The sequence below is a fragment of the Camarhynchus parvulus genome, chromosome 8 (genome assembly GCF_901933205.1).
Source record: "Camarhynchus parvulus chromosome 8, STF_HiC, whole genome shotgun sequence".
Classification (NCBI taxonomy): Eukaryota; Metazoa; Chordata; class Aves; order Passeriformes; family Thraupidae; genus Camarhynchus; species Camarhynchus parvulus.
In genome coordinates this window covers 4,861,113-4,918,402 of record NC_044578.1, presented here as the reverse complement: position 1 = coordinate 4,918,402, position 57,290 = coordinate 4,861,113, and the positions used below count along the sequence as shown (strand labels likewise).

The window sequence follows — 57,290 nt, the reverse complement described above, 5'->3', positions numbered from 1 at the left end:
TTACCAATCCTAATTTTACCAAACCCATTACCTGGGCCCTGAGCATGAGGGTTCCTATATATTTTTTAACCTTTTTTTTAAACAAATTTTTTTAGTTCAATCCTTACTGCATTGGGATGACATTTTATAGGCACAGAGAAAACAAGTTGTGCACCTTGGCCAGGCCTGGAGAGAGACAGGTGAGTAAAAGCAGTTTTACCATTCCCCCATGTAGAGTTTTGCCATCTCATTCCAGGCAGAGTGTGAGTCACAATACTGTAAAGCTATTTATAAAAAGATCTCTCAGATTTCCAGCTGTATCCCAGTGACAAATTAGAAGCAACATTCACCATTGATTTGAGTTACAGTGACAGGCAGAGCTGCAGATCACAGGACTGAGAAGAAATGAGGGAACAGGGGTTTATTTTTAAATATCTATGACCTGAGGTGGCAATGGGAAGATCACCTCATAGGATTTTTTTGGGCCTAGAAAAGTAAGAGTACTCACTGTGGAGTTTTCCTCGATGTATTAGACACAGATGATATTTTCAAAGAAGCAGAGAAAACCTCATCTTTCTTAAATCTCAGTGTCATGTCCACACCTATATCCTGAGGACTGCTTGGAAGGCTTGGCTGCCTGGCTGTGCCCTGCTGGCAGAGGAACAAAACAAGCAGCAAACAGATCCAGTGTCATCCCACACCACCCAGGGAGCAGCACTCCATTTTCTGCTGCTCTCTGCTCCAAGGCTGAGACTTCCTTTTCCTCCTTTCTTTGCCAACTTCAGTGAGACCCATCCCAGCTCCATGGCTGTTCTCAGCCTGCTGCTACAAAACTGCACAGCCCTGAGTGAAGAGCACATTATTTATTTATGCTGGTTCCCTGCCCTGGCTGTCAGGAACAGCTACTCTGTCACAGGGACATGATTTATCTCCCCAAACCCTGAAACTTCTCCAGTTTTCCATGCCATTACAGTCCCTTTGTTGACCTTCATGGTTTGAGAAGAGGTTTGATGCAGGAGGTGGCCTGAGCAGCAGCTCCCCACGGTGTCACTCCCAGCACAGCATTCCCAAGTGTCCCAGGAGCATCAGCACAGAGCCCTCAAAGTCACTGCTGAAAGCACCTGCAGATGTGTTCTGAACACAGACAGAAGCAGCCAGTGAAGATCAGGCCTAAGGAGGTGTGCTCACCTCACCTCACTCAGCTCCTGCTGCTCGGGGCAGCTCTCAGTGTGGCCGCCTGCAGAGGCCCTGGGATGTCCAGAGAGGAGGAAGCCCTGGCCCAGGGCAGTGCCAGCTGTGGCTGGTGAAGCCTCTCCAGCCCAGCATCAAAGCAGTGCTGCCCATGAAGGAAATGTCACCTTGACATGGCACAGACTCCCGGCAGCTGTCCCACAGCCAGCGTCCTGCTGAGGGCTGCCACAGGCCCTGCTTGCTGTCACTGCACTGTGAGGGGGATTTGTCGGTGTCACTGTGCTGTGAGGGGGATCTGTCGGTGTCACTGCGCTGTGAGGGGGATCTGTCGGTGTCACTGCGCTGTGAGGGGGATCTGTCGGTGTCACTGCGCTGTGAGGGGGATCTGTCGGTGTCACTGTGCTGTGAGGGGGATCTGTCGGTGTCACTGCGCTGTGAGGGGGATTTGTTGCTGTCACTGCGCTGTGAGGGGGATTTGTCGGTGTCACTGCGCTGTGAGGGGGATTTGCTCGGCCTGGAGCTTCCCAAGCAGGCCCAGGACAGGACCCCGAGGCTCCAGGGTGAGGTGTGGGAAGCACCCTGCTGTCCCCAGCAGGGATGGGCACCAGGATTCAGGCTGGGCAGAGGAACTCGTCAGACCAGCCCAGGCAGTGCTGGATTCCGTCCCGGCACAGCCTCCGGGGGATGCAGGAGCAGAACTCGAAATGCACGGGGCTGCAGCTCCACCACTCCTGCCCACATGGGGGACAGGCGGCCACTGGAAGGACAGAAAACAGGGAACTGAGATGCTTCTGCTGCACTGACCTCCTCCCTCCTCCCTTCCATTGTTAAATCCTTTCATCCCCCAGCAGAAAAGATGCTGGTGACAACCCTGTGACTGTGGGCCCACCAAAGCAGACACTGGCTTGGTGCTGTCACAACCAGAGTGTGACATTGCAATGACCTTCATGGCAGAGAGGCTATCCTGGGGGGCACAACTAACTGTAATTTTCCCCCACTTTTTATTTGTCCAAAACCATGGAGGTGACTTAGGAACAAATCTGCTGCTCATTTTAGCAAGACTCAGCTCCTGCACAGCTTGGAGATTCACCCATCTGCTACCAAAGGCCAGTTTGAATGGTTACTACTAACAGCGACACATCCTGATGAAACTGCTCCACATCAGCAAGCCATAGAGGAATAGCAATTTTTGGGACTGGGAGCAAAGCACAGATCCTTTCCTCTCTCAGGAAAAGGAGGCTTTGACACAGAAGCCTCTGCAGCCAGGGGGACTGAGCCCGCAGGGCTCACACTCACACCCCATCCCAGCTATTTTGTGTTTCAGTGGTGGGTGCCAGCCTTCAGGCATTTCCAGCAGCATCCACAAGCACCACACCTGTGAAAGCTTCTGCAATCCATCAGCAGAAAGACAGGAGCCAGCAGACAGACAGACTTACAGCTCCACGACTCGTCAGAGCAGTCCCCGCAGTCGTTCATCCCATTGCACCTCTGGTCAGCATAGACCCAGGATCTGGGGTTGCTGCAGTAGAAAACCAGGTACCCTGGGAGGCTGTGGGGTAAGTCACCTGCAGGGGCACACACACAGGACATGCTAAACTGCCCCAGGCACAGACACACTGGCTAAAATGGGGATGGCAGGCACCAAAGGCTGCTGCCAGGACACTTCCCCTGCAGTATCAAACGAACATGAACAAATGGGGAAGCTCTGTGGTGGCACACAGGAAGTCTGACACAGGTTTCTGCTTTATTTAGTTTTGCCCCCAGGGTGACTGAAGAATAAATTACCCATGTAGGCATACAGCTTCACTGATGGAGGAAAACTACAACATGGTTAAAAAAAAATCCTAGGAAGATCAGACGAGCTTGGAGTGTCTAATTCCTGGCACTCCTGCCAGGTTTTGGGCAGTGCCATCTCTCAGTATCTGCCCTACAAAGGCTCTACCAGGCCTATCTGCTCCTGTAGGCAGCCAGAAGCACAGAGCAGGGTTAGAGGAACCCCAGCTGCTGTCTCACAACTGGAAGATCAGTGCAGGGGGGATGCTCACGACAAAAGCACTCACCACAGAGCTGCTCCTGCTCATCCTCTCCGTTCCTGCAGTTGCTGACTCTGTCACAGACCCAGCTGGCAGGGACACAAGTCACTCTGTCGTCACACAAGAAGCCTGTCCTGTTATTAGGGGCTGTGCAGAGGCGGTTCACTGAGGGGAAAGCAAGAAAACCTTCATTTTCCAGCATTTTTGTGATATGAGGAATAGATCAAGAGGAGAAAAGGGGGGTTTCTGAAATTAATTTTTGTTCTGGAAATAACCAGGGGTCAGGATTAATTTCTGGTAGGTTCATGGCAGAGTCTGAAAACCACACCAGTAGTCTTAAGCATGACAGTGCTACCCAGAGTTATCCCAGCCCTGTGGAGCAGGGAGTGCCTGGTGGCCATTTGGATTGAGCAAAGCTGGTACAGCTGTGCTCATGCAGCACCATTTCTGCCTCCCTTACCCACAGAACAACCCCTCTGGGGATACAACCTGGTGCCCGTGGCAGGAGTGCCAGGGCTGCCACCACCGAGGCCACGGCGGCCGCGAGGACGAGCAGTGCCAGGGCAGAGATGCAGAGGTGCCTCTGTGTGCAGCCAGGGCGGGCACCACAGGGATGGCAGCGGGCACCACAGGGATGGCAGCAGCCTGGGGGAGGCAAGAGAGACAGTGAGGGACTGCGGAAGGGTCTGGGGTGTTTCAGAGGGGAACAGCTCAGGGACATGAGGCTGGCGTTTTGGGGTCTCAGCATGGGCACTGCTGGGGGTTGAGTTTAAAGAGCCAAACTCCAAACTCCACCATTAAACACCTCCTCGAGGGGAATTTTGCTGCTTGCAGTGTGGAAGAACTTGTGCTGCTGCTACAGAGCATTGGGGTGGAATGGCACAAGCCCCACATCTCCATGGAGCTCATCCTGTGGGCTCAGACGCAGAAGGATGAAGGCCAAACCCCTGTGGGACAGCAATGACACTGAAACACAGGGCAGGCTGGTGTGAGGCTGGGGAAGGTGCCCTCTCAGAGCCCATAACAAAACTCCCCAAGAGGTAAGATTTCATTTTACAGCACTTCAGGCTTTCTGCCCCAGCCAGGACTCACACTCCCATGGAATGAAGGCTGGATTATCAGCACAGAATAGTGAGAAGGAACTGAAGAGCTGCCCCTTCTTTCCCTAACAACATCTCCAGGGCACAGCAACCTTCCAGGGACTCCAGCTTTCAGAAAGTCAGGGACATAAATCAAACCAACTGCAGAAGCTAAAGGCCAAACCCACAATCACAGCAACACAATGGCAGCACGGGGAGAGCCATGCCAGCACCCACCCTCACCTCAGCAACCTGCACATGCAGCTCTGCCTCTAAACCAACAGGGTATTTCCCTCCATTCCTTCATATTCCCAGACCAATAGCAAAAAATATCAGTGTGGTCATCTCAGAAATATGTAACCAGTCACTTAAGGCAATCCTGCCTGTATAATTGATTTTCGTATAGCTGAACTTAAAAATCTTTAATTAGAATTTTAAAAAGCTTTCAGGAACTGAAAGAGCTTTTAAGTTAGAATTTGTATTAACTGTGCTTTGTGTTTACCTAGTTGTTTTAGTGTTCAAACTCAAGGGGAGGGACAGCCTTTGCTCAACAGCAAAAGGATCCTGATTCCAGCAAGCTCTGTCACACTCAAGCAGGAGCCAAACACAGAAGATTTCAGCTCAGAAGAGAAATGGTGAATTGCAGCATGTCTGTGTCTACAAAACACCTCTGACTACAAAGCACAAATTACAAACAGACTTGAGTATAAAAATAACGGTGCTGATGAAATGTTGCAAGCTGAACTACAGGCTTGCTACTTGGTTCTCTTTGATCCCACCTCATCCTTCAGAGTATGGGCAAAATTTGCTGAAGTTTGGCTATTAAGACATAGGGAAAGGCCACAGCAAGCTCATTGTGAGCCTTTCTGTGACAGACAAGGATCACCTATCATACAACTATACATATGTCTGCCAGCTCCAGGGCAACAGAGAACAGCTGAAGTTTATTAATTTTATAGTCTGGACATTTCCCTACACAGAAAAGAGGGAAAATCAGTCCAAACACACCATAAATAGGTTGTCTTTTAGATTACATTGATAGTTTCCATTGATTTATACTTTAATAATAGAATTCTGCATTTTGTTCATTACCTCTTTTTCCAGAGGACTCTGTTGAACCAAAAGTAGCTACATCACCGTTTCTCTGGAAGGAAAGGGATAAAAGGGATTTACAGAATCCCACAGCCACACAAACTCCACCTTTCTGGTTCTCACATCTTACCCAGGAATACCTCACGTACTCCGTTATTATTACATACAAGCAAAAATTGCCTCAGTGAAAACATGGCCTACCTTTAATTCCCAAAACAATCAATCATATCCCTTTTTAAACCTTAATTACCCATTTGTAAAACAAACACCAACCAAGCCCAGTGGTTTATATCAACTCTTCTCTTTTGTATCAAGGTAAGTAGAAACAACTCAAAATCTCAGAGAAAGCAGTGATAAAGAGGTCAGGCACAGAGCAGAGGCAAGAACACATGTACTTCAGGGAACAGCTGTATGTAGGATTTTTCTGAAGAACTGTACCTGGGGATGAGTTTTGTTCATGCTTCCCAGAGCTCCAGGGACCACAGGGAGTTCTCTGCACCTGAGCACAAGTGAAGTTACCGGGATACAAACCCAACAGAGGCAGGAGAGCAAGGAGAGCACCTCACAGGCAGGAGGGACTGGCAGGGCAGTGCTGAGCCTCTGCCCCAGCCCCCAGTGAAAGCCAACAACAAACTCTCTCATTCTTCTTGTCTCGAACATGGTTTCGCAACAGGGCAGTCGACAGCTCAGAGTAAACAGAGGTTTAGGGAGCTGAGGCCCTGCTGCCAGGTTGGAAGACAAACACTCACCTCTAGCTCATGCTGACTGCATTTATCCCTGTGCTGGTCATGGAAAACCCCTCCACAGTTAAAGCTTGAGGGAAATTAAAGTCTCATCTTCATGAAAGTCTCCTTTCTCCACACCTCCTTCCCAAGACAGAGCTGTCCCACTGCCCTTGTGGCAGCACCAGTCCAGGCTCCTGCCAGATGGTGAGATCTCAGGAGAGCTGTGCAGGGTACAACCATCTGGAACAGCTTCCTTGCTTGGGCAATGAGCACAGGCACAGTAAATCCTCCAGGGTCCTTTTTGACTTGAGTGCTTGAATTTCCAGGCCTGCAGGAAGGCTTAGCAGCTCAGCCTGCAGCAAACATGAACTTACAAATACATTGGAGCTTTCTAAACTGGCTGCAGGTCTCGGCACATCTCCCACAGAGAGGAGTTTTACAGCTTCAAGGATGAAATCTCATGAGCAGGCAGCTTTTCCATGGGGGTAGTGAGCTGGCATTGCCTTGAGCTGAGTCAAAGCACCACATAATGCTTGACAAGGAGGAGCAACTACAGCTCCAACTTCCCTCTCCATCCCCACACATAACCCACCCCCAATTATACTGAGTTAATACACTCCTCATGGCCAGGGCATCTCCAGCCCTGTCCTCACAGACCAGCCAGAATTAAACACAGCCTTGTAGGAGCTCCTCCTTCAGTACAGCAGCACCAATTTGTCCAAAACAGAAGCTTCTCACAGGAATACATCACTACTAAGGGTTGTGCTAGAAAACTCCGGTTTCAAGAAGGATCTTGAGTGAAAACATCCAATGCCAAATAGCAAACAGTCTGCAAGTCTGGGCAGCTGCTGCAATGTGGAAAAATGTCAGACTAAGCAGATCTTGAATTCTGGATCCCTTGCTCTTTAAAGAGGAAGTCTCAGTTTCTAATCAGACTTGATACAGGACTATTTTGAGCCTTCCTAAAGCTTATTAGGTGATTGGGAGTTTGCTAAGAGCCCTGTGTAAGAGCCAGGTAAAGCAGGCCAGCTGTGCATACCCTGCAAAACAATCTACAGTGAAGAGTTTAAAATGTGGAGTCAACCTACCCCTGGGGACAAATGTCTGTAAGAGATGTCCAGAGAAGGACAACAGAGCTGGGGAAGGCTCTGGAGCATAAGAGTGATGAGGAACAGCTGAGGGAGCTGGGGGGCTCAGCCTGGAGAAAAGGAGGCTCAGGAGGGAACTTCTCACCCTCTATAACTCCCTGAAAAGAGGTTGGAGTCAGGTGGGGTCAGGCTCTTCTCTTCCCAATTAACAAGCAACAGGACAAGAGGAAACAGCCTCAAATTGCACCAGAGGAGGATTAGATTGGATAGCAGAAAAAAAAAATTATTCACTGGAAGAATTGTCAGGCATTGGATCAGGCTGCCCAGGGCAGTGGTGGAGTAACTACCCCTAAAACCATGTGGATGTGGCACTTGGGGACATGGGTTACTGGTGGCATTGGCAATACTGGGGAAATGGTTGGACTCGTTCTTGGAGATCTTTTCCAAGCTAAAAAATTTGATGATTCTACAACCTGACATCTACCACCATCTGTTTCCTGCTCCAGGATTATCAAGCTCAGCTGTAGCCAACCAGGCAGTTGGATTTCAGAGCAGTTACCCCACATCAAAGGCTGCTTAGAATTCAGAAAAAATGAGTTCACGACAGCGATGCAAGAAAGAAAAGCAACCTCTTCTGAAGTATAAAAAATAATGAATAAAAAATTTCAAAGATCAGAAAAGCTGAAGAGGCAACATGTATCAGTGTATCCACTATGACAGAAGGTTATTGTTAATTCTAGCACCTAAAAACCCCCCAGTTTCCCCCAAATGTACCTGGGCTATTTCTGCCAGCAGTGTATTGCACACACTTAAGAGGGTTCACCTCATTTGTGTCCAGATGATTCCATTCTAAACCCGATACAGGTTCAGTTGAACACGTGCCTAAAGAGAATATAAATTGCTTTCCTCCTGCAATTTCAATAATTTAAGGCCCTTCATTTAAACAGTGGTTTTGAGCAGAGATCAAATGCAAATTGCAGCCTCTGAAAAGGGAGATGTCAGTAAGTCAAATATTTAACAAAAAATGAATAGGAAATGACATTTTGCAAAGCAAAATGCCAAGACAGCTTAAAGAGTCCATTTAGATTAGAAATCTTGAGAAACAGTTCAATTACTTGCTATTATCTGACTTTACTGAGGGAAGATCTTTTGAGAAGTTTACAAGTACAACACTCACCAAATTCCTCAGGCTCTGGCTGGCTCTGGATACAGCAGTGCCAAGTGCCAGAGTGCCACAGGCACAGAGCTCTCTGTGACCCAAGAGCACATTGCTGAATCACTGGCTGCACTGCACAGATCACTCAGCTGAAATGCCATTAAACAGCAAACAAAAGACAAAACACCCAATGAAAGCACAAGTTGTTTGCTTAACTTGAGCCCAGGGCTGTAAGCAATGGAGTTTTGAAGAGAAAGTTTTGTGAAATCAAGTCATCAGCCTAACAGAGGTTGTACTGTCCACACTGGAACAGGCAAAGAGCCACGTGTGCACAGAGCTGCTCCCTCTGCAACCACGTGTAATGGTAAAGGAAAACATTTAAACAGACTTGCAAACATTTCCATAAGCTATTCAGTAAGGAAAATGGGGATTGCTGCAGTCTCTTCTGGGAATCCCAACCAGCACAGTGCTAAAATGGGCACTAATCCCTGAAGTAAAGGCAGCAGCGGCAGTGATTGCTGAGCAGGGTTGCACAGATCACACTGAACTCTGGATCCCCAGCAGAGCAGGGCCGTGCCGGGCTCTGCCTGCACCAGCAGAAACAGAGCATCACTGACACAGGCAGCTCCTGTCCCTGCAGTGTCCCCAAACACCACCCTGTCCCTTCCCACAGCAAGGCCTCTGCAATGACACCTACACAGAGGGCAAGGCTGCTGGCACCCAAAGCTCTGAGCTGTTCCACCGAAGAGCTCAGCACGAAGAGGTACCTAGAATTGAAGAGCTGAGATTGCAGCTCCTGCAGGCTGATAGAAACCTGCTTAAAACAAACATCCTCAACGACCTGAAAGCTCCTGACAGCCACAGTGCCGGGCTGGGCTCTGCACATTCCTGTCTGATGGCCCCCGAAAGGCTCCATCAGCTGCATTCACACAAGCACCTGCTCACAGACAAGTTGGGAACGACCCCTGAGCCAGGTTTCAGTGGGGGAATACATCACTGTATCCCCCAGAATCTCCACAGTTCTTCATAACATTTTTTTAAACCTTTGAGGGAATTCTGTCTAATCAACAAAAAAAGACAGTGAATTGAAGACTGTGCATTCTAGACAGCATTCACTCAGACACCCTAAAATAAATCACCAACACCCCCAACCTGCCAACACTGTGGGAACCAGCATATAATAAGATCCACAAAAAATAGGTTAGACATGAGGGACATTGTTCATTGTTGCTGTGTTAGTGAATCACAGCAAAATCAGGTCACGTTGCCCATGAGAGGAAGGCTACAGACAGGCTCACACTGAGCCTGCTGTGGTCAATAATTAACCATAGCAAAAAGCTATATAGTCAACATTTTCTATACAGTCAATTTTATTTGTCTGCTCTCATTTCTCAGGAATCAACTTGTTTCTGTAAATGAAGTTACAAGACCAGAATAGTTAATCAAGAACAGAAAGTAGAAGTTTTCAGAAAACACAGGTGCTAACTTTACAAGCAATTTAAGACTTAAAGGCTAAAGTTTGACAAAATAACTGACCATGTAATGTTCTGCATGTGAAGGGATATGTCTGTAAATTTTAACACATTTCCATCTTTCACAAGCTGAGCTCTAGCTTACAGTACCTCACAAATGTTTTCCACCTTGAATATTGCCACACTGTAGAAAAAATATATTTCTATTTTTGAAGACAGGGTTGTTTGTGCATGGACATTAACAAGTACAAAAAAATTCAGCAGATAATTTTATAATATTTTCTCTTAACTACAACAGAAAGTGCAACACTAGAAAGGCATGTCCTGCCTACTTAAAATGTCTTATACCTTTACAAAGCTAACTCTGACTGTACACATTACATCCTAGAACACACAAGTAAGTTTGAAAGTGTCCTGGCAGAAGTATGGAAAGCACGCTTACAACTTCTGTAAGCAAAAAGACACAATAGCAAACACCAGTGAAAAGTGATTATACCTGGAAACAAACAAATTCATGTCTCAATGTCTGAATCTTCTCTACTAGCTGAAAACAAAATCCCATGACATTTGTTGATTTTGCAACTTTATTTGCATTTAAAGACTGGCTGCTAAGCTTCTCATCTGAAGAACCACCACAATCAATCAGGAGTTTCTAGCTCTGTTAGAATTAGTCTATGGGATCCAACGGATTTAAATTGCAGATTGATCCAGATTGACTTTTGTAGGAAGAGGTCCTGCTTCTTCATGTTCCTCAGTCTTGCATCTAACCACCACAAGTGCAGAGGGTGGGTATCTGTTGAGTTTTTGCTCATTCATGTATTCCAAATCTCCATAGATGCTCAGCTTCTGAAACATTTAAACAAGGTACTTTAAGACAAAGACTCTCCATATTGTGAATAAAATGAATTTCATTATGCAGCTGCATTCCAGGTTCTGATGGCTGCAGCTTTGCAACACAAGGCTTTCTGTAACATCTGAAATTCAGGGCTGGAACTAGACTTGCATCCAGAAGAAATGTATGAAATCTGCCAGAACAAGGGCAGATACAGTGTTTGTGTAACAGCTCCTTTGGTGGGCAGTCACTGAGTCAGGACTCTGGGCACTGGCAGAGTGCCTGTTCCCCTCCATGAGACTCTGCACTCACACACATCACCAATAACTGTGCTGTCACTGTTCTCACTACTGATCCTCCTGCATTAAACCCATACTGGGTCCCCCTTACACCACCCAGCCCTCAGAATAGCTTCATTCCCAGAGAAATGAGAATCAGCCTCCATTTGTTCAGAGCACCCTGAAGGTTGTTGAGAGCACAGCACTGCAAACCAAAAGACATCGTGTCTGAATAAGGCTCAGAGCTCCTGTGAGCTACAGGAATGAGCAAGGATGCTCAGCTATAAAACCACCATTTAAATTAACAAAACTGGTTTGCCATCCACAACCACAATATAAGGAAACCCTCCTTAACTGAACCTCCCCAAATATTTCTTAAGTCTCTGGACAGCTGTAACATAAAAGCAATGTAACAAATAAATTCCAAATACTGTACTTCTGAAATGCAGTACCTCGGATGGAACATACTGCTCTACAGCTGTAGCTACAGTTGCACAACAAATCCAGAGCAGCACCAGCACTGACAGGACGAGTGTAGTGGTTAAAATCCAACTGGAATTTCTGAAATTACAAGAATGTTGATAGATTTCATAGACTGAATACAAGACAATGGACCTCTAAAAAGTTTGGCTCATTTCTGACTGCCTTTCCTGCCAATTCATTAGTCTCTGGCCCTTCCAGCAACACAGCCCACTGCAGACTCCTGGGTACTTTAATGCCAGTTTGATATCACAAAAGACTTGCAGGATTCTGTTATGGGGCGCTAAGATTTAAAACCAGATTTTTCTGTTATGCATCTGTAGGAAAACTCATTGATCCTTCATGTGCAAACTTTTAAGGAGAAAGTAAAAAAGCTTTAATAAATACATACTGAGTATTTTCAGCCTGGAAACAGGACATACCAGTGTGCTACATAACAATCCCAAAACAAAGTGCTTTGCCCTAAAAGACATTCAGAGCTAATGAACAGGCAAAACACAGTATTGATTAAACAGTTCCCAGAACACACTCAAAAAACAGTGCAGGAAATTATCAATATGTTCTTCACTTGAAATGGAAAGGAAAAATCAAAGTTGGCAGGACAGCACACAGAAAACACGGGGCCAGCACAGCAAAGCAGCACTGATGGTCAGATACAAAACTGTGACGCTGTGCATCCTGATCCTACAGACTTGAGAGACCTGGAGACCTCCCAGCAGGGCTGCACACCCAGAGGAAAGGCCTTTATCCTCCCCAGGGGGCAGAGCCAGCTCAGGACATACGTACATGGACAGACACTTGAAGAAGCTGTCGCTGGCTCGCTCCTCGAAGAGCCCCCGAAAGGTCTGCGAGCTGCCTGGGCGTCCGTCTGCTGAGGCACAACAGCACAAACAGAGGGCACGAGAGCAAGGGAAGGGACAACTCACCCCCCACACACTCTGAATGTACAGACAGCATAAAGGGAAGCTTTAAAGCAGCCCCAGCTTGCAGGCTTCCATTTGTGCAGAGCTCAGTTTCTACCACGCTTTGCCAAGTGTACACAGTGCGCTCTGCACAGTAAATAATTATATTGCAGCTTTCAGAAAATTTGCTTTCATATGCCACCTGCAACGTTATTTCTTAAATTTGCATGACAGGGAACATTTGCATTTACTCTTCCAAAGCACTGAAAACAACTTACAGGCTGTTTTACTCAACGACAAGGCTCCTTTTGTATCTCCTCCAGTGTCCTGATCAAGCTGTGGAACATACTGCACTTCTGGCTTTGACTAAAACAAAATAAGGAGTTAGGAGATCCTGCTGGAAAGCTTTCACTGGTTTTGATAATTTTGGTAATTTACATTTTCAGAACTAATACAGAAATTAACCTTAAGACATGAGCCACTCTTTTAAGTCTGAAGTTTAAAATGGCCCTAAAGGCAGTGAAATACTAGGAAAAACTAAACACTTTTGATGGTGTTCTAGAGTTTTTTCACTGGCTGGAAGAAGCAGAGTTCAAGTCAGCAACCAGGACATCTTAACCTCAATGAAAAAAGGAAGCACCTGGAATATGACAATTTTGCCATCATCTGCTTGAAGGTAGAAAGTCCATGAAGATGTTATGAAGCTCTGAGCTGAGTCCATCATGTCACTCCAAAATGATCTCACCAGCGTCAGAGGAAAGAGGAGATGAATTCGTGGCATCAGGGACATTAACTGCAAGCACAACATTAACATTTTTTCCATTTGTTTTTATATAAAAAAGACAGAAGTTACATTCTTGCTCACCCCTCACCTCATGTCTAGATTTCAGTCCTTAGGAAGATTTATTTTCCATTTGAAGAAATTTTAAAAAGAGAAGACACACACTGAACAGAAACAAGTAGGTGGTATTTGAAAAACATGTCACCTACTTACTTGCTCTTGCCTTAACTCAGCAAATGGCAACTGGTTCTGGCATCCAAGATGGCAAGCATATTGTTCATCAGATTGGGAGTATGCTTCAGTACAGGCTGCAAGGGAGAAGTTCCCCAAATGAGATGATAAATTCTGCATTTTAGTTAAGAAAACATTCTCAGTATAAGTTGGATCAGAAACAAAGCAGCAGTTGCCAATCCTATTTGCAGGGGAAGATATGGCAATCCCAGGGTAGCATTTGCTCTGAGGTCTAATGACAGAATCAGAGCTTCAACAGAGCAGGGATTTGAAATCTGGCTGCAATCAGAGCAAATGATCACCAGTGTCACCCTGGCTGAGCTCAGGGATGCAAGCTCTCATTGATCTCCCACCACCACTATAGCTTTCTTCTACGTATCACATAAAACATCAGAGAACAGAGATGGAATCCTAAAGAGAACAGAGGGACCATCAGTCCATTAAATCCCTTTGAGGTAACAGCAGAAGCCATGGTATCACAGGAAAATCAAAGGAGCACTTCCTGGTAATATAGAAACTGCACTGAAAGTATTGTGGAATAATTTCTTATGGAAAATGAAGGTAACTCTTTGTTTTAGAGAGAGCTTCTATTAAATGTTCACTAGAGATCATAAAGACCAAGAAATCTAAATTATTTGGAGAGAATAATTTAGTTTATTCTGCCCATGGACAAATCAGGCAGATGATACACAGGCACAGCTCTCCTGCACTATTCTGAAGCTTAGGTGGACAGTGTTTCAGTAGTACCTGAACTAAAGAATCAAACCAAAAAGCAACACAGAGGACAGGAGCTCTCCCAGTTTTCCAGAGGAAAAAATGGACCATCATAAGGACTGAGAAGCTGGCAGGAAGCACGGCAGCAGCAGCTGAACATTTGAGTGTTCAGCTCATGGCACCTGAGCAGCCATTCCAGGCTACAACTGCCACCGAGTCAGTGTCTGCAGGCAGCACCAGAGACAGAACTGAGCAGAGCAGCCAAGATGGATCTGCCAAGCACAGAACACTCAGGGCACCCACCAGCAGATTACAGAACATAAGCCAGCAAAGACAACAGGCCCAGAAAGGAGAGTTAAACCAGAAACAAGCAACTGTTCCATTACCCTACATGTGCTCTGTTGCTACATTACCCTGCTTTATGGCACTCTGTGGTGTGTGGTTTGACAACTACACTGACAGGCTGTATCACAGCTACACAGTGTGACAGACTGGAGCATTAGCCCATTTCTGGAGTATTTACTGCACTTTTGTAACACGTTAGCATCTCTGCATGACAGGCTTTCTGCTTCCCTACCTGAGCTGGCCACAAGCTCTCTTGGTTTCAGGAGCTACTGAGAGGACAAAAGCCACCCCTGAGTGCTGGCCTGGTGCTTCATTGTATTGGTAGTAAAGGTGGAGAGTTCCTACCTTTTCTTTCTGAATAAAGCTGTGAATCAGCTTCCTCAATGTTATTGGAACAAAGTTCTATACAATTCCAAACCCACTATTAATTGGCTTGTATCACACACTATCCCTGGAGGGACATGGAGGTGTGGCACTTGGGGACATGGTGGGCTTGGCAGTGCTGGGGGAATGGTTGGACTTGATGACCTTAAAGGTCTTCTCCAACTGAAATGATTCTATATTTCATCTTCACTTTTACATCTAACACAGATAGCCTGAGAGAATTAGTAACCAGGACTTAAAGGCCTATTCCAAGCAAAACATGTACGTCATTCCCAAGGGGTTAGCTGCAGGAAAAGCTTAGGATGTAGGCCAGACCACAACTTACAAGGCACAGTGAGATCTGTGCTCTTGCTCCACTGAACAATTCACTTCCATACACAAATTTGTCAAAAATGGCAAACGGGACTGATTGTCACAGAGAATTATTAAAAGACAAGTGTTATTTGCCTGGATTTCCCCCCAGGCATTTTGTGTTTTCTATGACAAACTGTTTATAGTAAAATGCACTATTTCTAATTTACTTACAGACACTGATGACACTTGAGAAATTCAGGAAAACAGCAACACTGAGGAAAAACTCACAGACAACAACCTTCCCATAAGACTTTTTTCATATACCCTGTATATAGACTTTAAGAAGCCGTTAAACAAACCCAAAACAACTGAAAGAATGCCACCAACTCAAGAGCAGCCTTCCAGACACTGCAGCTGTGCCCTGCACTGTGTGCAGAGCTGCTGGGATGCTGCAGGGCTCACCAGAGTCACACTCCTGCTTGGTGCGGTTCAGGTCGGCGCCGTCATCCACGAACTGGCAGATGGAGAAGAGTCGGCAGCCGCGCTGGCAGGCGTACAGCTCCTCCTCCTGGGGAGGCACAAGGACAGGCTTGCAAACCTCCAGGCCGCAACAAATTGTCAGAAAACAAATGTTTTTTGTTGTTTGGTTGGGTGTTTTTGTCCTCCTTCCCTCCACCAGAGGTACAGCCCAGCTCAGTGTGGAACGGGATGAGCTGCAATGAATCAAGCAGCACTAACAAGCCATGGATTTATCTGCAAACCTGGAGCAGGAAATGCTGTTTTGGAATTCCAGACCCACAACCCACAAGCAAAATGAATTCTGTGTTTGGAATTAAGACAGTGCTGTAAAAGATTTATTGATGCTTAACCCTACGAAGAGTAGGAAATCTCCATTCTCAGAACTTAAATGGTAAAACCCAGCAGGAAAGGACCAAAATCCTCTAATTTTGACAGTGGAATACAATGTATCTAAATAGATTATTGATTCTAATCAGAGCTACAACAGAACTACCAGAAAGAGATTATCTTCTGATGTCCTACACAGCATCCTGGTTAACTACCTACTGCCAGCTCCACAAACACAGATGTTTATCTATTATATTGAACTAAAGGGCAAAAGTGCTTCCCCACTGCCAACTGTTAAAAATTAAGCAAATATAGAAACCCTACACCTAGTATTTCTTCTTCTGGATGGATGTGAATAAAGCCTCTGTGACAGGAGCGTCCCAATGACCACACCCTGCCACTGACCCATGAATGAGAACTTCAAACCAGCAGCCACTCAAACTGCACAGGTGCAAAACGGGCTCTGAATTAATTTAACAACAACCAAACATGCCACACCTCTTGTACAACCTGTTGTAAATGACCTGGCCCTTGTAACTGAGACCACGAGTTCATCTGCTTTAAAGGCACAAGAGTAGAAAATTATTAATATAAACTAAAACTCAAATCTAACACCGACAAGGTGGGTGGTGCTGGAGCAGAAAACGTTTTGTAATTTGATATTCAGATAAATGAGCTGTACAGATATATTTCTGTCATAGTCTCAATTAAGTTTGTCTTCTTTTCCACTCACAACTAAAACAAATTTCAATTCCACAGCAGTTTTGTGACTAACAGAACAAACACCAAATGTAAAAGATGTGACTGTACTAGTGAACAGCTCCAACAACACAAGACAAAACTCTTATTCAAAAAGTAAACTAACAAAATTCAAAAGCGCAACACACCAAAACAAGCTGTGTGAATTTACTCATATTCCATACAACTCCCTGCTACTTTCCAGCTACAAAATCCACCTGAATTCCATGGGGAAGCAGACAAAGCCCTGTTACCTGATCCTGGCACTGCTCCACTTGCCTGCTGCCTTCCTGTGAAATCCCAAATATGGGGTTAGAGTTCCACCTGCTACACAGCTGCAGCTGACAATGAAGTTTATTGCCAACAAAGAACAAGGAAATATGAGATTTGTGATCTCGGATTTTCCAAATTTAAGCCTGCAGGTCAAAGGCATGCAAGCATGAACCAACAGCAAATCCTGGGGGATGAAATTAAATTCCTATCAGACGCAATTTCAGTATTTTATCATGAGACAGAAAGTTCCCATGAAGGCTCTGACGAGCTACTTGTTTGTCATCGTTTATGCTTCACCCTTCAACATCCAAGTGCCACACAAGCGCCCTGACTCGGGATCTCTGCCCTGCCACGAACACAGCACTGCCCAAAATATGGAGCAGCCCAAGCCAAATTATAGCTGCCTTTTTAAAAACAGGAAGGAAAAAAAAAAGAGCAGCCAAACGCCCCAAACCCACAAAAGCCCCAGCACTGGCAATGCTGTACTTTGACAACAGCGCTTCACTGGCAAGCGGCAGCCTACCCATCTATTTACATAACGAAGGATCTGTTTTAGAGCAGAGACGGAGCTGCAGGGCAAGAGGGGCAGAGGAAGGGCCGTGCCAGCCCCGGGGGAGGCGGAGGGAGCGGCGCAGGTGCGGGGAAGGGCCCGTCCGTACCTTGGGGTAGGTGTGCAGGGGGTAGGTCAGCTGGCAGGCGCGGTGACACGATGCCGTGTTGCCCAGCACGGAGTCGAAGGCTTCGGAGGAGGCGGCAGGGAGCTGCCCCGAGGCGGCTCCCACCTGGATCACCAGGAACAGCGGCAGAAGCAGGAGGAGGACGGCGAGGCCTCCCCGCCGCACCGCCATCTTCGCTCCTCCGCCCGGCCACTGGCAGCCTCTCGCGAGATATGCCCCTCAAGGAGCTTGCTGGGAGGTGTAGTCCGCGCCGGGGGGCATCCCCGCCCATACCATAGAACCTCGCCCCCGGCGGAAACTACCGTGCGGAAAGGGCGAGGCAGCGGCACCGTCTCCCGCGCGAGGCCTGCTGGGAAATGTAGTCCGTACCGCGGGGTACCCCGGCCATCCCATAGGGCCTCGCCTCTGGAGGGAACTACCGGGCGGAAATGGCGGGGCCGCGTTGGCGGCTTCCGTGAGGGAAGGCGGCAGGGCGAACATGGATCGGTTCGTGGTGCGCTGCCCCCGCGGCCCGCAGAGCCCCCGCCGGGCCGCGCCCGGGCCCCGCGTCTGCCGGCAGGTCACCCTCGAGTCCCTCAAGGCAGGTCACCGGTGGGAGGGAGCGGGGGCACGGCCCGGCCCGGCCTCCCGCGGCACTGGCTGCGGCACGGGCGGGGGAGCGGCGGTGTGTGGGCAGCGGTTCTGCACCGCAATCTGTGCAGCGCTGCCGTAGGACCCGAACAGGGAGGTGGTTGTACAGGTGCAGAGGGCTCTGCTGCCTTGGAAGGGGTTCCGTGGGTTATAATGGCGTGGTGCAGAGTCAGGCTGGGCACACATTCGAGGACAGCCCGGTGACACCGCCAACCCCAGTATTCCCAGCTGGTTCCAGCGAGGAAAACCCTTCCGTTCATTTCATGGATGTCGCGCGTGAGACCTGCACGAGAGCTGAACCCCTCTTGGTCACCTGCTTGTGACACACAACAGCAAAACATTTGCTGCACCAAAAAGTTCACCGAGTGTGGCAAAAATCAAAAGAATGGTACACAAAGCACTGCAGATGTCTGACCACTGCTGGATAAGATGCTTCACATCCAAAGTATGAGACTTGCACTGTTTGCAGTCTGTTCTGTCAAGGTCTGTGACAAAACCAGTAAAAAACACTGCAGCTGTGCAGTATATTCAGGTTTGCATTCATGTTCCCTAATGCTCTGTTTCTCACCTTGCTGGCATTGTTTTACTTCTATAGTCAATCTGAGCAGGATTCTAAGGATAATCAGCCACCTCCCTCTTAATCCCTTTTCCTATTTAGAAACGTTTATACAACGGATTCCTTAAATTCAGAACACTTCTAGGAGGAGTTTGCTGTTATGTGCCCAGAGTTTGGCAGACCAGGCTGAAAGCCTCTCACTTTGTTTGCTGGTTACTTCAGCCTTGATTGGCAGGAGTTTTCTAATTCCAAGCAAGTACCCATCATATATTCTGTGCCGTGATCAATAATTCATGTATTGATAACAGCCCCATTAGCTGAGATGAAGGTTCCTTACTTATCATAACAATATTCCACTTTCCTAAGGAGCTTTTCTCTTTCCCAGAGAGTTGTGGTTGTGGAAGACATAAAACGATGGAAGTCTATACTTGAGCTTCCTGGGCAACCAAAAGAGAACCTGATGGAAGCTTTGGAGGAGCTGAAGAAGAAGATACCTTCCAAGGAAGTGTTACTTTCCACTAAAATAGGTACATCTGGTCTATCTAAACTGTGAATATTAGGCTGTCTTGTGTCTGCTTGGCTTGTCAGTGCACTAGAGATTAGTTTGGAAGCTTTTTAAGAAATGAGGAAATTGCTGCCAATGAAATATTGTTGATATCAAGCCTGCAGTTTGCACAGCTTGTACAGAAAAAGTCAGCTGTCCTCTGATTCCTCCCAGGAAATACTGCATTCCCCCTTTTGTGGTCAGAATTTTGAAGACCTCTCCGTGGTAACTCTGTGGTTTATTCCTTCTCCTCCTGTCAGTGCTCATTTATCTGATTTGGCTGAATCCCCTGAAGGTCTGAGAAAATCTCCTGAGAGTGGCCCAGAACTGCTTCCTGCATCCTCAGGCTGAGGAATCCCCAGCAGATGGGCAGCTCCGTGCGAATGGCACAGCCCCATCCCTGCCTCTTCCCCACAGCACTCGGGGGAGGCATAACGGTGACCACATGGTCCCTGCCTTTCCCGAACAGGGAGAGCATCCCGGCCTTTGTTTGCCCTCGGAGCAGCCGGATCTCTGTTCACAGAGCCCTGGAAAAGGAGCTGCAATCCGCCCCTTTCCCCATCCCTCTGATGTGTCATTCCATTTGCCGTGTTCCGCTTATTCAGGCTTTTCCCGGGATTTTCCCCAATGCCTGCCTGCATAGCGCCGGGCTGGCAGAGGCACTGAAGCCTAACAGTGACATCTCCTGGCCGACAGCGCTCCTGGCCACGGAAAAACACCCCTCTGGAAGCAGGAAGGTTCCTTTTGTCTCCTCGCAGGGGAAAGCCTCTTCTGTACTGCCAGGCCCTCTGGATGGGAAACATCCTGCTTGGAGTCATCGTGGTGTTCCCTTCTTTAAATGCTACAGCCATCACCAGCAACATCTGCTTCCCTAAAGGGGTTCCCAGCTAAAAACCAGCACTTTTTGTAGGCCAAGCTTAAAAACCTTCACCAGATCCAGGATCAGAGTGAACAGCTAGAGTAGCCTGTGTTAAATAAGTGTCGCTCCACACCTGGGTGACTCGGGAAGGTGATTTTCACAATTCCCTGCTAATTTCTCAAGCTCCATGCTTAAATCCTGGTCATTTTCTGTTTATGTTTGTGTCAATGCTTTGGTTGTTTTGCTGAGACTGGCTGAGTTGAGAAGCTGTGTGGCTGAGTTGAGAAGCTGTGTGGCTGCTTTAGCACGATGATTTGACTGGTGCCAGCTGTATTTTCCCCAGCTGCCAGTCCCACAGGAGCTGTTCCCTTTCCCAGGTCACACGGTGAACAAGATGCGCAAACACCCCGAGCCAGAGGTGTCCAGCCTGGCCAAGGACATCTTCAGGGAGTGGAAGAGCTTCATCAGGGAGCACTCCAACAGGCCCTCCATCGAGGTCAGGAGTGATCCCAGGACTGAGGCATTCAGGAAGAACGCTCAGAAGCTGCTCAGTGAAGCCCTGGAATTGGAGGTACAGTTCAGAGCCACTTGTCTGTGGCTCCAAAATTTCCTTCTTGTGGGAACCAGTGAAACCTTTTCCAGCCAAGCTGGTCCTGCCTGCTGAGTGGAGACAAGACCAGGTGGTCTGTTCCTATTTTTAGGGATTCACAGCACATCCCTATTTATGAGTACCTTCATTTGCAAGGTAGATAATGGTTTTTGGTTGTTAACCAAGGGAACCTGCTAATTGTATTCGTTGTCATTTCCATAACCTGTCAACAGAGTACTTGTGTGGCCACTGCAGTTGGGCTGTACAAGGAGGAAATTAATAGAAGATTAAGCTTTTCCTACTAAACAGCTATGAAAGCAACAGAGGGACTTTTTGGGTGTTTCCTAATTAAATATTTGTAAATTTAAATCTATAGCAAAAACAGAGAGGCAAGGTTGACAGTATATAAAGTGGTGATAAATACCAGATCCCTCAGGTATGTTTAACTAAATGAACAAGGCTCTGCTGTAAGGCTTAATAACTAGTTTGCTTGGTCTAAGAAATGCCATAATAATTATAATTTTCAATTTATTCATTAATTATTCTTTCAATGACAAGTCGAGTGATAAACATTCAAGAGTTTGAAAGTTGTGTGTTTGCTAGCTGTGAGAACAACCTCTCCAGCTCCCAGTCTGGGGCAGCACAGAAAGATGGTTTGCTGTAGGAATGCCTCAGAAAGCTGGAAGCTCACCTTTGGTGAGTCAAGCTTAGTTCTTAGAAAGCACAGCTATGCATGGTGATTATAGTGGCAGTAAAGTTTAAATCTGTGGAACATAAAGATTCTGGTACCACCCTAAAACGAGCAGAATTGGGTAAAGCAGAATTGGGTAAAGCAGGATTGCTTCTGAACAGGACTCACCTGAAAACACCTGTAGCCACCACATGTGCAAGCAGAGGTCACAACAGTTGAACTGTTTATAAAGTCAGGGGAGCCTCAGCTGCTGCACTGACACCTGAGAGGTGACAAAAGAGAGAAGGGCAGGTGGGACAGAGTGGATCCAAGGGACTTTTTAGTGATGGGTGGCAAAACTTGTGTGGTGAAGGACTTGCAGGAATTCCACTTAGCTCACTGGAATCTCCTGCATGCAATGCATGGAAGATTCCCCATCACACAAGGCAGAAGTGAAATTAAAAGCATTTCTTGAAGGGTGGGGGATTTCTTTCTAAACTGTGCTGAATTACAGGTTTTGGCACATGTTGAAGCAATAACTACATAATTAACATTTAGCAAATCCCTTTCTGCATTCTTAATTACACCTCCTTCTAGAGACAGAGATCCCACATTTCCCTTTATAGCAGCAGGCAGAGTTGCCAAGTGTTTGGCATGTCTTAGAGTTGCTGTTGGAATCAAGTTTAAAATAGTATCCAAGGTACCTTATATCAGCCAGATCAAAAGTGAGCTTTATGGAGACACTACAGCATAGCTTATAATTGCAGCGAGCTTGATACCCAAAGCTTGTCACAGATTAACTTCCTGTTGTGATGGCAAAGTACTGCCATCCAGCTGGAGGTGGGGATATGTTCCCTGCCACTGACCACGCTGCCTTGTCCCTTAATTGCTAGGGTGGAATTAAATTGTTCTTCCTGTTACACTTGTGATGGGAAGCAGACTTCCTCGAATCTAAGCTGATTAATGAAGAAACACTGAAAGGCACCAAACTCCAATTTCAATCAGCCGGCCTCCTTATTAAATGTAAAGATCTAATTTTATACTTTGCTGTTTTCAGATTGATCACCCACTGGCTGAAAATATTGAGCGCGAAGCTTTTCATCTCTGCTCCCGCCTCATTAGCGCTCCGTATCGCCGGGCCGTGCGAGCCCTTGTCTTCTCATTAAAGCACAGACCTGAGACCCGAGCAGCAGTCAAGGATGGCACACTCCCTGTCCCTGCCTTTGTGCAGAGCCATAAAAAGTGAGGAGTTGTGCTGGATCCCGAGGGAGAACTTGCTGTGCCTGCATCTCTGTGGAACTGGGAGCCCTGACTGGGTGACTCCCTGGCACTGCTCCACAAACAGGGCTGCCGGAGGGAAGAACCAGTGATGGAATGGGTGCTGTAAATCTGACTTGCTGGAAATCCATTTGGGCTTGCTGCAAGGAAAGTTTCTTCTACTCCTCTGTGTATTTTTCCATCCTTGCTGACTCACCTGTTTCTCTCTTGTGCCCGTTTGTTGTAGCTCAGTTTAGCTCAATCCCTAGTGTGGATCTTCAGGTGTATTCAGCTGAATAACCCTTTTAAAGGAGCAGCTCTGTGCTCTGCTGGCTGGAAATACTGGTAATTATGGGTAATTGGTCCATGGGAGAGGATTCCTGGGGGATAATTGCAAACTCTAGTTAGCCCTAAATCAGCCACGTCTGCTGCAGCTGGGCCCGGCCTATGGCAAGAGCTGTTTTGCCAAGGTGATTTCCCTTTGCTGCATTCCAGAGCTGGATGTAAAATGGATTTCAGTAACTTCTGTCCTCTCAGTCATTCTGTGATTTGGGGCATTTTCTAAAGCCCCAGGGTAAAGGTGCTGTTTAATGCCTCTGCTGTTCAAGGAGCAGCTCATTCAGCCTTCTAAACCTCACTCATGATGTAAACATGGTGCTTGTTTTTACTGTAATGTGAAAAAAAACTTGTCATGAATTATCTAAATAAAACTAAATACTCCTTTTAAAGGCTTTTTTTCTCTAAAAGGAAGATGGTTCAGAATGATTGCGTGAACAAATCTAAGCAACAAACTATTGTTTAAATTCTTTCTAGTTACCGTAATTTGAATTCTTGCCTCTATATCTGCTCTGACTTATTTTGTACCACAAGTTGTCTTGTTCTCTATAAGCTGTTACTAAGGGTGTTCCAGGCATAGTGTTCATATCTTCACCTAAAAAATGACAGACTGTCACTACCTGGACCTGCTAGACACTTTTTTCATCTGTAGACCCTTAGCAGAAAACTTACTTGAGGTGTTGAACTCCATAAATTTATTCAGATAATTGCAGGTTCTCTTAAGAATATCTTCAACCCCGTTTTGTTTGCTTGGGCCAGTGCAAGACCAGTTTTGCCTGTGCACATTGAAGGTGTCCTCAAACAGCTGAACACAGAGGTTTCATTTGTAGGAAGCCAAAGTCAGGTGTGTTGGAGGCAGAAATTGGCAGATCTGTGTGTGCTGATGGTGTGGGTAATATTCAGTAACATGTAACACTTGTTGACCAGGCTGTAACAAAAAATGGGAAAACCCTCAATTTCTTACAAGCAATCAGCTCTATTTCCCACTTAAATGGCTTCAAACTGCACAGCTGTGATTGAATTTGTGTATCCTGGACCATCAGGAGGGGTTCAGGATCAATGAATGACACAGCTTTTGCATCAGAGCTGCAACATCAAGACCTGCAGTATTTATTTTCAGCTTCCTGTTCCTGGTGCCAGACTGTTTTCTCTATTTGGGTAATGTGAGAAGCAAAATTCCTGAAAATGAGGAACTTCTGGTTTAATGAGAGCCAGGCCAAAGAAGCTTCCCACACAGGTCAGATACAGTCTGGCTATGCCAAATATTTTTAATTTAGAAAGTAACTTCATGGATGCAGAGTTGCTGCACACGAGCAGAAAACCCTATAAATTTCCTCTATTTAATGGTTGATGTTTTTGCCCAACTTGTTTCAAAGGAGCCCAAGTGTAAAGCTCTGGGTCCAGTTCCTTTATGGAACTGATGTTAGAGCTGGCAGTAACATTTGGGCTGAGGATTCACAGACTCAGCTTTGCAGGAAACTGACTGGAAGAACTGGAAAGAGTCTGGAGAGTTGGGCTCAAGACCCACAACAGGAGGAATTCAGGCAACCAGGGAAGGTTTTAAGGACAAAGTCAGAAAGGAAGGTGGGGAAAGAAAAAAAACAGAGATGGGAAAGCAACAGGCCAAAAAGGGTTTCATTTTCCCAAAGGGTGATGCTGAATGTGGCAACAGGATACTTGATACCTGGCACTAATGAAGTTTTTAATTAGTCTATCAAAACCAGATTCCCTCCATGGGGCAGCCTCACCTGCACACTGTGTTTGTTTATGCCTTGGGTTAGCTGCTGAATCAGTTTCCTGCTCCCTGGCTCTTCCTTGCCTCCCGTGGGTGATGCAGGCCACTCTTCATGCTGGGGAAACCCTTCTAGATTAAAAAGGGAGGATGAAAGGGCTGAGCAGTGGCTCCCTTGTGCTTGCTTTCTCTGGCATGGAGACTGAAATCCCTTTTAACAGGGGAAATGTTAAATGAGGGCGGCTCCCAATCTAGAGAAAAGTTCTCATTTTTCCCCTTTTCTTCCAGATTAAGCCTATCCCACAGACTGTTTTCAGCAAAGGAGTACATACCTAAAGGTGGCAGATCTCTAGAGACCTGCTGCACCCAGCAAAGAAAGGAGGGAAGCACCTTCTGGAGGCGTCACCTCCTGATCCCCCTCCCCACGTGTAGGGAATACAGGGTGGGCTCAGAGCAGCACCAGGAGGGATGGAAAAGGGAATTCACTCTTGCCAGAGCTGGCTTCTGACCCTGGCTTTGAAGAGCAAATTTGGGAAGGCGGTAGGGGACAGCTTGCTCTGCTCCCCATCAGCAGGCACAGCTCAGGAGAGCTTTGTCCTGCTGCAAATTACTTGGGTGAAAGAAGATGGGAGTAGACAAGATCCTCCCTGTTCTTTGGAAGAGAGAGAGCTCAGCAGCTCACCAGTTTTCATCTTTCAAGAGGCTCTTCAAAGGTTTCTTCACAAAGAACCCAAAGTTTTAGATCTCATTTGCTTCCCTGGCAGCCCTGTAATATGAAGGGTTGGCTAAACTGGCCCTGGATTAAAAGACTTTAAGGCAAGGAAATGCCACAAAAGCCACAGAAATCCTTGGAGCCCAAAGGATGCTCCAGCAACTTCCCTCCCAGGGTATGTTATGGAGCAGAAATAGGAGGCTGGAGCAGTGGAGGGACAGAGGGAAGCAGAAAACAAGAGCTAGAGGGAGGGAAAACACATGAGGGAATTCCCCAGCCCAGTTGACCACAACCAACAAAACCTTGCTCCTCCATGCAGGGCATGGCAACATTCAGATGGCACCTCAGGAGGGGAAACTGAGGCACAAAGGAGCTCTGACATGTCACAGTAAGCAAAAAAAGAAAAAGGAAGTCCATGCCAGGGTTACACTGCAATTAATGATGCTCCAGTTCTTGTGCTGGCAGTCCCCTGTACAACATCCATGGTCTCTGTCAATTAAACTAGATTATGGAATGGTCCTTGCTAATTATATATTATTAACTAGCAAGCAGTTATCTTGCTATAAAGGGTGCTCCTTTAATGGACAAACACTGTTCCTCTAGCACAGCCAGCACCAATGGCAAGAAAAACACAAAAGCCAAAATCATTTCTGCTGTGGCCAATATTTTGCCTGAGCTGGAATGTTCACATTGCAAACACTGCATCCTATCCCAGAGAGAGAGAAAAGGAGAGGGAGGAGGGCTGCAACATGCAGAGCCAGCCAGAGGGAGAAGGCAGGATCAAATCTGTACCCCCAAAGCTGCCACAAAGGCATGACTGTGAGCTCAAAATCCAGCTGTGAGCTCCCCCACCCATCGTGGAGCACTCTGCCTCCACACACCAAAATCCCCACGAGCAGGGCCTTGCTGTCCCTGGGGCTGTGATGATCAGGAAACTGGGCTTAAAATAAGCTTGGAAAACAACTCCTGCTAAATGCTGTCATTGCATTTTTAATTGTCCATATGCTTGATCCATTATGTTTTCCCAGATGGCTGGGCTGTCTGACTACTGCCTCCTCATCTGTGCCACTGTGGCCAGGGTCTCCAGCAGGTACCTGGGTCTCCAAGGCAGGGGCACCCTTGTGGCAGGCTCTGTGTCACTGTGGCCAGGTCTCCAGCAGGTAGCTGTGAGCTCCATCCTTTCCAGCACAAAACCACTCCCACTGACCCATCCTGGGGAGCCATGACTGACTCCATGGCAAAAGTGATTGGTGGCCTCCTGGCCTTACACACCAAGCCCCAAGAAAACCACCCTGAGGAGCAGCAAATCTGCCCCTGCTCCAGCCCACGAACTGCCCTTGTGCTTGCCCAAGGGCCAATCCCTCCTAAAACACCCAAAAATGTTTGAGAAGAGGATGCAGAGGATGCACACCACCAGCATCCTGAGTCATGGGCTCACCTCCAGCACTGGCTCCCTGGAAAGCACAAGCACCCCCTCCCCAGACTGGGATTAGAGTATAAAAACTGAAAAGACACAAATAACCCTCTGAGCAGAGCAGTGGGGGGAAATCCACGCATGGAGGACCGTGGCTGTCACCACAGAAAACTTCCAGTGAACATTACAGGGAATAAATTGCCTGGGAGGGGGTGGATCACAACACCCTGAGCTTCCTGGGCTCCCCACTGGGATGTCCAGTCCTGCCCAGTGCCCAGGGGCTCTGGGGCCCATTCTGGGGCACTTCCACCATCATTCTCTTGTCCAGTGCAGCAGCACAAAAGCACATCCCCCAGCAGCACACCCTCACAGTGTGACACATCAGGAAAACCTTCCTGGTAAATACAGAAAACACAGAGAGCATGGCTGAGATTTTTTGGATATTTTAGCACAGCTTCTCTCCAGTAGGAGCAATCTCTCCAGGGAAGAAGAGGAATGAACCAACCGATCCCCTGGGGGCTCTTGCAGTCCTGTTTTCTATGATCTACAATTTTCCAACACTGGATTTGCAGGCAGACGTTTGCAGAGGGATAACAGAGGCTCTCCCTCCTGCAAAACAGCCAAGCCTTTGCTTTGGAGAGACACTACTCCATGTCTAAAAGCAAAGCCAGGAAACGGGGAGGCTGCATCCAGCCTGGCTCAATGCAGCCATCGTGCTCTAAAGAAATAATCCGCTGAGCCACGGGAGGAGCAGCGCCCGTGCCCGCCGCTCCCCCGCCTGCTCGGGAAGCACCGGGCAAACGCTGAGGAGGGAAACTGAGGCCTCATGTGTGAGGACCACAGGCATGGTGGAGGGAAGAGCGCTGGTGATGCATTCCTGATCTCTGTTTGCCACTCATCTGAGCAGCTCTGGCATGAGAAGAAGGGGTTTTTTCAGGAAATGACCTGGGCAGTCCCCCTCCCCTGCTGGGATCCATCCCCAGCTAGGGCAGTACATCAGGGAAGACCTGGTTTAACAGGGAATGCCAGAGAGCAAATTCCTGCAGGGCAGGGAGAGACTGGATGCCTAACTCTAGTGGACAGGCTGAGACACGGTGGAGGAGGACTGGAGGCTGAGGAGGGCTGGGGTTTGGTGAGCACCAGAGGCTTTCCTCACCCTGAGTGAGATGACTGGCTCAAGTAGCTCACTGCTGGTGGCAGATGCAGCTGTGAATGCCATCAGAAACAAGTGGCTAAAGAGCTTTTAGAGCCATTCAAGTTGCATTCATGACCCTGTCCAGGACCCCTGGATAACACCCTGAAGGCCTGGGGCTGCTGGGGATCCCCTTGACTCAGGAGCGGAGCTGCTGCCACAGCACCAGTCCTGCATCCACAGGGATGTGTGCAGGGGAGCACTTCACCCAGGGATGCTTGGGTGGCTGTGAACTGGAGCCAGAGCTGGAAACCCTCCCTGGGGTGACCAGGTCCAGCTCCTTATTTGAGTGCAACACCAACAGCTATTTGCCTTTTCCCCTGCAAATCACAGGGTTCTGGAGGCTCCAGCTGGGCAAGGAGTGCCTGTCCTGCAGGCGAGGGCTGGATGCTGCTGGGTGCTGTGGGCTCCCTGACAGGCACCAGCAGCCGCAGTGCTCACCTGTTTCAGCACAATCTGGGCCACCAAGAAGGTTAATTATATCTTTAAGTTTCTTTCAGTTGTCAAATCTTGTAACTGTGGTCTCAAGCTGACAGTTCTGTACCCAGCAATTAACCGGCACTGAGGTTTTGCAAGCAGCGGGGGAGGCTGGCCTTGTTTACCATCTCTGCACACAACAGGCTCAAAACATTCCCTTAATGGAGCTTCACAGTGCTGGCAAATATTTCCCTCAGAAATCTCGCATTTGCCAAAGTGTTGCACCAACAAACGCTAAATCAATCCGGGCTCCTCGTTAGGGGGCATGCGCACCCCTGTGCCTTCTTCCCTCCCCAGACACTCTCTCAGGGCTGGTGCAATCCAGGAGGAAAAGCTGCTCCATCATCATCCTGTTCCTTTGCTGCTGCTTCCTCTGATGCCCTGATGAACAGAGCTGTCCCAGAGGGACACAGGATATCAGCCAGGGCAGCCTTTCACCAATGGGACTCTCCTACCAGTCCCTGCTAAATGCTGGATTCAACAGCACCAGGGGTTTGCTGTGCCCCTGAATGACCACACTGGGATACTTTAGGATCTCTCCCTGCACTGCAGTGTGTTTCACAAAGGCCGGAGGAGGAGGGGTGGCCTCTTTCCATAGCAAGATTTCATGTGGCTTTGACACACGCTGGCTCTGGCCCACAGGGATGAACACAGGCTGCTCTGTGACAGCCACCCCCTCTTTGGCGCTGAAGGGGAATGTCCTTTGTGCTGGGGTGGCACAAGAGGCAGGCAGAGGTCACTCAGCCATCCATCAGGACTCTTGGCGAGGATCCCCAGTTTTCTGGAGGGGCAGATGATCACAGGACTCTTCATGTTCTCAGGTGCTGAGCTCACCTTCTGCAGGGACCACAAGTGGAGATCTGGTGTCACTGAGGTCCCAGGGGAGCCAGCCCCTCCTGCCAAGGTTGTCTTTACAGGGTTACCAAAACCTCTGCACTCCAACATCTCCCAAAGCCATAGCAGGATTTGCCCATATTTTCACACTTCAGGAGTAATGCTGGTAGAGAGTTCACAGCTGTGGATACCTGGATATGCTGGAAAGGAGGAAAACACAGAGGAGAAGAGGATTGTTCTCCTCCCCTCCAGCTGCTGGTGGCTGAGGCACTCAGGTGAGTCCTGCGAGAAGGTGAGACGACATGAGAAGATCAAACAAGGAGCTCCAGGGCACAGCAAATGCATCTCATCACATCACCCACAGACACCCAAAACATCACCTGGGAGCACCTCCATGAGCTACATCTGTGTGTGCCAGGTGGAGATCCCTGTAACACAGCTCCACAGTCCCCCCAAGCATGGGCTGGGAGCACTGAGAACATTTGTTGGGAATATAGCTGCGTTTGGGGATGGTTTGTACCTCCAAAATTTCAGCTAGAAATAACTGACAGGAAGATTTGCAGCCATCGGCAAACAACGTTTCTTTCCTGAAAGCAGCAGCACTACAGGGAAAACAAATTGAAGCAGGTGCGGGAAGAGTCAGGGAGCACAAGAATTGCATTCCTGAGCCAAATGGACAGATTGAAACAGAGGAAAACAAATTGGGAAGGGAAACAGCTGCCTATTGCCCAGATTTTTCAGGCACTAAGAGAAGGTGGAGGTTGGGTTCAAGCTCAGTTTCAGGGCCTGGGAGCTGTGTCTCTGTTTGGGCAGCTGGGTTAGGGCTCAGCCTGGGGTGAGGGTGGATTTTGGGGTGCCTTTCTGCCCTGGGCATGACTGGGACTGCAATCCCTGGAGTGTGGAAAGAGCATCCTAGAGAAGCACCAGCCCCACCACTGCGATGACCATGAGGAGCCCAGCCAGGATGCAGATGCTGATGAAGACGATGTCGCTGGTGTCCTGGCTCTTGATCTCACGGGCATCGATCACTTCCCCCTCCCACTTCTGGACATCCACCAGGTTTTCTGCCTGGCTGAGCCTGGATGGATCAGGGCCAGCAATAAGGGTCACCGAGGCTTCCTTCCTCTTTGGCTCACACTGCACCTCGTACTGGTGGATGTCCTCCTTGTCTCCCACTGAAAAATCAATGTAGAGGGTGCTGACAATGACAGACGTGTTGTTGCGTCTCTGCAAGACAAGGGACACGGCTCATCAGGGAGCAGCTCCTTTTCACAGGGATTTAGAGGGGTTGGCCAGGAATCAGGCCAGTATCTGCTGGGAAAATGTAAGAGGGACTGGGAATACCTCTCTGCAGCCAGCACAGGGCTAAGCATTTACACAGCTTGCTGTAAAGGAGAGTTTGCTGATCACTTACCTGGGATTCAGTGCCACAGGTGTCGAACCTGGTGTGTATTTTAAAGTTCCTGCCAACCACCTGGGCTGCACAGGAGGGGGTCCCCAAATAAATCCTATTCCTCTCCAGCTGGGCCAGGGACTGCACAGGGATCTGGATGTGGAAGTCTGTCCGGGTGCAGCTGACATTCATGGGCACAACTATTGGGACAGAAAACAGGGTGCATGTGTAGGACTCGTGGGGGGGAGGGCGTTTCAGGAAAGAAGCTACCACCAGAATGCAGAAAGCAATCAATATCAGTATTTTAGCCCTGTCTCATGCCAAGGGCAGACATGAATGGCTCCCAGGTGCTGCTCTGCTTTCTGCCCAAGGCAGAGATCTCACCATCAACACTCCTGAACCTCATCCTCCTTCTAGGGTCTCCAAGTGACACACAAGTGCCATTACAGGCAACATCATCCTGCTGTCACTGCCACTCTCCACCACTGCAAAGCCAGCAGGACATTTGAGTTGCAGCCCAGGACCAGACCACAAGAGCTTTGTGGATGGCTTGCCCTGGGCACAGCACCCCCCTGCATCCTACAACACCCCTGCAAGAGACACTACATTGATGGAACAGAGGATACATTTCTTGGAGGGACCCCATGAATGCCCTAGAGTGAGGCAGCTCCACGGCTGCCACATGGCCCTCCTGAAAGGGTGAGGTGGGTCCGTGGCCCTGGGGCATCTCCCTGGGGAATGGCCCAGCCCGTGTTTGGCCTCTCTGGATGTAGAAAGCATCCACACAGGGAAAGAAGCAGGGAGGAAAAATACCCCCCTCTTTAAAGTGAATCCTTGCTCAGCATGAACTAACCACTTGGGCAATATGAATTATTGAATTATTCCAGCTCCCTCTGAATCTCAGCCTTATGAAACTGGGAAGATGCAATAAAATCAATACAAAAAAATAGTGTCACTTTGCTTCGCTTAGTGCATTATAAAACCATTAGAAGATTTACCAAATAACTAAAGTGCATTAGATCAGGAGGAGGAGAAAGTGGATCCTCTCTCCTGGCGTGAAGGCTTTCATTTCAATGGCCATAAATCACACATGCCCCACCCAAGCCTTGCCTTTTGGTGGGCCTGAAAGCGAAAGACCTGCATAACTGAAGGGCTGTGGGTGGGGATGCAGAGACTGAGGTGCCCCTTTGCCTCTGTGGGCTCCTAAGGAAGCTGCTGGCAGGGAGAGGCTGGTGTGCCCAGTGGGAGCAGCTGCTGTTCTGGCAGTGCTGGCAGCTGGGTGTGACATGCAGGACACTAATCACAAGCAGATGCTGGAATCACTGGGCAAACACAGCCAGCAGGCTCAGCTCTGTGGAGGGAGGCTCAGTTTCACATCCAAGCCTTTGTCCTCCCCTAGCATGCATCTGGCAGTGTGTACCAGGGGATGCAGGAGCCTTGGGCACTTGTGAGATGTCACACCCCTCTCTGTGATGGGACACTCCCCACTCTTCAGCAGCACCCCATCTATCTGTCTGCAGGCTGCTCCCTCTGGAGCAGCAACACCAGGATTTTCTCCCTGCACAGTGAGAAATCAGCAGGACAAGGACAGGGACAGACCTGCACACTACAGCCCTGCTAAATGTTCAGTGCTACCTCTCTCCCTCCAGAGGCTGCAGAGACTCAGGACAAAACTCTATCCCATCTCCAACTCCAAGAGCCACATACCTCCAAATCCTTTCTGCTGTGCTGGAAGTGAAGAATGATTTTGCAGCTGAAGGACAAAACCCAGGCCAGCCTCCCCAGTGCCTGTGCTGCCAGTCCAGCAGCCCTGCTCTGGCTCCAGCCTCTGGAAAGGCTGCCCCTGGCTGAATCATGCCTGACCCACGGGTCAGCTCGGATGTAATTATACTGAAATACAACAAACACCATAAATTTGCTGGTGTTTGAGGTGCAAGGGCTGGCAAACAGAGCAGGAAGGTTACACACTGCTCCTCCCACCAGTTGCAGACATGCCAGACACGCTGGCTGGGACACTGCAGGCCAGCAGCAGGGGTGTGCCAGGCAGGGCTGGCCAGGTGGATTTGGGAATGCTGCGCCCCGGGGGTCCTGCCCTCCCTGCAGGAGGAGACACGGTTTATGCCTGCCTGCCTGCTCAGCCATGTGCTGCCAAGGCCAGAGCACCCAGGGGAGCGGGGAGCAAGGCTGTGATGCTTGAACTCATCACCTGCTCTGGGGTTTTGCCCCATTAAAAACCCCCAGGTTATCTCTCCTCACACCCTGAGAGAGGAACAGGAGCATGGCAGTGGCAGACACACAGGAATTTGAAGCTGGAAAGCATCTCCTGAATACTAAACACAACGTGCAGCTCACTTGCCATGTCTTTCTCCGCCCCATCCCTAAGGAGCCATGGGCTCTGCTCCTGCAGACAGGAACCTTCACCGATGATCCTTCTGGAAATTACATGGTGTCCCAATGGAACCACAGCACTGAGCAGCACCCAAGCGGGACCTTACCTCCCACGTAGGAGATGGAGAAGCCCCTCTTGGCCGTGTTGCGGTCGGTGTGGAGGAGCAGGAGCAGCCGGTTGCTGCGGGAGGTGACGGGTGCCAGGCTCTCCCGCCCACACCACCGGCCCAGCAGGGATCCACTCTCGGTGCCACCATCAAAGGCAGACAAGTGATCATAGTCACAGGCCCCCGTCAGGCTGCTCCGGCCCTCCAGCTCCATGTCCAGGAAGAAGACTTTGACCCGGTAGCCTGGGGGCAGCTGGATGCTCCATTGGCACTTGAGGTTGTTGGGGTAGAAGTTGGGGTACTGAGGGCTGGAGAAATTCCCTTTGATGGTGGTGAACACCTCCTGGCACTCTCCTGCTCAGGGAAAAAGGGGAAAGGAAAAATCAAAAGCAAACCTGAAGCCTTCTGGGTGTGGATGAATGACCCCTTGTTTTATTGCTAAGGGATGCTCTGCCCTTAACCTCACTGCTCCCAGCCTTGTGTTTCACCAATGGACAGCCAGCAGTTTTGGGGGATGGAAACTCCCAGAGCAGTCAAAATCCTACAGGAGCAACGCATATTCCCAGGGAATGGCTTGAGCAAGGGTGACTCCTGCTCACGAGGGCAACCCAGGGCTTGGAATAGCCACAGTGATGCCGTTTGCATTGTGTGGTGGTTTACACTTCTCACCATCATCTCATGGGCTCTCCCCTAAGGGATCCCCACATGATCATCTCCTCTTGCTGCTGAGGGAGGGAGAGCATCACCACCCCAACCCAGGGCCTGTCCCCACATCCTTCCCATTGTCCCACAACCCTGAGACCCTCAAACCTGAGTAGAAATGGGCCTTGAAGCCCCTGCCACCGATGTTGAAGTCTGACTTGAAGATGATGAGGAGGTGTGGGGTGGAGGAGACGGTGCGGGGCGGGCGGGCGCTGCCGCAGTAACGCCCCAGGCTGGGGGCAGTGACGGTGGGGCCATCAAAAAGGGCCACGTAGTCAAAGCCACAGCCTTGGCCCCCCTCCATCTGGAAGTCAGCGAACACCAGGGTGAGGGGGCCGCCCCCGCTGGCCCCCCCGATGCTCCAGCGGCACTCGGCATCATTGGGGTAACTCTCGGGGTAGCGTGGGCTGGTGATCTCCCCTGAGAGCCCCGTCAGCTGCCCACCGCAGGCGTCTGCAAGGAGGCAAGGATGATGAGGGCATTGGGAGAGCAGAGATGGATGGATGGATGCTCAGTGCCCACCACACCTCCTCCCTGCTACCTTTCCTGTAGGCAGCGGCGAAGCCGTGCTTGGCCACGTGCCGGTCGGAGCGGAAGACCACGGCCATGACGTGCCAGGCAGAGGAGAAGGGTGGCGGGGGGCTGTGGCCACAGAAGGTGCCCAGGAGGTTGCCCCGGTCCCGGGCAGCCCCGTTGTACACCTGGAGGTAGTCGTAGGCGCAGGTGTTGTGGTACTCCAGCTCAAAGTGGCTGAAGGAGAGCAGGACGGAGGAGCCCTCGGCCACCACGATGAGCCACGTGCACTCTGTCTCGTAGGGATACAGCCCCGGGAAGTTTGGGCTGGAGAAATTGCCAGAGGGTGCTGAAAGTACTCCCCCACATTTGATGCCTGGGGGACACAGAAGGGGGTGTGATGTCCCCTTTCCAGGGGAAGCCTAAAAGAATGGAGACAGGATGCCCAACACCAGCTCCATCCCACCACCACAGTACCAGAACACCAGCATCCTGCAGAACTCCACTGAGCTTGTCCACCCATTCTCCCTGGAGGACACGTGTGCCCCCACCACCTTTCATCCCTCCCTTTTCCCCGTGCTGCCCTGTGGGGGCTGCAGCAGGGCTCAGCTGTGCCCTTGAGCTTGTCCTGCCAGTGCCAGCACGGCATCCCCACCTGATTATGGCTGGGAAAAAGGAAGTTGGGAGTGAGTTCTAAAGGCTCAGTGGCACCAGGCTCACCGGTGCCCCAGCTGCCCAGCCCTTCAGCTTTGTGCCTCCCACTGACCCCACTCCCTCCATATAAGGGTGGTATCAGAGAATTTGAGCTGGGAGAAGCAGGGGTGAAGGGCTCGACGTGCTGAACAATGAGTTATGCATGTAGGGATCGATTTCCTAATGAAATCTTTATACTGAGACATGGTTATTATAAAATAAGGCTGAGAGGGGCCGGCTGTCACCTGCCCCTGGGTCTGATTAGGGCTGGGGTGAAGAGGCTGATACAGGGGGAACATACATCATGTCTGGGAGGGATGCAGACCCTGCACAGCCCCCAGGAGACATGTGTGGGTTCCCAAACAAGGCTGGGCGCTCGCTGCCATCAATCTGGGCCAAGTATATTGCAAATCAATAGTCAGCCTGTGCACATTGCTTTTCATCGTGCTCACTGGCACAGTGACCTCCCAGCAAGGGGGTCCTGGGATGTGTGGGATGCAGCACCATGAATATGTTTCTGGCCAGATCTAAAATCACCTTGCTAATTACTGGGGATAGGCAGTCAAGTAATATGGGGCTGGTACTGAAGGAATAACATTGTTGAAATAAATACCCAAGGGGGGAGCCTGTGGGAGAGGTGAGTAGCCACAGTGAGGATGGATGGAATAAGGGCTGGGAGCCTTAGGGTACTCTGGGGAGCCCAGGTGGGTTTATGTGGGGGATGAGCAGGCACCACAGGGCAGTGGTGTGACCTCAGGAGCACCTGTACCAGGGCCAGGGATGAGTTTTGATTTCTGGCTCAGCCCTTCTGTGAGAAAGGCCCTACCATTTTGGGATGGGGCATTGATGAGCCACCCTATCCCCTGAATTACTGTGTCATCTGCTAACCCTGCCCTGCATCCTGGGGGACCTTTTATCAGGGTAAGGTGAGAGATTCATCGCATGCTTGCCCCATACACGTACATGCATACATTCACATATAAATGTATGTGTGTATATAGATTTACATAGGCAAGTGCAACTCCAGAAACTAACAGACCCTTCACCAAGCACCTGTACACCTCAACAGGACAACTCCTACCTGCACTCCTCAGTAAGGTAAGCATGAAGCAGAAACCCAAGCACGGAGCAGTGTCCCACACTTGCTGCCAGCACAACAGTGACTCCAGATCCCAGCTCCCTGTCCCTGGCCTGAGCCAGCCCCTCTCCCTGCAGGAGAGCTGGATCCCACTCACACCCCAGAGCCTCTGTGGCACTGCAAATGGCCCTCCCCTCCTCAGGAACCATGGGTGCCCATCCAGCCCACCAGGAGCTGGGACCAGGCTCTTACCTCTGCTGGGAGCATCCCCGAGAGCCCTGCAGAGCAGGGCCAGTGCTGCCAGACAGCCCAGCCCTGTGCAGCCCATCCTCCAGCAGGCAAATCTCCCCTCACCAGTGCCCGAGCATCCTTTTGGAGCTGTCTATCTGGGAGGAAAAAAAACAAATAAAGAGAGAAATAAATAAAAAGCAGGAGGACTGTAGAATTAATAGCGGAATGAATAATTCATCGCTTGTTTGAATTAAGAGCAGCAAGGTAACTTGATCTATTCCTCCCTTCCTTCACTCAGTTTTAATGATCTGGATCAAATGTCCCAAGGATTTACACTATACCAGATACCTTGTCAATACACTATATTTAGAAGAGATATTAATGTTTCAGAAATGGTGTATAACGGCAATAAGTCTGGGCTGACAATATGCCCTTAAGGGGCTATGAAAATAATTTAGTTCGCCAGGCAAGCCAGCGAACCAAAATGGGAATTTCAGACTTACCGCAGAAAAGCATCTCAGGAATTAACATGATTTATACTGCGGCACCCACTGCACAAAGCCAGCTGGTGGTGAGGGCTACAGAAACAGGGAGCAGGATGGAAAGGCAGCTGGCTGCCAGGTCAGCATCCCTGCAGCAGGAGTCCAGGCTCAGCGGGGTGCTCAGCCCGGGAAAGCAGCAGTCGTGAGCACTAAAGATAGCAAATCCCACCTCCCCCGAGGAAGATTAGAGATGAATTGTGACTCATGGGCAAAAAACAACAATTATTATAGAACCTGCTAAGGCCTTGGAGAATTGCCACGTTCTTCCATGCTGGCTCACTTCTCGCCCAGGCTCTTGGATGCACTCAGCTGAAGGTAAGCAAGCCTTTGGGTTTGGTGGGAAAGACGTGCTCCTTGTGCTGTGCCATATTAGCTGGAGAAACCCCAAACCTAACAGCAGCTCAGTTCCTTCCCTCCCGCCCAGGAGAGAAAAGACTTTCCTGCTGCCACAGCCCACACCCACATGAATGCCAGGAAACAAAATCCCACGAGGGCCTCCCAGCGTGAGGGACCTGTGCTAAAAAAGTCACCTTCAAAGCAGCAGGGAGAGAAGCAGTGAGTATCTCTAAATCTCAGGCAGGAGACAAGTTGCATTTATTAATTAAGCAATGAGGATCGATGCCTGAGACATTTCCTGTGGATTAATGATGGGCTGGGAGGAGCTGATGGCCTGAGGTGCAGCTAAAGACCATTAACACCCACTGGTCATGAATCCCCAGGAAATGCTCCATGCCAAGGTCGTTAAGTGCCTGCATATATTTATGGGGAATAACAACAACAATATTTGTACAGGCTCTCTCCCCTCTGCCCAGCCTTGCTGGAGCCATGCTGAGGGCTGCTGGGAGCTGTGGGACATCCCAGCCAGGAGCCCTCTATCCTGAGCCCAGCTGAGGCAGGGAATGTTGGGCTCTGTCCTGGGCATTGAGCACTGTGTCACCCCACCAGCACCAGGACTAAGAGCACAATGGAATGAGGAGGAGCAGGGTAGCTCCCTCTGTCCTTGGGCACGGTGGGAAGATCCTGCCCCAGTGCAGGCTCTGGGAGATGCTGCAGTGCTGGCACATCTCCTGCTGACCTCCCAGGAACATTGCAGAGCTTAATTAGCTGCTTCCCTAATGGCTTGGAGAGGAGGTCTGTCCTCGTCAACAAGTGTGGGCCCACACAACAAAGATGAGGCAGGTGAGGTCTGGCCATGGTACAGGGGCCTCTCCTGGGTATTTTCCATTGCCACAACCCTGGTTCATCCAGGAGGAATGCTCAGCCCTCCCAGCCACCATCCCCTGGGCTCAGGAACAAAGTGCTCCCCAACTTCTGCATCGCTGCACTATAGAGCAACGTGTTTATCCTCATCACATCCATCCTGGCCAACACCCACTGTCTTCCAGCCTTTCCACCACTGCCTCAGCACCGAGCCAGTGCCCAGGACCCCGGTGGTCCCTGCACAGCTGCTCCTCTCCCTGCCCTTAGCTGTGCTCTGCATCAGCAATCCCTGGGAGATGGGGGCCGGGCTGCGCAGCACAGCAGCTGTGCCCCACTCCCAGGGGACAGCATCCATCAACCACCGGCACATTCACCCTTCTCCTGACCCGGGGATGGCCATTCTAGGCTGGGCCTGAGCTCAGGCAACCTGGCTGTCAGCTGAAGAGTCGGCTGGGAGGGTGGAGGGAGGCAGGGGAGAGTGACATGCAGCAGGGAAGCAGAGGAGCCAGGCACGGAGGTCTGGCTGGAAGGTGCTCTGCATCAGCCCAGGGTACTTCTGCTCCAGTCACAGACATGGTGGGTGATTTCAAGGTGTGCCTCTGTTCCTCTGTGGGCAAATTTATAAATCATGAGTCAAAAAGGCATTTGATTCATTTAAACAGAAAGGACGTGATCAGGACTGTGAGACTTCAGAGAAGATCAAAGGTTTAAAAACGGTCCCCAGGAGAAACGAGAATTATTTAGCCAGGAAATAATGAGATGAAATTAAGAAGGTATTTAGGCTGCACATGAGGAAGAAAAAAGGAAGCGAAGCAAAGCCCCTCTGCCCTGCACAGTGCTGCACGGGTGGCAGGGCCTTCCTGGGGGCAGCCAGAGATCAGGAGCATCCCACCAGCACCCCCCTGTCTGGCAGGGGAGGCAGGATGTGAGCCCCTGCCCTGGCTGGGCATCCCCACCCACCCGAGCTCACACAGCTCCAGCTCCAGAGATGCCCCAGTCACCAACAGCACTGACACCGATTCCCCATTAAACTGCCACCACGGGGTGGATCTGGGCCTCCAGAGGGAAGGAAACCTCTCATCTTCCCCTGGCAAGGAATATTCTGCATCAGAGCCTTTCCACTCCACATCCCTGCGTTTGCAGGAATCCACGCCATCCTCTGAAAGGGGCTGTCCCCATGGGGGATGGTTGGGATGAGGGGACTCGTGTTAGAGCCAGCCTGAGAAACAACAAAAGGCGGGAGGGGGAAGGGAGAGAAGGGCAGAAAATAGAGAACAAAGTGCCTGCGGGCGGTTTAAAGGCTCCTTCGAGCTCCTGCTTCCAAGGACATCATCTCCCCCATGGAGAACGTCTCGCAAAGCCCCTGTCCCCTCGGGCGGGACATGCCCCGCTCCTCCCGCTCGGCCGCAGCCCGCCCTTGCAGGATGGCAACCCGCAGCACTCACAGCTTGCTCCGTCTCTCACCACCCTCCCTTTGAGCCACGAACAAAGACGGAGCTGCGCGGCAGAACGGCCGGACCAGCTGGGTAGGGTTTAAGCATCGTGGCCCATATGTGCTGAAATACCCAGACATATTGGGGTTGTGTTTAAAGGAACAGTCCCAGCTTTCACGCTGAAAGCCGGCGCTTTTCCAAGGCGAGCGTGAAGTTTTTTACCTTGGGCCTTTTGCAAAAAGGTGGGGTGTGGTTCTAGCAAAACCTCAAAAAGACATAATATTTAAAGCTAGAGGACTAGAAGCAAGGTGTTCAAATACTTAATATCTGACAAAAAAGATTCTGTCCATACTACTAGCTAAGGCCAGAGCAGGGAGAGCAATTGAAGAAAGCATCTCATTATTTTATCAGCCTGTGTACAAAGAAACATCTTCACTACACAGTGACTTAGGGAGGCTGAAGCACAGCATGGACTGGAGATGAGAGCTTGCCTTGGACTGACCATGGACAACTTCCCTGGATCTCCATGCCTTTAAAGCCAGAACCCCTGTTTGGTTTAGGAAGATGGCTTTCTTGTCAGCCCTTTCTCCAAGGAAGTTAACATGAAAGCTGCAGCTACACTTGATTAATTCCAGGCATTTGGTAACTGGAGACAAATCTCAGCAGTGCAAAGGGAACTTACACTCCCTCCCAAATGTGTGAATCAAGCCACCACTTCAGTGCACGCTGTGTTTTTTGTGCAACAAACTACATTTCCTTTGTGCAAGGTGTAGTGTTAGACACAGGTACAAAAGAAGCATGAATGATAATGCAATAATCATCTGAGACAGCCTGGAAAACCCCAACACAGGATGAACTGGGAATGAACAGAAAAACACAAGGTGTGCAGGACTGTTGTATTTCCAGGTGTGGATACTAAACACACCAGTCTGAAAAGACAAAAGAGTGGGTAGCACATACCTCAGAAGAAAAGCAGCAGCATTTTGGACTGAAAAAAGAGGAGGAGGCCCAGGTGCCCAGGCTGGGTGCTGTGCCAGGCTGCCATCCCTGAGGGAGTTCCCTGTCCCACAGGGAAGCACCCCAGCAGACCCCATGCAGCTTTCCCTCCTCAGGTGGTGCTCCTGTGTGCTTAGGGAACCTCCTCAGGCACCTGAGAGAGTCCTGTGACAACATCAAACAGCTGTTTATTTGTAAAGAGGTTCAATTTAATGAGCCAGGGTTATGATACAACACTTAGGGGACATGGAAAGCAAACAACCATCCTCCTTGACAGACAGCAGCCATCACCCAGTCACACTCTCCCAGATTTAGGACACGCTCTTTGTGTCCCCAGGTAGCATTTCTAGGGCTAAGCACAGGGTAGGTAACACAGGCTGTTCCAGGACAGGAGCTCAGCCTGCCCAGGTTCTCACTAGACAGAATATATCATTCCATCCTTAGGGATACACTTTCCATACATAATTGGAATGGCTGTTTTCAGAGATCAGTGCCACCTTCTCTGTGTTAATGTACAATGGGGCAACTGAGGCACAGTGAGGCTGAAGGGACTTGCCTGACATCAGCCTGCACATGACAGAACCAAAGTGATCCCAACTCTGCTGTCCCCCGGGCCTGGCAAGGATCCCTGAGGATTATATCTCTCCTCTGGACACCTAACAGGGCACAGCACCACTGCAGAGTAACACAGATTGCAAAGCAAGTCACCAATCCTCATGTTACAGCAGAGCTGTGTGCATGGATGCTTTCTAGTACCCCCTTAGGAGATCTCTCTCTTAAAATTGCACTTGAAGACTTCCATTAAAATTGCCATGCAGGTCCCTGAGGTATGGGTGGCACACCATGTACCAGCCACTCTGGAATGGCACCTGATCCTTAAAACACCCCAGAGTGAGGATCAACAAATAGCTGCTCCAAGGAGCTCAGTCTTCTGAGCAGGCCCATTTTGTGCAACATCTGCAAAGAAACAAGGACGTCCAAGTTCCTCAGGTCAGGAATGTACTGCTAAAAGACAAAACAGGAATCTTCTTCAATTCCTGCAGCTTTCAAGTATCTACTCATATCTTCATTGAATGCAGAAGAGCCACAAATTAATACAAATGGCTTTCTTCGACAGGAATTTACTATTGTCTTCATCAAGTCCTCATTGAGACGACCGGTGTACGTGTTTTCCTGGTAGCTCCAAGGAAGTTTTTCCAGCGACGTTTCCTGGAAAGGTAAAAAGTTTGCTGCGTGTGACACTAAAAAAGACAACATTCCTTAGAGCTGAATCTCCCTCCTCCCCTCAGAGTGGTGCACAGGATGATTTTCACCCTTTTGACACCATGTGGGTGACACTGACCCTTCCTGAGAGCTGCATTCCTCTTCCCAAGCCCAGATGAAATATTTCCCTGCCGCTCAGTCTGAGGGGGCTGAACAAAACCAGAGTGCAATTATCACAAATAAATGCTGCAGAACCTTTTCCATTGAGAACCATCCCCCAGGTTTCCTACTCCCAAATCCCAAATCTATTCCTCTCCATTGCCTCTCCCATTCCCAAGTCTCTTTCAGTCCCATCTCCCTTGACCAAAACTGAAAGAAGGCAGCTCTGCTCCAAAGACAGCTCCCATGGGAAGTGTCAGCTCCTGTGGTGCTGGATCCAGCAGGGACTCCCCTGCTGCAATTAATCAGGAGCAGAAGGTGCTCAGATGTGGTGGTGACAGGCAGCACAATGAAATGCAGACAGATACATAATCCCAAGAGGGAGGATGCACGAGCAAGCCTTGGACTACCACAAACCTGCTACGAGAGGAGAGGAGGGGCAGACAGTGTTGACAGGGGTCAGGTGGGTTTCGTGCCCTTCGCTGATTGAATTTCAAGACCTCCTCATGCTCTTGAGACAGCAGTCAAAGAGTTTAAACACCCTGAAAAGGGTATTTAAGCCATGTCACCAGAGACAATTATGGTTATGCTCCCACAGAGCAGCTGAGGGGGTGCCCAAGTCACCAGCACTTCTCCCTCTACCAAATCTCATCCTGCCGAGGCCACGTGTGGAACAGAATGTATGAGGCAGTTCCACTGTGAGAGATACAAGAAATGATTCATCTGAGGAACTAAAAATGCAATGGGATTCATTCCCTTAGCATAAATAATTCTTTCTATATCCTCCCAGCAATGAATCCTCATTTCTGATGGAAATAATTTTTAACCACCAAATCCGTGCAGAACACAGGCAACTTTGGGACCAAATGGGAATGAAAAAGACTGCTCAAAATGTAAGACCATTGAGAGGTATGCCCTCATCCCATGAATGTGGCAGAAAAGTAATTTTACAGATGGAGAGACAACTTTTAGAAGTTTAAAAATGGGTCAGCAAGGAAAAATAATTGCTGGGAAGTTAGTGCTAGCACACCAGAGGAGAGCTCTAGCCACAGGTGAAGAATGGAAGATAAGGACAGATTAAGGCACTGGTATTAGGAAGAAAGAAACAGCTTATTTGCTGTATAGGTGCAACAACAACAACTGTCTGAAATGGGGGGGAATAACCAACAGTGACTATGGAACAGCAGGTCCATCCCAACAGAACAGGGAGGCAGGGAGGAACAGTGATGGCCACTTCCCCAAAATTCTCCAGAGCAGCAGCAGTGTGAGTACATGTAGAAGATTTAAGAACAGCAGCTACTGGATCACAAATTAGGCTGGATGACTGGGAAAGAATTAAGCTTATGCTTTGTTTATGGAAAAATGGAGGAGGCAGAGGCTCATCCAGCACACAGAACCCTCACACAAACACATTTCATATCCATTTAATTACCTGGCTTAGGACATAAAATATTCTAATATTCCAGTACCGAGCCAAATCCTGCAGAAGAGGTTTTAAATAAATTTTGTCAAAGGTAGGGAAGCAGCCAACAAGAGTTACAAAGGTTTCATCCTCTTCATCATCTGTTATGGACTGGAGGATGGGAATCATTGGTGCAAGGCCGGTGCCAGAGGCCAGCATGAGGAGCTCTCCATGCTAACAACAAAAAAGAGAATTTGGAATGAGCTGTGGTGGCTGGAAATGGGTGTGCTCATGGTCAGCTCCTCTTGTTGCCACCCTGGTAAAGGGTCTCTTGAGAAACAACATACCAGAAGGTCATGAACTGGTAAATTGAGATCCCAAAAATATTTTTCTGCAAAGGATTTCAGATAGCACTTAAAGAATTTGCATATCAAATCTAACAAAACTGGATTTTATCCAAATATAATAATTTACCCTAACTTTAGCCTTGATTTCAATTATTCATGTTTCAGTTTCAATTCTGCAGTACGCTTTGCTGACCCACTGTGTGTTTTCTTCCACTGGAAATGCTCCCTGGGTTTCCCTTGGTTGCTGCAAAGTAAAATCCTGAATGTCCTCTGAAGGAAACAAGTGTGTCAGGAAGCAGGACACAATTGCTCTGCATAGAGCTTGGCCACTCAGATTTTACTTATTTTTGTTGGGGGAAACAAACAAAAAAACAACAAAAACAAATTCACAAAAACCCCAAAAGACTTTGTGATCTTAATGACCAGTGTTTCAAATTTGCTCCTCATTTGAAAGGTCAGAATTAAGTAACTGAGTTAGTGTGTGTGAGAAGCCTCCCCCTGAAACCAGATCTGCCTTTCCCTGCAGCCAGCCTGGTATTGGCAGGTGGGATCAGCGTTTGGGGAGCGACCTGACACCTCAACAGCTCAGGGAATACCCGAGAGAGGAGAGGATTAACACCTCCCCTTCACCCCTACTCACTCACAACACAGAGATGTGGGTCAAATCAGGCAAAAACCCATCCACACTCATTGCTGGTGCAAAGAAAGTTCCCTTTGTTAGGCACATCAGGAACTCCTAATGCAAGTGATGAACACAGAGCCTTGCTAATATTTTCCTGTCTCACATCCACCTCCTCTTCCCTGTTAAATATTCTGCAGTTCAAGAAAGTGCTCCAACTGACTGCTAATGCTGTTACACTGTACAGTAACCCAGGAAGTCTCTAAAATAATCATGAAAACAGTAATCAAATTGATGTCTTCCCTTCAGAGTATTGAACAAAGCTTGCTGCCACAGGCTGAAGCATCCTATGGCTCTTAGGAACTAACCTTATTAGGTTGATATGGGAACCCTCCAAACGGCCCACGCCAAAAGACCACATCTCCTCTTTTCCATGTTTTTATGTATTGTGACATTAGCCCAGCTTCATAGCACTAATAAAAAACATTGCACAAAAGAAAAGAATAATTATACCCCATTGGAAAGTTTCCCAGCTTCAAGTCGATTATAAAGTTATCTACATTTAAACGAAAAGGGGACAAAAAAACATTTCGTGTATTTAAAAAAGAAAGAATGATCTGTTTGAAAAATAACTCAAAGTTATACCCAAAACAAAGAGATTTAAATTAAAACATATTGGAACCACTCCAGCTTGACTATAATGTAAACACAACCCCCCTCTCACACAGCCTGAATTTCCAAAACTGGAAAAAGCTTATCAGAGTTCTTGCTTACAAAGCACACAGAGAAGAGTGTCTTGAATGCAAAGCACAGTGCAGGCCTTCAAGTGTTCTCCAAATCTCAGGGTATGGGGGTCTGGAAATGCCCTCTGGGTACTGTTAGTTATATAAACACTGCATAGCTCTTGCTTTGTTTCAGTTTCTCAGATGCTGCACTGATACAATTAGTGACCCAAAGTCAGGCTTCTCATTTGTAAAACTCTTTGTTTTCAGATCAGATCATCTGGATGCTGAGAGATGCCGCCACAGTTCCAAAAGAATATGTTAATGTTGGCCCCATGGAAGAAAAATACGAGCAAAAAACCTGCCTCACTTTCCACCAGGCACAAACAACATTATCCAGGCTGTTGCCTGCAGGAATGCTGCTCTCACTCATGACTGAGGAGAAGGGCTCAGTGCTTGCTGGAAACTGAGAAGGGATGAGAAGATGGAAAATGAAGGGTTTGTCCCAGCAGTCATGTTGCCATCCATGCCCTAAATGTGTGACCACTGGATGTTTTAAGAGAGAAATGTGAGCAAAAAAGCAGTCACAGTCTAGGATGTGGCTGGAGAACCAGGACTGGCCTGAGCAGCTTGAGCTGAAAAGCCCAAAGCTGCAGCACGCAATGGGTCTCACAAGCCTGGGGAAGAGCAACACACCCAGGGGTCAGAAGATGGGATGTGATACAAGCCCACACAAAAGAAGTGTATTTGGGGGTATTTCCTGCACAGGCATTGGAGAGAAGCCCGGCTCCACACCCCAGTGCCTTGGCTGGCCACCAAGCTGCACTGCAGGCAAACAAAATTGGTGAACCACAAAGCAGCTCAGAAAAAGCCAGTGAGGGAGCCCGTGCTTGTGCTTGCAAGCAGTGTTAGCTAAGAAAGAACACAGATGCTCCTCCCCTCCCAGCCTCTCTCTTAAACCTGAAATATTAAAAAGTATTAGCACCAGTTGTTACATTCAAAAGGTAAATCACACACATGTCCAGGCTCTGAGTTATTGTCAGAATTCTTTTCTATTCAGAGGGCTCTGGGCAGGTGCTAAGTCTCGTGCAAAGAGTGTGCACTTGCTTCAGAGAAGCAAATTTTACACCTCCCTTTTTCAAATACATCCAGAAACCCAAGGCAAGAACAGAAAAGTTCACTTACTGCCTATTCCCAAAGGACAGGGGTAATGGAAACTAAAACAATCCTTCTTTCACCAAAATTATTTTAAAAAAATTGAAGTGAAAAGTGATTGAGTAGGTTTAAAATGAGTTTTTCTAAATAAAAAGGAAAAAAAAATCTCCTGGGGGAAAAACTTCCACACCCCATTTTACATGGAGAGAAACCCTAACATTATAAAATCACTCAAAAAGAGGGTTATGCTCTGTAAATGGCAACTCCCTCACTCTTAACTGTAGTATCACAAATGCAATGCCATAATAACAGGAGACAGAAGGGTTTGAACAGTGCTTGGATTGCATAGTAATAATAATATACTACTTTCCAAAATTGCCTCAATAGTGTGAAATATACCACAACCTACAGAGTGAGTTATAAAAATGGCTGCTTTACACTGGGTGTTACCAACCTCTTTTGTCACTGCCAAAGAATAACTATAGCTCCTTTTGGGATGAAAGGTTCTATATAAAGGAAAGGTATCATTACAATCATTACTATTATTATTGAAATGCAAAACCTGTGAGTAATGAGCTGCTATACATGAAATTTCAGTCATCCTGTGAATGTATCCTATTAATGCAACTCAAATGCAACGTTTCTCTCCCCTACCACACACCAATTGCCACAAGAATGGGGAAATGACCCTCCCACAGGTGTCCTAGAGAAGCTGTTCACTTTTCTAAAGAGCAAGGTTTGTGTTAGAACATACAATGCATAATAAACCCCAGAAACATGGAATCCTGGAAGACAGGCAGAGAACAAGTGGCCCTTCTCTGCAAGCCACCTGGGATACCCAGCACTCTGAATTTCACACCTGTACTGAAGTCTGTGTCTGCCCTGAGGAGTCCCTAGTGACATACAGATGCAGTATTGGAAAAATGTTCAAGTCAGTATTTGCCACACAAAATGATCATTTATGAGCACCCTGAAGACTTACATGAGACAAATTTCCAGCCAAATCTCCTATAAAATCCTTTTGAACTCAACCAGCATTTTGTGGTTGACTCCATAAAGGTGAGGACACTTGTCCAAAATGTACTCTGCCACCATGTCCACCTCAACAGATGCAGCCTGTGCCTATGGGACACCTGTGCCCCTGTGGGCCACAAAGCTCCTCTCAGACTGCAGCTCCAGAGCCCTGTCTGCACACCAGGGGCAGCTGCCCACTGACAGAGGGGTGTCCTTCTAGTAAAATACAGAGGGGAGGATAAGGGCAAACATTTCCCAAAATCAGTGGTTCAGCTGACAAATGGGTGCGATTTCAAAGACAGCCTGAAAAAGCAAAATGAAAGGAGAGAAATGGAATGGACAGATCTTTCCATCCCAGGGGCTCTCCCATGCGATCCCAGGGCTTCTGCTGCAAAGCACTTGTTTGTGTGTCAACTCATCCTGCTTTCAGTTTTGTGGGAAAAACTGCAGCTTTTATCAGCAAAGCAAAACCACTTCAAAACAACAGAGAAACAGTCCATGAGGGATTTGAGAGAGTCTCACTTAAAACACTGACAGCATGCTTGGTTCCTAAAGAAAACACCTTATACTCTCATCCATATTGTCCAGGCTTACTTACTTTAATTAGAACTTCAAAGTAACCTTCTGCATTCCTGGGGCTAATTGGAGTATAGGCTCTCTGGACCTCCAAACCATTCACCACTCCTCTGAAGAGAAGAGAAACAGGAAACCCCTGTGACTTGGGTCATCTGGGGGGCTCCTGCAGCTCTCTGGGAGACAGGTCCTCTGCCCAGTGGCCCAGCCTGTGCACAGATGCAAAACATTTCCCTTCCAGAGTCAGAAATCCAGGGGGAACAGAATGGCTAACAGCACCTTTTGTTTTCCCAGGGGTGGCCTCAGCTGTACCACATCCAGCTCCTGGACCCACCCCTGAAAGGGATTTTGTAAGAACATGCATGAGTGGTAAAGGGGAGAGAAAACACTTAAGTTTGCTGTTCCTTTTAGGCTGGGGTCACTTTCTGCATCCAGTCAGCATCTGGTAATCAAACAACAAAAGCCAAGGCACAGCCTTGACCTCGGGCCTTGTCAATACAGACTGTATTTTCCTGTAAGTCTTCCCTTTCCATGGAATGATCCACCCTGCTCTTTGCTACTGACCATGGGCATTGATTGAAGTGACCAAACCTTTTTCTGTGCAGTGTGATGAGCCAGGGCTGGAGGGAGGAGTGTGTGCTGTCAGCAGAGCCAGCTGCACACACCAGCCCTGAACGTACCAGGGACGTCAACAGATGCACATCAATGGCATCCTAACAGGACTTTCTCTATCTGGCAATGATCACCACAGATGGCTGAGAGACAAACTTTCCCCAAGTGGCCCCTTTCTGGCAAGCAGCAAACTACATAGGAGGGTTGGTTTTGCTAGAAATCAGTCAGGCAGTGCCTGGGTACTGGGGTGCTCAGTTACCCCAAGACACAGGGCCTAAAATACCCAGCTCTGGCGCAAGTGCAGCTCATTGTCTTCATTCCAACAAGCTGGAGTAAATAATCTGTTGTAACATCTATTCTTTTAGACCTTCCTTTCTACAAATGTATTTTCTTAATCGCACCTAGTTCTTTCTGAGCCACCAACGCAGGGATAATGCTGAAGAAAACTACAGCTTTTACCACAGAATTAGCAAAGGCAGCGAGCTCACGAGCTCTTTCATCTGTGTCATTGTGGAGGTACAGAAATCAGGATTTGCCTGCTATGAAGCCTTTGTCTATTGACAAAACCCTACGTGTTAGGTTACATAATGCAGACTGTTTAACTAGCACAGAGAACAATACCTTAACACGATATGTTGTCCTAAACTCAAGTGCAGGCTGCTATTTCCCGGTAATTCAAATTTGTACTGGTAGGTGTCCTCTGTCAGCTGCTCCACCGAGCTCACGCTGAATGCAGTGAATGTATCTGGATTCAGCTCTGAATTATTGCTCTGCAAGAACAACAATAAATAATTACTTGGTTAGATGGTGTCTTTTATTATTTCATTTTTCTCTGGAAGCAAACGTGTGTGCTCATTTAGTGCCAGAGAAACTCAGGACGTATATTAAACACTGAGGCCCGGCGCAAATTCCAGCTCTCTGCTGATTCATTATCATGTTCTGCAGCGTGCACTTTGGGATCTTGCATTTCTCCCCACCACCACCTTTTTAAATTACTTTTTTTTACACCTTACAGCAAGGTCATCCTATTATGACTCACTGCGATCATTTTCTCGTGTCTGGAAATAAACAGAAATAATTCTGCTAAAAGAGCCAAGCGCTGCTTTGGGGGCAACTCTGCAACCTGCTGATGGCCACAGTGAACAGAAAATATTGTCAGTTGTTTCAGCTGATCTTTTTTGCTTGACCCAGCATAGTTAATCTAATGTAAGAGGGCACCGATAGGCTTAAAAATTACACTCTGAAGACAACTGCTCCACCACACACAAAGCAGTGTTTTCTCAGCATCAAAATACAAGTCTAAAAATCAGGCAGAGATGAGAAAGGTGAAGAAAACAAAGCTTCTCCGAGGAAACTCGGAGAGGAGAAGCTGCAGAGCCAGAGCTGTAATGCGACACCAGGGAGAACTCTACACTTGGAAAATCACATTACAGCAGGGAGAGAGTGGCCAAGGGGGAGGGAGAAGGCTGAGTTTGGGGAATTGCATTTACAGCCCTCTCTTAAGGCACCACTTGAATTTATCCCTGCATCCCTCACCCACCACCACCCCACACTCGAACGAGTACAATCAAAGCACAGGCTCCAGGATGCGATGAAGAGAAATCGACCTGCTCCTTCTTTCCCATGAGAAGGCTTTTGTCTTGCATTGCTTTGGCTCTCTCCCACTGTGCAAGCTCCTTCTCGTACACATCGTAGATGCAGGGCTTGCAGCCGCTGCCGCAGCACTGGGACGGAGAAGGTTCCTGGGGCCTCAGAGCCAGCCAGTCCTCCTCGTTGGCACTCTCGTTGTCACTCATTGCCTGCAAAACACAAGCGCTGCATCAAACCCAGCACGACGAAAAACTGTGTGTGCTCATCAGCTGGGTGTTTTCAGAGAAGGACAAAAAACCTCTCTTGAGCATCTCGCATGTGTGTTAAACTGAAAACCTGGAGCTGTGTCTGCACACCCCATTTTTGTTTGAGTGCTCAATGCCTCTGCACAAACACCAGTCCTCACAGGCCAGAGCAGAGCCTCAGCCCAGCCTCCGGCCCTCCTCCCCAGACAGGCTGCCCAGGCAATGCTACACCCTTTAATCCCGCTCGTTCTGCCGTGCTGATTTCCTACAATAGAGCCGCTTGGTCACCCGGAGCAGAAACATCTTAAAAATCTGCTGCTCGGCCCAGGAGAAAGGGTGACAAACCCAACCAGCAGGACAATGGGTAACAAACCCAGGCACCAGATGCGGCCTGAGTTCTGTGCGGCTTTGGAACGAGGGAGGGCGGCGAGCTGAGAGCAGCGTTCAGAGCCAAGAGACCTGAGGCAGAGAGGGCAAAGTCTCAGGCAAACAACCACTTTGGTTATGGGCTTTGAATATACAGGTAGGGGAGGCCAGCAAGCACAGGATTTTATCTCTTGCTCCCGGTCTTCCCAATGAGTTTTATCCATTGAACACTCCTCAGGTGAAAACCACGCTGCAGACATTGCGGGGCCCGTCCACTCTCACACATGGGCTGAGTGAAGGCTGCTCACAGCGCACTCGTCTCCGCATCCCTTGGACACAAAGCGGGCCACAGGAAATTATGAAGCCACGGGTGACGAAGCGGAGGAAGCGAACATTTAGCGCTTCCAGCAGTTTCACTGTCAAGGTCAATTAATTAAGTAACCTTCACCTCCGTAACAGAACCACACTCATTTCAAGGAGGGTGGTGGGGAATGGAACAGAGAACCAAAGGCGACTGGCCTGGCTTCCTACCGCTCTGTCCGGGGCACCAACGGGCTATGAACGGGGGGTAACCCCCGCGGCCGGGGGTGAGTCCGAGACGCCCGGACTCGGGGCTGCGCGGATTTACAGAGTTTCGGGCACTGACTGTGCGCACCCGGAGGCTCGGACAGGCCGGCCCGGGGCACAGCAGCCCCAGCCCCGAGACACCAGAATTACCCCGCCGGCTCCCGCCCAGGGACGGTCTCTGAAGTGCCCCCCCGCCCCACAGGTGAGGAGGCGCCTCTCCCCGCCCACTTCCCCACTCACCAACCCAGCGCCTGCCCTCACCCGCCAGGCAATTTGCCGACCCTCCCTTACCGCGGGGCGCGCCTGCCCGCCATTGGCCGCCGCCGCCGTCAGTCACCGCGGGTGACGGTGGGGGACGAGCCCTCGCCAAGATGGCGGCGAGCGGGTGCTGAGCCGGCGGCGGGAGGAGGAGGAAGGAGGAGGATGGCGGCGATGCCGAAGGCGCTGAGGCGGGCGGGGGTGGCGGCGGTGGCGGTGCGGGGCCTCACCCGCGGCATCGTCACCCGCGCGGGGCGGCCCCGCCACCGCACGCCGCTTCCACGCACGCCCTGGACCGTGCGCGGGCCGCCGCCGGAGGTGCTGGCGGAGATGGCGGAGCCGCGGCCGGTGCGGGAGCAGGTGGAGCTGGACACCGTCACGTACGCGGAACGGCTGCACTACGTGCCCGGCCTGGCCCGGCCGCGCTTCCCGCCCTGGGAGCGCGGCTGGCGCGACCCCTGGCACTCGCCGGGGCCGCGCTACGAGGAGATGCCGCTGTACAAGGAGCGCGGGTGCTACATCTGCCATCAGGGTGTCCGCATGCTGGAAGGTACCCGACACCCCGCGCTGTCCCCTGCCCAAGCACTCGCCCTGCTCCTCCTGCCCAGGGTTCTCCTCGCACAGAGTGTAAAACACGAGCTGTGGAGAGCCCGCCCAGCCCCATGAGCTGCCAGGCAGCCTCGGTCACATAGGGAATGGCTTGGGTTGGAAGGGGGCCTGGAGCATCCCCACTGTCGTAGATAGATATGTGTGATAGATAGATCGCGCTGGGTTGTGTTTCCAGGAGTGCGGCAGGCGCAGTGGCTCACCAAGACGAAGCTCGTGGAAGGTTTGCCCCCAGCCGTGCAGGCCATTATGGATAACCCGGCCCTTGGGCTCCAGGAGCTCGAGGAGAGGGCGAAACACATGGTGTCCCACGCGCGGCTCTGGGACACGGCAGAGGCTGCTCCCAGGAGGGAACGATACTGGTGAGTCCTCAGCTGTAGGGGAGGTTTTAAACGCTACAGAGACAATTCATACTGAGCTCTTCTGTGGAAAGAGGGTCTGCTGTGCAAGACCCTCTTCATCAGATTGTCAAACAAAAAAAGCAACAACCAAAGCAACAAATAAAACCCAGTTCTGAATATTGGCAGTAGCACTGACATAAATACTGCGCTAGATCAAAGCTTCTTTCAGGCCAATGTCTCTCTGTTTCAACTCAAGATCTACTAGCTGATGCAGAGTATCAGTTTTTAAAATAATTGCAAGCATTACCTCTGCCAACTTGAAACAGGCCTGGTGTGTGTGATACCAATCTGCAATCTCTGTTAACTGTTTGGGAGTGCTATGCCATTGTATGTTTTACATACAGTAATTTTACAGCATTTGTGCCCCAGAAGCATCTGCCTGCTATTATGATCTCATTTTTATGTAACTGTTTCTTTTCTTGTTTTACAGCCCAATGCTGTTTGAAAACCTGATACATATATGCCGGTTAATGTCAGGGAAGTATCCTTCTCTGAGTAAAAGGATGTTGGCTAGAAACTGCAGGATAGCAGCAACGTGGGAAAGAGGTCAGTTGCCGCTGTCGTGGAAGCATTTAGCTCTGTAAGATAAGAGGGGTAGCAAAACTCCTGGCTTTCAGGCTGAGGATTTGGAAGAAATTAAACAATTTCTGGAACCGGGTAATTCTTTCTGGTTTAAATAGCACTGTTGGCATGGGCAGCCTTGGATGATGGCAGGATGCTGTCCCTGAGGAGGTTATTAGGTGTTAATCAATATTGACAAGATGGTGGGAGAAGGGAACCAGTCTCTTAGACATGATTGTTTATTGTGTCCTAGATCAGTGCTCTTGTTTTTCTAAGGATGTTTAGTTAAGAACTTAGCCCTAGCAATTAACGCTGGCATTTTAGAAGAAGAACCCACAGCTGAGTTACTATTTAGGATGGGTTTGGAGGTGAGGGGGAGAGAGTGAGCCTTGCAGAACAGACTGGCAAAAGGAAATGTACACCTTTCCCTGATGTTATTTCACCAGTGTTTGACTGTGGCCTAATTTCCCTCCCCAGAATCCATCCTCCTTCAGGTCCGTGGCCTGAGTGGAATACTCGTGAACTCTATGACCCCAATACCACCAGTAGCCTCCAAGGAGGAGATACTGGCCACCAAAGAGCATGTTCTGGAGACCTTTTATCCCATTGCACCTACAATCGACCTTCAGGAGGTGAATGTGTACAAAGAGCTCAACGATACAGGTCGGTGCTGATGATAATTATCTGTGTGTGTTAACCTGGGGCTCCTTGTCCTTCTGGGGGCAGCTGAGAGTAGGGAGTGTGTGGGAATGAGGGGGCAGAGGAACAGGCACAGGTTTGCAGTGCAGGTGCTCCAGACCTGTGGTGAGTATATTGTTGCCTAAGCAGAACTGAGGACAAGAACTCAAACCCCAGCAAGCTACTTGAGCAGTTTCTTGAAGATAATGGGAGAAAACCTTGGCTGCATAGCATCTTCCTGAGCGCTTTCTGACATGAGTATGTGCCCTTTAGGTTTCAGAGATGGTTATCCCTACTCTCACCCTCACACCCTGTTCTTCCTGGAGTCTGCCAGCGTTGTCGCACTGACAGGTTCAGACCAGAACAGCTCCGTGCTAAAATGCTGATGTTTGCTTTTGGCAACGCGCTGGCCAAGGCCAAGGCGCTCCACGGGGTACGTATGGGAGCCTCCTGCTGGGCCTCTCTTCTTCCTCTGCTGCTGCAGCCCCTGCAGGGAGGCCTCAAAGCCCCTTACTTGTGGAATTTTTTACACCCCCTTGTGTAATTTTCACATCCAAGTTTCCCAGTCCAGAGGTGAAAACCCATCCTTCAGAAATCCTCTGATGAGCAGTGTTTGTGATGCAGTGGGGGAGTATGGGCAGGAACCAGGGAATAGGTTCAGCTGTAAAACTCTAACCCATCCCACAGCTCAGTATGTAAATTGACAGTTCGTTGCTGGCTGAAGGAGGAATTTTAATTAAACTACAAAATCTACATTCAAAACTTGTTTGACTAGAGTAATTTTCTGGGCAAGGTAACAATATATTTATTAAAATCTTGGCTTTAAACCAACCCAAAGATGCAGAATCAGCAACTACTCCTACAATTTCTGTTGTAACTAGCTTTTGAAACATTCTCCCCCACATGCCCCTTCTTTTCCTAGAATGATCCCAAGGTTTTAGAGCAGCCAATAGTGGTGCAAAGCATTGGCACAGATGGACAGCTCTTCCAGTTCATGGTGTTCCAGTTAAATACGACAGACCTTGTCCCTAATGACGGTGTAAAAAACCTAGTTTGGATTGACTCTGATCAGAACCTGTATGAGAGAGCCCAGTGTGTCCCAGAAGTCAAGAAAGGAGTTGTTACGGTAAGGAAAACCTGGGAAATGGTGGTGGAAATGCTGCCCTTCCACTGCAGCTGGGGTTCTGGGAGCTGGCACAGAGCTGCAGCAGGTTTTAAACTAGCTGGAGGGACCCACAGGGGACATTGGCCTCATTTTTACCTAAGCAGGTGTTTCTCAAGAGACCAGTTCCTGAGTATTTGTAATGCTGATGTGTGACATGCCAGGCTTAACATGAACTCCTACATACAGATACTCCCAGCTGTAATCCACCATCCCATAATGTGCTTGTTCAAAGCCAGCTCTGAGGAAGGGAGCTCTCACAAGCAGCCACCAGCCTCTCTGGGGAGTAAATAGAGCGCGGGGCTGCCAGTACTGGTTATACTGGGAGGGCATCTCACTCACAGGCAAAGGGGTTCTGCCCTCTGAGATTGACACCAGTGGAAGTACTCCCACCCAAACCCTTCTGGGGAGGGAGAGCACAATTTGGAAGCTGCCATGCCTGAAAGTCTTATTCAAGCATGTTTAAAGCCGTTGTTTGTCTACATTAATCACTTCACTGCAAACTGAGCATCCGTGTCTTTCTCTCTGCAGAAGCCCGCTGGAATTTCTGGCTTTCAGCCAGACACATTCAAGAAGTTTCTGGCACTGTATCTGCATGGAACTGTGTGAAATTCAGCTCAAATTAAAATACTTCACCAACTGTACCTGCTGCTTCTCTTTGCCAGAACCGTTGTATAATTAAAGAAAGGTGGATTAATTTACTTTAAAAAATAAATTATATTGTTACAGAAAGTAAAATTTCTTTTTTTAAACTAAATAGTGCATGAAGAAACTCTTTCATTTTAGGGGCTCACCCCTCTGGATGTGGGTTAGAGAAGTCGTCAGATGCATCCTCCTGCACTGTTCCTCCATTGCCTGGGAAGAACATAAGCCAGTCATTATTCCTGTGCGCAGGCTCTGCTCTCAGTGTGCTTCTGCACAGAGCCAGACTCAAACCTATTCCTGAGGTTGCTTTGAGTCCCTCTGAATGCAGAAGAGACTTACAAAGCTTCAAGGGGAAAGCCTGAGCCACGAGGCTTTTTCATTCTGCCTGGCTTTGACTTTGTTTTACTCCTGGCTGCCGTGGGATGCGTCGTGCTGCCCTGTGCTTAGTTCCCAAAGCACTTAATCGGAGGGATTGCTTTGTTGGATCTGTAGAACCACAGTCCTTTTATCCCCCAATCCTGGATGAAGAGACCTGTGCATTTGGGGAAAGTGGTGTAGAATGTAGCGGGAAACTTTGGTGCCTGTAGCTGGTATTTGCTGCTAAAAATACAAAGGAAGAATTTCTTCCTGCCACACAGAGTTAACTGAGCAGGAAGCATATTCTTTTTAACATGGGGGGATTAGTGTGGGTTTTGTAAAATGAAAGCTAAATTAGCTGCAGCCAAATGTAGAATGTTTTGCAGTTCTGGTACCCTCCAGCACATGGGAAGGGAGAGGACAGCCTGCGCTATTTTAAGGTGTGGAAGAGCACATTTCCAAGAAATTCATCTCACTTCAGTGCCTTGTGTCAGAGGCTGGTCTGTGCTTTGTGATCCCCGGCCATCTGGATGAGCACCCCAGTTGTGTGTTCCAGCCCCAGTCCATCAGGCAGCTCCACTCTGCAGGTTTTGGGAACATTCACCAGTCACATTGGAGATCAACAATTGCACCCCGTAAATTGGGATGCAGTGGCTGCAGGCTAAATTAACAAATCCCTCCATAGTTAGCAGAAGTGCTTGAAAGAGAAAAAAACCTCCTAAGCGTTGCATTGCTCTGCATCATCTTAATCCTGCCTGCTCCAGGGATGCCGATTTCAGCCCATCGGAGTAGATCTGTTCAGGTCTGTGATTTGCAGCCAGGTGTTTGGGAATACATTTTAACAGAGCTGTGCTCTGTGCAGCCTGTCACACGCAGTGGGTGTTTCTTTCTCGGGCTGCCGGCTCCCTGCTGTGTCACACGGACCCTGCCTGACATCCCCTCGCTCTTCCAGCTTCGGGTCATTACCCATCCTAGGGAGGAAGCCCTGTAGGGCAGCCAGCTGCCCGTTAGCATTCCTGAGGAGAGAATTTCCCCGAGGAAGCCTGGTGGAAGAGCAGCTGTGGTGGAGAGGGGTTGTGTGGAGGTGAAACACCTCATGTGCTTCTCGTAGATGTGGGAATTTGTGGGGATGGTCTGTGTGGAAGAGGCAGAGTCCCTTCAGCTGCTTTTACCTCTCAACAAAGACATCTCTGTCAGGGCAGGCAGTTGAAGGGGAGAGACTGAGGGAAGCTGGAACCCTGCTGTGTCCAAGCTGAGCTGAGACAAAGCACAAACACAGGGAGGGATGGACGAAGGCAGAGCAAAGGCAGTTTTGAAAAATAGCGGAAGCCGGGAGACATGGGATGGTCAGCAGGAAAACAAGGCTTCAGGGGGTGTGTG

General features: G+C 49.0%; 6 protein-coding genes across 7 annotated transcripts; 2 read left to right on the top strand and 4 right to left on the bottom strand.

Moving 5' to 3' along the window:
* Positions 1–1,781: 1,781 nt before the first annotated feature.
* Positions 1,782–5,833, bottom strand: LDLRAD1 (low density lipoprotein receptor class A domain containing 1). Its single transcript, XM_030953710.1, has 6 exons — positions 5,813–5,833; positions 5,375–5,426; positions 3,693–3,848; positions 3,231–3,368; positions 2,607–2,735; positions 1,782–1,927 (listed from the first exon to the last, which is right to left on the bottom strand). Exons 1-6 carry the CDS (start codon positions 5,831–5,833, stop codon positions 1,782–1,784), a joined length of 642 nt encoding a protein of 213 aa, XP_030809570.1.
* Positions 5,834–9,684: 3,851 nt separating this feature from the next.
* Positions 9,685–17,787, bottom strand: TMEM59 (transmembrane protein 59). Of its 2 annotated transcripts, none has more exons than XM_030953658.1 (8): positions 17,573–17,787; positions 15,519–15,624; positions 13,302–13,396; positions 12,948–13,100; positions 12,586–12,673; positions 12,192–12,276; positions 11,378–11,486; positions 9,685–10,661 (listed from the first exon to the last, which is right to left on the bottom strand). In XM_030953658.1, the coding sequence occupies exons 1-8, from the start codon at positions 17,759–17,761 to the stop codon at positions 10,506–10,508; spliced, it is 981 nt and encodes a 326-aa protein (XP_030809518.1). In that variant the 5' UTR covers positions 17,762–17,787; the 3' UTR covers positions 9,685–10,505. The 2 variants fall into 2 exon arrangements, with proteins under 2 accessions (XP_030809518.1, XP_030809519.1); XM_030953659.1 differs by having other exon boundaries at positions 12,192–12,273.
* Positions 17,788–18,023: 236 nt separating this feature from the next.
* Positions 18,024–23,423, top strand: TCEANC2 (transcription elongation factor A N-terminal and central domain containing 2). Its single transcript, XM_030953523.1, has 4 exons — positions 18,024–18,170; positions 19,162–19,303; positions 20,557–20,750; positions 22,496–23,423. Exons 1-4 carry the CDS (start codon positions 18,069–18,071, stop codon positions 22,682–22,684), a joined length of 627 nt encoding a protein of 208 aa, XP_030809383.1. The 5' UTR covers positions 18,024–18,068; the 3' UTR covers positions 22,685–23,423.
* Positions 23,424–30,304: 6,881 nt separating this feature from the next.
* Positions 30,305–37,284, bottom strand: CDCP2 (CUB domain containing protein 2). Its single transcript, XM_030953673.1, has 7 exons — positions 37,274–37,284; positions 36,519–36,648; positions 34,524–34,871; positions 34,091–34,435; positions 33,281–33,634; positions 30,807–30,985; positions 30,305–30,619 (listed from the first exon to the last, which is right to left on the bottom strand). Exons 2-7 carry the CDS (start codon positions 36,592–36,594, stop codon positions 30,305–30,307), a joined length of 1,617 nt encoding a protein of 538 aa, XP_030809533.1. The 5' UTR covers positions 36,595–36,648; positions 37,274–37,284.
* Positions 37,285–41,673: 4,389 nt separating this feature from the next.
* Positions 41,674–51,374, bottom strand: LOC115906469 (NADH-cytochrome b5 reductase-like). The gene is made up of 7 exons (XM_030953648.1): positions 51,207–51,374; positions 50,082–50,273; positions 49,096–49,244; positions 47,888–47,975; positions 44,767–44,871; positions 43,463–43,666; positions 41,674–41,877 (listed from the first exon to the last, which is right to left on the bottom strand). Exons 2-7 carry the CDS (start codon positions 50,268–50,270, stop codon positions 41,674–41,676), a joined length of 939 nt encoding a protein of 312 aa, XP_030809508.1. The 5' UTR covers positions 50,271–50,273; positions 51,207–51,374.
* A 284-nt stretch (positions 51,375–51,658) lies between these two features.
* Positions 51,659–55,661, top strand: MRPL37 (mitochondrial ribosomal protein L37). Its single transcript, XM_030953345.1, is given in 8 exon segments — positions 51,659–52,050; positions 52,285–52,468; positions 52,938–53,053; positions 53,546–53,731; positions 54,020–54,084; positions 54,087–54,179; positions 54,669–54,872; positions 55,440–55,661. Coding segments are annotated over 8 exon segments (1,311 nt in total). The 5' UTR covers positions 51,659–51,665; the 3' UTR covers positions 55,518–55,661.
* The last annotated feature ends 1,629 nt before the right edge of the window (positions 55,662–57,290 follow it).

Excerpts from the sequence above, each read along its gene's own strand:
- LDLRAD1 (XM_030953710.1), bottom strand. The coding sequence starts at position 5,833 with ATGAACAAAACTCATCCCCAG. Across the intron at positions 5,427-5,812 it reads TGAACAAAACTCATCCCCAG|AGAAACGGTGATGTAGCTAC; the intron begins GTACAGTTCTTC and ends CTTTCCTTCCAG. Across the intron at positions 1,928-2,606 it reads CTCTGACGAGTCGTGGAGCT|TGGCCGCCTGTCCCCCATGT; the intron begins GTAAGTCTGTCT and ends CTGTCCTTCCAG.
- TMEM59 (XM_030953658.1), bottom strand. The coding sequence starts at position 17,761 with ATGGCGGTGCGGCGGGGAGGCCTCGCCGTCCTCCTCCTGCTTCTGCCG. Across the intron at positions 13,101-13,301 it reads CTGAGTTAAGGCAAGAGCAA|TTAATGTCCCTGATGCCACG; the intron begins GTAAGTAGGTGA and ends TTGTGCTTGCAG. Across the intron at positions 12,674-12,947 it reads GCAAAATTGTCATATTCCAG|TCAAAGCCAGAAGTGCAGTA; the intron begins GTGCTTCCTTTT and ends ATTTTGTTTTAG.
- TCEANC2 (XM_030953523.1), top strand. The coding sequence starts at position 18,069 with ATGGATCGGTTCGTGGTGCGCTGCCCCCGCGGCCCGCAGAGCCCCCGC. Across the intron at positions 18,171-19,161 it reads TCACCCTCGAGTCCCTCAAG|AGAGTTGTGGTTGTGGAAGA; the intron begins GCAGGTCACCGG and ends TCTCTTTCCCAG. Across the intron at positions 19,304-20,556 it reads GTTACTTTCCACTAAAATAG|GTCACACGGTGAACAAGATG; the intron begins GTACATCTGGTC and ends TCCCTTTCCCAG.
- CDCP2 (XM_030953673.1), bottom strand. The coding sequence starts at position 36,594 with ATGGGCTGCACAGGGCTGGGCTGTCTGGCAGCACTGGCCCTGCTCTGC. Across the intron at positions 33,635-34,090 it reads CAAGGCCCATTTCTACTCAG|GAGAGTGCCAGGAGGTGTTC; the intron begins GTTTGAGGGTCT and ends TTCCCTGAGCAG. Across the intron at positions 30,620-30,806 it reads CCTGTGGCACTGAATCCCAG|AGACGCAACAACACGTCTGT; the intron begins GTAAGTGATCAG and ends CTTGTCTTGCAG.
- LOC115906469 (XM_030953648.1), bottom strand. The coding sequence starts at position 50,270 with ATGAGTGACAACGAGAGTGCCAACGAGGAGGACTGGCTGGCTCTGAGG. Across the intron at positions 47,976-49,095 it reads GGACAACATATCGTGTTAAG|AGGAGTGGTGAATGGTTTGG; the intron begins GTATTGTTCTCT and ends TCTTCTCTTCAG. Across the intron at positions 41,878-43,462 it reads TATTTTATGTCCTAAGCCAG|GAAACGTCGCTGGAAAAACT; the intron begins GTAATTAAATGG and ends TTACCTTTCCAG.